The sequence below is a fragment of the Gadus chalcogrammus genome, chromosome 7 (assembly GCF_026213295.1).
Source record: "Gadus chalcogrammus isolate NIFS_2021 chromosome 7, NIFS_Gcha_1.0, whole genome shotgun sequence".
In the NCBI taxonomy this organism is placed as follows: Eukaryota; Metazoa; Chordata; class Actinopteri; order Gadiformes; family Gadidae; genus Gadus; species Gadus chalcogrammus.
Genome location: NC_079418.1, coordinates 2,828,742 through 2,900,830, shown reverse-complemented (window position 1 = coordinate 2,900,830; position 72,089 = coordinate 2,828,742). Strand labels below are relative to the sequence as shown.

Genomic DNA, 72,089 nt, shown 5'->3' with positions numbered 1-72,089 from the left:
ACGAACTAAAGAAAAAATACCCATGTTTTCGCCCCCCCCCCCCCCCCCCCCCCCCCCCGCGACGAAGTGTCCTCTTTTTCACAAACTCAAATCTGGTCACCCTAAACAGTACTCACTACTCACAATTTTATCTTTTCATATCATACTATTTTTCACGTGTTGTAGTAGTTTTTGTACTTACTAAACAGTCAGTATTTGAAAAACTAAAACAGCTGGAGTGCCACCATCCACTTCTGCAACTGCACTGCTGTCAAACCTACAGCCACTTATAATGAAAAATATGTCTTATCATCCCACAATATTCCCTTATTCCCGTAAATACTTACATTTGTTTGAAGAACTTGTGATGGGTCAATCTGTGTTTCATCTTCATCTGAAGTGAGACTGGAAGTTGCAGTAATTCTTTTTTTCTGCACCGAAAGGAAAGAATGTATTACATGACAACAAAATATGAACCAACCATAGATGCTTTCTGGTGAAGAGATTTTTTTAGAAAAACATTTCAACTAAAAAACATCATAGTATTACAGTGTCATCAATTCATTAACGATTTCATGTGTTACAATTAAAAATTATTCAGTGGGTGACATTCACTTCATATAATTTTTCATAAACAAGATGAGACAAGATATTAAAAGCATAACCAACCTACAAATAGGGAATCAAGACTTTGGTAAGTATGACACGAAATGGAGCAGCATTTTGAACCTACAGGTGTTCTAATTTGATGTGAAATGCAAAGAGAGGAGGGAGGGCAAAAGGAAAAAACAATCGCTGCGGTAAGTGCTAGTGCAGCAACAGGTCATTAATAAACATGTAGTGACAAGTGATGAAGCTGCAAACTGTCTTGTCACTGCAACCACTGCTTTGTACATTTAAACACAGCAGTTAGCTTCATTACTGCTCAGTATATCAAAATCTATGTGCGTTAGCAACATATTGTGACTTTTACTAAATAATTGATATATTATATTTTCATGTTATCAGGATGATGAGGATGTTTTTGCAGTAGTATCGACCAGTGTTGCCAACTTAGTGACTTTGTCGCTAGATTTAGCTACTTTTCAGAACCCTTCAGCGATTTTTTTTTTAAAGCGACTCGCGTCATATCTAGCGACTTTTTGGACAGAACTTTTCTTGAAGGGAGTCGCCAGTATTTCTCAGTGAATGAGTGTTAATGTAGCTCTCTGGGTGGACTGTTCAGTGGGTGGGACAGAGCAGCAGCAACACATTCAGTGGACCAATCAGCAGCCACACAGACGTGGATGAACTGTGAATGTGCATGCCTAAAGACAAATCACTGATCCCCATCGTTTTTATTCTAAATGATTGAACTTTACTATTTGAGTTTGATTTTGTTTTGTCAAAATAGACAGAGTTAACAATAGTGAATTTATCCCAGTGCATGATCATCTCTCTGTTCATGATACTTCAGTTACAGTCGATGCAACAGCCTGTATAAACAGTTTTTTAATATTAGAGGCAGAATTGGATGCACATTGAGGAGCCTCTTGAAATAAACGCTGGTCAGTCAGTTTAGTTTAACTTAATTTAAAATATGTTTTTTATTTTGTATATATGTAATAAAGTCATGCCATCATATACATGCAAATTAGCACGTGACGTTATCTATTGAGATCCAGGACTTTTCCTGCAGGATTTAGCTACTTCCCACTGAAAATAGTTGGCAACATTGCTATCGGCTTTGTTATAGACAAATTTGAATGCCGTCAGAACTATCAATAAAATTAGTGGTATTGCAGCATCCCTGTTTGCAACACAATAGCCTATAACTATTAATTAAAGTGTGTTTTCTAAAGAAACTACCAACACAAGCAACAAAAATAACCTTTGGTTTGCTTCCATCCTGTGTTGTGGTACAAGGTGTGGTCCTTCTCCTTGCAACTGCCATGTGCCAGATGTCCTCATCCTTGAGGAAGGCTTCTTTTTTCCCCATCAACTCCTTGTAGTTGTCTGTAACCACAACCATACATCAAACAAACTATCAAAACCATGTTTTTACCCTCTTTTGCTCAATATTTTAGATATTTTGTACGTCTCGTGAAATGCACCACAGTCAATCTAATATTGTACACAACAAGTTACTCTAAGTCTTTTTATAAACATAGTTACACAAAAATTAAATTACACAAGGTCAACATTAACAATCATTAGCATGAGCCACTGGCAAATTCTTTATCAAATCATCACTAACCGTGGTGGCTGGGGGAGCGTGTCTATGTTCCCCGGGTGCTATGTTCCCAGAGTCCTATGTTCCCCGGGTCCTATGTTCCCCTCTTTGTATGAGACTGGGGAACATAGGACCCTTTTTTAAAAAAGGGTCCTATGTTCCCCGCTTTTCCCAAAAAGGGTCCTATGCTCCCCGGCATGTATGGCTACAGGGGAACATAGGACCCTTTTTGGGAAAAACGGGGAACATAGGACTTTTTTTTTTTTTTTTTTAAAGGGTTATATGTTCCCCCGAGCGGGGAACATAGAACCCGGGGAACTTAGGACCCGGGGAACATAGGGATATCCCCGTGGCCGGCAAGTGCTAACATAAGAAATGTGTACAATTTTTTGCTTGTTATTTTCTTTACAGTGGGCAATTGTGCTAAACATTCTCCACACAGCACGCTCACAAATGTTCACACAAAATCTCGTCTGAAGTTGCACTAAATTAGCACCATTTACACTAGCATTAGCTGCCGCCTGCCGCTAACAGCTAGCTAGCTAGTTAGCTAATGCAGCTTGTGAATGATAAGTTTGCCTATTATCTTAGTCATTAGTAGAAATGGAATATCTATTCAAAAGATATTTCACACCATGCACGAGCAATACAAACCTCTGAGTAAGAGCAGTTTTGCGGCCACATTGTTTGTAGGTGCTTTCCTGGTGCCCCAGCACACTCGTATCCATCCGTCTTCACTGTAGAGGTCCAGCCGTTTTAATACCTGAACGAGCTTCTGTCTGTACTGAGGTGCCACAATGTCAGTACTTTCGACGTGAATTGTGTTGTCCTTAAAATAAAACATCCCGAACTTGAACTGCGCCATTGTAACTCAACTGCGACAACGGTTCCCTCACATCTACATTCAAGCAGGTTGCATTCGGGGGTAACCAATCAGCGGCAGCATAGCGCCACGAATACGTGCGCACGCATGCGCACGTATCAATAATAAGGTAAAGTGCGGCAAAGTGCAGAGGGCGCGCGCAGTGTCCTGGATAAAACGTCATCGCCATGGATGTATTTTACCGGGCTTAGAGAAAAACTGTAAAACCACCCGCAGACATGGCACCCAAAAGACATTACAAAGAATATCTGCTGAATGAGTCGAGCCAACCTTCAAAGGCAACCAAATACAGACGGCTAGCAAACGAGAAAGAGGTATTTGACCTTTCACATTTACTTTATTATCAACAACAGCAGTGATTATAGAATAAGTCTTAATTTTAAACGCAAGGACCTTCTTGTTCATTGCAGAATACTTTAAACTGCAGAGGGAATTACAAGAAATACCTCAGGGCATCCTGTACAACTAACAATAGAGAGGTCGTGAAAGAGGTAGACCATTTTTTTCGTTCGCAATAATATGAATTGCAGATAGTGTTACATGCAAGTTGACATTGCAACTGCACTCCCCAGATTCCACTTTCAAATAACGGTGAACGAACATATTCTCTTGAGGAATATCCAGGAGACAATCCCACAACTAACAAACAGGTAAAATTACTATGTATGATGATTACTATGTTTTATGCTTCCATTCTGAAATAAAATTAAGGGGTTCACAAAATACATATTACTTTCCTCTAAAGCATTTATTTATCCATAATTGTATTTGTAATGTTTATCATACCCTAAATGTTTACAGTATGATAGTTAAAGGTTGAGGTTGTTGGCAGAGAGCCTCCACTCTTCCTCAAACAAGCTAAAAGTAATTTATTATGCTGTTAATGAAGGTAAAAATGAAATATCCTGCATAGTTCTCCTCCTCTGCTGTCCTCTGATCAGAACGGAGTGCCTAGAAACGACCCGTTTTGCCTAGCAAAGGTCTGGCATTCTGTGGTGACTGACCAAGCGGTCAGTCATCTTAAGAATGTTTGAGAGGAAAGCATCTTGTCAGTCCAATAAGAGAGCACCTGCTTCAGGACAGACCCAACAGAGATTCATCAGAGGTATTAAAATACCAGCAATTGAAATTGCTGAAATTAATTGCTATGTTATACTATATATAGTTTCTGTATAATTGTCATTTAAATTAAATTAAACGTGATGAAAATAATGATTGTAGTAGACCCTACACCTACAGGGTATTTCCTTAAAATGAGACACAAACATGTATTATTGTCATTAATACTTCACTTGAGAATTTCCATGTATTATATCTTCATTATATGCAGCCTGCCGGAGAGGGAGTCTCCAGAAAGACCCACCCAGTGCTAGAATTGCCACCCTCCACCTACTCACACTGCACTTTTCAATTTTGTGGGGATCAACAAGATATGTAAATCGGACCAGAAGCACAGGTACTATAGATACAAGTTACTAGTTTCATTTTTATGCTAAAAACAACCCCTCTAATCAATACAGAAAATGTGAATAGAGTAGTTTTTATTTTTTAAACCGACGTCTTAAAGGTGTACAGAAAAGAAAATTGAATTTGACCCCACTCTGGGTCATGAAATTATATGAATAACTCATCTTTCAGACGATGTAGGCCAAACTTTGTGCAAAATTATATTTTTATTATAGGCTACCGATAATAAACATGTATTGAAAGTGAACACCAGCAAGGTCTCATTTGGTCACAGAATTATAACTACATATAACTATTTCAATGTATGATTGCATTATTCATTCATGTTAATGTTAATTTACATTGTAATTCAAGCAAATTAGTAGTTCCACATGAGGCTAACAAAGTTTCTAACAGGTGGCTGACTTATAGCCTACATTGGCACTTGATGGCTGTGACATATACCTTCCCTTAATTAATACAGTTCTTCAGTATGTGAAGCTGTAGTCACCATTTTCCTGGATATTATCCATCTGTTCGATCTTCACTGCACATATAATGCAAATGTGGCTTAATTTGCTTAATCAGACATGCAAACGGCGCGCTTTTTGGCGCGAGTCGCTTTTTTATCATACATTTTGGGGACCTGTGTGGTTCGTGCAGATCCGAAGAATTTTTTTTTGGGGGGGGGGGGGGGGTGCGTCGATCGGTGCGCGCGTGCAGGTGTCAATATTCCGTAATCTGACTGACTGAGACCTGCCTTCGAAGTAAAGAAAAGTGATTCCGGAAATGATTTTGTTAGGGGACCAATCACAGCCCTTGCCGTCGCGTCGAAATATTGGATGCGCATGCACACGGTAGAGCTTAGATCGGGCTCAGAAAATCAAGCCCGACCCCGAGCCCGTGCACGTTCTGTCCGAGCCCGGCCCGGCCCGACCCGACACATTAACTGTAATTATGAGCCCTAGCCCGATTTCAACCCGACATTTATTTTAACACATATGTAACTTTGTACACATTTGTTACTAGGCCTACTCAGCTAAATGTATATGTAAGGGATAATGTATGGAACGCCGGTCATTATCGGGAAAATAAGCCCCGACAGGGCGAACAGTACACCGACGCGCAGCGAAGGCATCTTGCTTCGCCCTGACGGGTCTTATTTTCGAAAATGACTGGCGACGTTCTATACATGATCCCGCTTATAACACGGCTACTTGCCAAAACTAAAAAAATAACTTTACATGGTGCGCCTTTTTACAATTTATTCGTTGCCAGCATTCATTCATCATTTGGGTGCCTTGAAAGGCGCCTCTAAATTAAATGTATTATTATTATTATTCCTAGTGTTGATCAGCAGAGCAATAATAAATTGTCCGCAAAGACGGTGTCGTCGCTTAGCAACAGAAGACACTGGGGTTAACAAGTCACCGGACTAGCTTCCAAAGTGAACGGAGCATTCCACGGCATTGAGAAGACCTGTGTAATAAAGGCCTATAATATTTCTGTTTATGGCATAGATTTCTCCTCAGATTAGGCCAATAAACCAATGATAAAAATAAAAATAAAAACGCTCGATCAAGGGCCCGGCCTGACCCGGCCCGAGGATAGTGGTGGGAAATATCGGAGAAGGATGCACTTATTGTGCAGCAGGACGCAGGGTGCAAGTGCAGTTGGAAGTGGTCATGGCTAAAATTAGAAGCCACAACTGAGGTGAATACAGTGAAGCATAACTTTCCACTGTCTGACTTTTTCAAAAAAATTGAGAAAAAAGGATGTGCTAAATCCACACACTGCATTAAAGAAATTAATTATGCCAGCAGGGGTGTACATGCCCTGTATGCACACTGTAAGGCAGACATTCATCGTAGGAAAGTGACAACAACAATAACTACACAAAGTGTTGCACAGCTTCTCCGAAACCCCCTAAGCAGCAGATAAGATCAGGGACAGTGCCAGGCCTATACTGCCAGTACCTGTACCTGTGATCGCATATCCAATGCAGAGGTGTGTGTGTGTGAAAATAAATTAGAATTAATAACTTAGTTTAAAAAGGCACTTTAACTGAGTAACTAATATATTTTTTATCTTTCTAGGCATATAGCATATAGCATAGGCCTTCTCATGATAATAGGATATCATGCCGTCATATTTTTTCCGACTTCGGGTAGCTCTCTTTTTTTGCCATACATGTGTTTGCATCCCTGTTAATGTGACTTAAATCTGATGTTTTATTCCGCCAATACAACAATTTTGTTTTTTATTAAGCATTATTATGCAGTTTTGGCTTAATGTTTGAACTCATTGTCTTGATAGAAACAGATGCCCTGTCTTACATCCACCCAAGGATTAGTGCTTTTCAGTATTCTTGTTTCTGATTTGTTAATAGAGTTCATTTGTTTTCTAGGTTTGGGCAAGGAGCTACACATTTTGTATATTGACTGAATATAGGCACTACATTCATCCTTTCCCCTGAAATCACATCAGTTTTATATGAAGCTAGTGTGTATTCCATTTGCATAACTCTCTGCTAACAACCCCAGAAGGCAACTTGGTAAATTTTCTGAATGTAAAAACTACCAGATGACTTGTAGTAGTTACCACTTATCTTTTGGAGCACTAGTATTGTTTTATATGTCAAAACTATAAAATAAATTAAAATGAAAATATTTATGCTTCCATTTATATTTTGCCAGGACATGTTAGAGAGGCAACCAGGATGCAATGTGCCTGCTACTCCACCTGATCAGCAAGAGACACCAAACCAACAGGTTATTAACATGTATTATACAGTATGTTTTCTCTGTAAATCTGTAAGCAATCTCTTTTAATGCAGATGAGTGTAACAGTTTTCTATCTTTTCTTTTTTTATGTCTTCACAGGCAGAGACATTTTTGTTGGATGGAGATGATCCAGCGTATCCTGGAGCTCCACTGACAAAGGGACAAAGTTTAATCTTACTGATGTCTTATGTACTAAGGCACAATGTGACAGGTGTGGCACTTGAACATCTACTGAAGATTGTCAATGAACATTTCCCTGGAATGGTACCAGTAACCACATACCTTTTTCACAAAGCTTATGGACAATATGGAAATTATGTCCCCCATTTTTACTGTCCAGCATGTGAAAACTACTTAGGGGTAAATAATACCAGTGAACTAATGTGTGGTGCTTGTAATGCAGTAACTGATTCAGAGAGCTGTCTCAAAAGTGGGTGTTTCTTTCTAGTGCTTAGTTTGGCTTCACAAATCAAAACATTGCTTGAACAAAACCAAGGTTTAAAAAAAGACTGGCAATGTGCAGATGTCATTTCAGATATACAGTGTGGAGAAGAGTACCAGAAACTCAAAGAATCAGGTGAATTAGGTGAGGATGACATAACCTTAATTTGGAACTGTGATGGAATTCCAGTTTTCAGGAGTTCAAAGTATCAAATCAGTGCCAGGTTATAGAACTCGAACCTAAAGAACGCAAGGCAAATATCTGTCTTCCTTGTCTCTGGTTTGGCGAGAAGAAGCCAAACTTCTTAACATTTTTGAAGCCATTTGTTAATGAACTGCAAATTTTAGAACAAAATGGCATTAAATGGAAGGACTCAGCAAATGTACAACATGTCTCCAAAGTGTATGCTCTGATATGCAGTTCAGATTCAGTTGCTCGCCCACTTCTAAGAAACACCAAACAGTTTAATGGCTTTTATGGATGTGATTTTTGTTACCATGTTGGTGGTGGTCCTTACACAAACAAAGGCCCAAAACCACATCTTAGAACTGAAGCTAAGCATTTTGATCACGCAATGGCTGCAACACCAGACAGTCCTGTAATGGGAGTAAAAGGACCTTCACCATTAATGAAACTTTCAAAGTTTCAAATGATAAATGGATTTGTTCCAGAGTATCAGCATTGTGTCTGCCTTGGTGTGACAAGACAATTAGCAAAACTGTGGTTTGACTCAAGAAATCATAAAAAAGAGTGGAGGAGCAAAATCAGACCGCATTGACAAAGAGCTCATTCCAATTCAACCACCTGTTGAGATAACAAGAGTACCACGATCTGTGGCAGACAGAAAATATTGGAAAGCGTCAGAGTGGAGGTCATTCCTGTTATTCTATGCCCTGCCTTTACTGAATGGGGTCTTACTAAAGAAGTTCTGGAACCACCTTTTTCTGTTTGTGTTCGCAATGCACATTCTTTTGGGAGAAAAGGTGAAACGCTGTGATATTGAAGTAGCTGAAAGAGCTCTCAAGAAGTTCTCACTGCAGTTTGAGAAGTTATATGGTGCCTCAAATATGACATTTAATGTCCATCTTCTGACACACCTTGAGGCAAGTGTTAGGAACTGGGGCCCTTTGTGGGCCACATCAACCTTTTCCTTTGAATCATTTAATGGCACTTTGTTACAGTACTTCAATGGGACAACACATGTTCCAGAGCAAATAGTTAAAAGATTTCTTTGCTGGAGGAGTCTAACACAAAAAGCCGAAAAGTACATGGTAGATGCTAATGAAGGGGTGAAATGCATTTTTTCACATCTCCTAAACAGCAATGTATCAAGTTCTAATTCATCTAGCCTGGATGAAAATGTCAGAGTTTTTGGTAATCCCTGTCATCACAAACTGTCAGCATTAGAAAAACTTGCTATCAAAGACTTGCTAAGTGTTACAGTCGAACACTGTGTTTGTTATCACCGTTTCATTATAAAAGGCATACTGTATCATTCCAGCAGTAACAGAATTAAAAAAAAAAGGATCAACTCAACAGTGGAGTTACAGGATCGAAGATTATGTAGAATTCTTTGCATGTCAGTATTCAGAGCAGGCGATTTGTCATTGCACTGTATATTGGTAAAGGAGCTTGTGAAGACTGATGGACAGCTCTGCAAGGATAGTCAACTGAACATTGCTTCCAGTTTTATGTCTGAGGTGTCAGAATCTAGGAATGTTTATGCGGTGCCCACTGACCTGTTCCACAGGAAATGTGTTTTGATCCAATCAAGAGACAAACAATATGTTATTCCTCTACCAAATAATGTAGATAGAGATTAAATAGTTACTGGGGAAGTTTGAGAAAAAATGCTGAAACCACTGCCAAATTGTAAGAAATAGGGATTACATATCAGTGTGTATTCTTGGTGTGCCTTAAAACTAGTGGACAATGTCCAAAAATGGCAACTTCAGAGTATTACATCTGTAAAAATTATAAGGCACATGGGCAAGCACACACAAAGACTGTGCTGTTAAACAGTTATACTATAACAGTTGTGGTATAACAAAATACAAACAAAATTGTGGCCTCAAAATGTTGAACTTTAACAGACTGTTTTCATGCAAAATCAAAGACTTTCAAAAGATTAATTTTTCTGTCAAGCAGCAAAGCAAATTTCCTGTTATTTGCACATCTTAATATGTTCATAAGTCTAATATGTTTTCTGATTGCTGTCAAATGTAAGTGAAACAATCCACGCTTTGGAATAAGTACTTTCCATGTGATGATAAGAAATACACAAGGTTGTACTGTTTTTTTGTTAGACTACTGCATTAAATAAAAGCACATGTTTAATTGAAAGGTGCTCTGTTGTTGATGTTCATGTTTATTCAAAATTCACCATTAAATTTGGAGAATGGATGAATTTTTAAATATTGCATAAAAACAACGGTGGTGTTGAAGTAATCTAAATACTTTATAACACTAATTGCTAACAATTTAAAATTGAAATAGGTATAGAAAATTAAGGATATTTTTTCAATTAGAAAAGGTATTGTTACATAACAGCATTGTTGCATTTTGCTGGTAAAATACATTATTTTAAAAGGTTGAAGAGAAAAGATCAGTTAAAGAAATTAAATGTTATTGTACATTCTTTTAAACTGATCTTAGCACACTAAAATAAATGGCTACATACTGATGAATTTGTTCTGGTTTATAGTGTACTTATGAAGAATACACTAATTTACCACTGAAGTAGTATTAAATTATTAATATACTTATTTTAAGTGCACTTTAACACTGCTGTGCTAACAATGATATGAAAAAAGTGTTATAAAAGTAAACTTATTGATAGTGTGCTAAAAGTGCACTTGATAAAAGTAGATGCAAATACACTGACATTAAACTTATATTTAACACATTCGAAGTACATTATAAATAATTATACAACGGGGGACCTAAATCCAGCGATCTGATTGGTTCCCAACTGTTGTATAATGAGCGTATACATAACTGCTATGACGCCTGATCATTTTGTGAAAGTTTGCATATTACTCCGCGCCTGGAAGTAGAAACAGTTACAAAGTAAAACATATGTTGGATGATGGAGAGAGGGTGTAAATGTTGTTACTCCGGGAGTGAGCAAGGCGATGGAGAGACTAACGAAAGCTTAGCCAGGAGGGACTACTTTTTTGTATTCTTTAATAAAACGACTACTTTGACTTTCTTGGTTTCTTTTTAAATGTAGTGTGTCTATGACTTTCGTTTCGCCATAACAGTAACCGTTGTATAAAAGCAATAGATCACTTCAGTCAGTGGCATGTGCTCATTATACCACTGTGAAGGGGGTCGCCGGCCCTCCGCTGCGCGTCGGGGCCGGACAACGCCCCTTAACAGTGGTATAATTTGCACATACCACAGCCTGGCGTGATCTATTGCTTAAATATACTAATCAAACACTTATATATATTTCAGTGTTAGTATATTTTATATGAATATACTTAATATGAATTAATAAATAGTGTACTTTATCTAAGTAAACTGAAGTACTACTGAGGAAATAATATATTTGTAATTAATACATTTATAATATATTTTTGTTTTACTTTATTTTAACACATAAAGTGAAAATGTGCTAGAAATGTACTTTCAAAAAATGAAGTACATTTTTAGTACATTAAAGTATATTTATTTTTTACCTGGGATGTACACAGACACATGCACACACACACAGACATGCAGACACACACACAAACAGACATGCAGACACACAGACATACATACACAGACACATACATGTGGCGTGTGTGTGTGCAAGTGAGTGTACTGCTCTGCAATTAGCATGTTTTGGCTTGTTGTTTTTTGTGTGTGAAATCGGACGAAAGATTTTAAAAAATAAAATTGGCTTCATGACCCTCTAGTTCTCATTCTCGTTCTCTCTTCTCCGCGGTTCCATTTGTCGCTATTTAGCGCATATGGAAGCAATCTAAAAAAAAATGGAGGATAGCCCTTAAAAACAGTACTTAGCATGGTGTAGCATCTTACCCTAGCCATCTGTGTTGTATACGGGGAATGGGTTAACCTAGTGATGGTTAGTGTTGTTGAATAGGTTAACCTAGTGATGGTTAGTAGGTGCACTTGGTTCTATGAACATCCTTAATGTACCCACAGAGAAATATTGTTGTTTCTCTTTCTCCTGACTAATGGACTTATTGTAAGTCTCTCTGGATAAAAGTGTTTGATAACCGAGGTGAATGGAGACTCCACTGTTGTGTTGTGACGAGTTGGAGGAAATGTCTCCAGAGGACTGAGCTCATGGTCCTCCAGGCCACCATTGAGAGGAACGGACTGAAGACTGGGTCCACGTCAGGGGGCAGGACCCATTAGGGACCATGGACTGAAGACTGGGTCCAGGTCAGGGGACAGGACCCCTTAGGACCTGGGAATGAAGACTGGGTCCAGGTCAGGGGGCAGGACCCCTTAGGACCTGGGACTGAAGACTGGGTCCAGGTCAGGGGACAGGACCCCTTAGGACCTGGGACTGGAGACTGGGTCCAGGTCAGGGGTCAGGACCCCTCAGAGAGCTGCTGGGACCCAAGGGGCTGGAGGGACATTCCAGGTGTGCTGCTAGGATAACCATCAGAAAGCTCTGGAGAAACATCTGCTCAGCTTGAAGGAGTTAAACTGTAGAAAGGGGAAGAATCATCGGCTGAACACACGAGAACCTTCAGTTGGATCCACTGAGTTGTTCATTACAATTATGCTTCATTAACAAATACAACAGAAAAATAGTCCCTTACATGTACACAATAAATACAAGGACTAAAATCGTAGAAGAAGCAGGCATTACAAATCCTCAACAGGTGTGCAAATATCTTTAATAACTGAACATGTTCTGCGGCCGTTTGCTTCCCAAGAGAACACAAGGAATCAAGATTCAGTTTAAAGTAATTTACAGAATGCAACATTATCCCACAGACCTGTTGGTTATTATGAATAAAACATAAAATCTGCTTTAAATCAGGTTGTAAATCAGGATTATGACAAAAAAGATGAGCCCCTAAGACCAAACATTCACCATCAGTATTTTATATACATTTCAAATAATAAATGTGCTTATCTAACTATGGAAGATCTTAAAAGTTTTCTGGTTTATCATGCTATACTTTACAAAAAAAGAGAGGGAAAGAAAAAGAGAGAGTGACACAGAGACATGTGACATGTTTATACATGTGTTTATTTGTGTGTGTGTGTGTGTGTTTATAAGTGTGTGTGTGTGTGTGTGTGTTTATACGTGTGTGTTTATATGTGTGTGTGTGTGTGTGTGTGTGTGTGTGTGTGTATTTATACGTGTGTGTTTATACGTCTGTGTGTGTGTGTATTCCGTATTCATGTGTATTGTATATCATGTTCAGACCGAGGATATGAGAGACAGAGACAGAGAGACAGGGAGACAGAGACAGAGACAGAGACAGAGAGAGAGAGAGAGAGAGAGAGAGAGAGAGAGAGAGAGAGAGAATAACTGACACAGAGACAATGAGCCACCAGGCCATAACCCCCCTCACCCTCACCCCCCCTCAGCCCCGCCGGCCCCCCTTCAGCCCTACCCCTGAACCCCCCCCACGCTCCCCCTCACGCACCCTTCATGTGCGTGCGTGCGTGTGTGTGTGCGTCTATAACTGACACAGAGACACTGATGACCAGGGGGCCCCCACCCCCGGGAGGAGGTCCTCCTGGGTGAAGGAGGACCAGAAGGTGTGGAGGTGTGTCAGTGTGTCTGAGGACCCTCCTCCACCTGGGGACACTCTGTAGAAGGACAGAGAGCCAGCAGGCCGGTCCAGATACACTCCTACTCTGGTGGAGCCAGCGGCGTGGAGACGGAGGGCTGTCTCTATACCGTTGTACCGGGCATAGTAACCACCATCATCATCACAATAAAGACTCCAGGACTTGTTGTTCTCTCCAAGCCTGCTGTCGCCACCCCCTCCTCTCCTTGTGATTCCTCTGTATGTCACTCCTACATCAACATATCCTTCCCACTCTACCTCCCAGTAACAGCGGCCAGTCAGAGCCTCTCTACCCAACACCTGGTCCCAGTAGTCAAATCTCTCTGGGTGATCCGGATACGACTGCTCAACTCTAACCCACGTCACCTTCCTGTTGTCCTCAGACAGAGAGAGGTCTCTGTGGGCCGTGTTGGGGTCCAGTGTGAGTTCACAGGCATCTGAGGGAGAACCAGACATGATGAGCAGCTGAAACATTCTTCATCATCATCATCATCATCATCATCATCACTTGTACTGTTCTCCTGAGCATGACATGTGGGGGGGGGGGGGACCCGGACCCGGACCAGGACCATCAGTGGATCATCATCATCATCATCATCATCATCAGCTTTAGAAATATTTGTGAACATTGTTTATAAGATCATTCAAGTGAAACATAAATGTAAATCCCATGTTTGTGTGAGTGGCTATCCCATTCAAACATTGAAGCCTAGAAAAATGTATAAACTAAATCTACTAACGTAATATTTACACGACATACACATATTATACATCAAATCGTTCAGCATGATGAGGTCTTTGCCCCTATGGAATATTTAAGCTATAGTCAACATACTTTTCAAGATATTAGACTTTGAAAGGTTCCGATACACATGCATTGAAATCCACCTGTGTAAACAACAGACTGAACCAGCTGAGCTCACATACAGGCTGGAAACTAACTGTTGATACCATAGAACTGGTTCATACATACTATATATAGACATGTTCACATACGTACACACACCTATAACAAATATACTAGACATAAACACAGGGAAACATAGCTAAACAAACGTATACACAAGTCCACATGTGAATGACCGGACGTCACCTCCTGCTGTGTGGATGGACTTTCCATCTCAATAGTGAGTGTGTTTTGTGATGAATCAAACAGACACTTACACTTCTTTAGAGCTGGTTTCAGCCTCCGCACTCCACCGTGCTCCACACTGGGGGGGAAAACAAAGTGAGAGCAGCATATTGAAACATTCACCTTCATCATCAACTGTCTCATCACGTTCTACACAACATGAGTTACAGCTGCCGCTTCAAACCACTTCATCTAGTAGCGGCTTGAATCCTTGTAGGAGACTTTGTCCCTGAGCGGTGAGCTGTCCTCTCCATACAGGGATGGACTGGGACAAAAATTTGGCCCGGGACTTTGGGATGGAGAGGCCTTTTATGAGACCGCGGGAATAGCGTGCGTAGAATTTTGCCAGGGTGTAAAATAATAAAAACTAGTCCTTATCCGTGGATATGTGCATTGCAACTGCATGTCAATGTTGGGATGTGCATGTGTTTAGAATATTGTGAAGATCACTGGGAAATATTTTATAAGCAATCTTGTCCATGTACAAAATATTAGAAATTGCATGTGCCTAGAAAGGTAAATCAAGGCTGAAAATGATCTAAATAGTGCAAGATACAATTATTTTATTGGAAAAAAATGGTCAAACACATACACATTGTCTGCTGGTTACTGCTTCACATAAATCACTAATCAAGCTTTTTTTTAACCAACGTTTGCATTGACAAATTAGAAAAATGGCTCTGTCAGTCTCTGGCCAGGTATATATTGATATTAACTTATATAGTTGGATTTTTATAGTTAGGGAAAACAAACAGCTTGTCATCAAAATAATCTGGATGTAGAGCTCGCTCTGCTTCCTCTCTGCTGGACCCTGAATCTGCCGGTGTAGAGCTACATCTGCATGAAAATGACAAGTAACAAATAATTCTAATTTAGCAGGCCAATACATTAAAGGCAATAGTGGAAAGTGGTTTGGGAGATGGGGCGGGCCGGGGTTTGTTGTGCGTTGCTGTGGTAACCGGTGTTGAAGCGTTCCAATGGTTTATTAGCGGTGGTATCTAATAAATCGCTCTCTAATCATTACTTCATGCCTCATCATTACAATATTATGAATAGTTATCCGACGTCTCTGGTACTTCCATAATTAGTTTAAGTCATTATTATATTGCCAAATATGCTCGCTAGTGCACCTGTCATAGCTATGCTGCTGTGTCCTGTTCCCGCCTCACCATTGGTCTCGCTGACAGGGGCGTCGCCGTCAACATTGGCTTTTCCACGGAAAAGGTTGGTTAATTTAGCACATTTGGCTGCGTCTTGCTCTAACATTTTTTTCCTTTTCAACCTCAACTTCTGAGCGCCACCCAATTCTTTTTCCTCTCCACCACCTTTTTTCCTTTTTGACAATTTCGTATTTCTCTGTAACTTCAGTGAGATCAACGAGAAGTAAGTGCCCCGGCCGTGTGTCAGGCTGAGCTAATCAGAAATGACAGACCGCGGAGCAGTCCAAGTTGGGAGGGGCCGTTCGGCCGCTCGCTTTGGCCGCTCGCTTTTGCCCCCATACACTGTGGGGGTGCTCCCCCCTCTAATATGACAGTAATACATCAGCCCCGTTTCACCGTCAGGTAAGAGCTCAGTTTCGCGCTGTAAGCAAATATCCGGCAGCAGGCCACCCGAAATCACGGCTTACTTAACTTTTTAATTTATTTTTACATCTTTTACAACAAAAAACAATACATAAATATATAATAAAAATAAATAACAATAATAATAATAAAAAAAAAATCTAAAATAATTACAGCCGGCCGGCTCGGCCTGAAATCTTCCGGCCGTTCGGGAAATCTCCCGAACCTCCCGATGGCCAGTCCGCCCCTGTCTCCATACCTGAGAGTGTCCAGTCTCCAGCGTGGATCCTCCAGTCCAGCAGAGAGCAGTGTAGCTCCAGAGTCTCCTGGTTGATTGTAGCTCAGGTCCAGCTCTCTCAGATGGGAGGGGTTGGAGCTCAGAGCTGAGGCCAGAGAAGCACAGCCTTCCTGTGTGACCAGGCAGCCAGACAACCTGCATGCACACACGCACGCACGCACACACACACGCACACGCACACGCACACACACACACAAATACACACCATTTATTGTATCTGGTTGAGAGTCGTTTGTACTAAAGTAACCACATTTATAAAGCGTATTCATTCCATTTGGAGGACAAGAAAAAGCTTTATTGATACTTTATTGAGACAAAGCTGTGTCACCCTGAGATTCTGAGAACAGGAAGAGGAAGTGGGGAGATTACATTATCACAGACAGCAGAAGTTCCTTCACATGGATGTGAAACAGGATCTTAAACAAATGCTCCTTTTTCAATAGCTACAACTCAATCAGATATTGTTCAGTTAGAGTCATGAGAAGTCTACTGTGTTTGGTACGCTAAGACCGTTTTTTCACAGGTTATAACATTGTGTAGAACCAGGGAGTGTTTTGTCAGCAGGGAAAAGAGCAACAGAAATGCATCAGGCAGGAGCAGCACTTACTGGAAGCTAGAATAACCAGTTTGAAGAAGAGGCTGACAACTGACCTGAGAGTTTCCAGTGTACAGTGTGGACTCCCCAGTCCAGCAGAGAGCAGCTTCACTCCTGAATCCTGCAGATCATTGGTACTCAGGTCCAGCTTTCTCAGACTAGAGGAGTTGGAGCTGAGAACTGAGGCCAGAGCTTCACAGCATCTCTCTGACAGATGACAGTTATTCAGCCTTCAAACAAAATTAACAAAACATGTGTTTAAAATACATGAATAGCAAGAAACAGTGTTTAAGTAACTCATTTACTTTTGAAATTATTGAAAGAATTGTATTTAAATATTTTATTAGAGATATTTTCAAATTCAAATTTTTATTGGTCATATGTTTGCAAAAATAACGTTTTACATGCAGTGAAATTAAAAAGCGGTCACCACTCTGTAATTTATTGTGCAAATTACCGTAACCTGAATGAATTATCGATAATAGTAATTTAAAAACAGACATCCCTTAATGAGGTGATGCTATAAAAACAGTCATTAAAAAAAAGGAAAACATAAAAAAATTATATAAATATAAAACTGCATAGAAAGTGGTGCAGTAAGTGCAAGAGTGCCAGTTATAGCCCGGAGTTAAGCAGTCTAACTGCCTGCAGAAAGAAGCTCCTCCGCAGTCTCTCAGTCCGAGCTTTAAGGCAGCGTAGGCGTCTGCCTGACTGCAGCAGGGTGAAGAGGCCAGCATCTGGGTGAGAGGCGTCTTGCCTGATTTTCCTGGCTCTTGCCCTCACCCTCTTGCTGTATGTATATTCCAGGCTGGTGAGTTTTAACCTAATGGTTCGCTCTGCTGAGCGCAGCGCCCTCTGCAGGGCAGCCCGGTCTCGTGCAGTGCAGCTTCCATACCAGGCTGATATGCAGCCTGTGAGGATGCTCTCCACAGCTGCTGAGTAGGAGGTGGAGACCTTGAACTTCCTCAGCCGCCGGAGGAAGTACAGCCGCTGCCTTGACTTGGAAACCAGGTGTTGTGTGTGGAGAGACCATGAGAGATCCTGAGTGAGGTGCACCCCAAGGTTCTTGAAACTGGGGACCCTCCACAGGTTCCCCACTGATGATGGGACTGATGGGAAGTAGGAAAACTGCCCTGCTTCCTCCGGAAATCCAGCACCATTTCCTTAGTTTTGTTGATATTTAGGGCCGGGTTGTCGGTGTGACACCACAGTGCCAGGTCTGCCACTTGGTTCAGGTAACCCTGCTCGTTGTTGCCAGTGATGAGACCCAGCACCACGGTGTCATCGGCAAACTGGATGATGGAGGTTGAGCTGCTGGAGGCTATGCAGTCATGCGTGTAGATGTTGTAGAGCAGTGGACTCAGAACACACCCCTGGGGGGTACCCGTGTTGAGGATCAGGGGTCCTGACATTACACCTCCCCCTACTCTGACCACCTTGGGGCGATCAGTGAGGAAGCTGAGCACCCAGTTACATATTTCGGTGTTGATTCCCAGCGACCTCATCTTCTGGATCAGTCGAGAGGGAATTATGGTATTGAATGCCGAGCTGTAATCTATAAACAGCAGTCTCACATAATTCCCTCTCCCCTCATCAAGGTGCGTCAGAGAGGTGTGTAAGAGATTGCAAATGGAATCATCCCGGCTCCTTTTTTCACGTACGCAAACTGGAGGGTGTCAAATGAGCTGGGGAGGGAGGAACTGATGCAATTCTTTATCAGTTTCTTAAAACATTTCACCACTGCTGATGTCAGGGCAACAGGACGCTAATCCTTCATGCATGATGGGGTATTTTTCTTTGGCAGACTGTTTGAAGCAAGATTGAACGTCAGCTTGGGCCAGGGATGTGTTAGAGATTTTTGTATACACTGGGGCTAGTTGGTTTGCACAGGATTTTAGGACCCTCCCAGGAATCTGGTCCGGCCCGCAGCCTTTTTCCCATCCACGCCCTTGAAGACCCTCCTCACATCACTCTCAGTGACAATGAATGGGGTCTCCCTGTCCTTTGCCATTTCCTCGGCCATATCTGCAAGTTGTTTTTTCCCCAGTCTGTCTCAAACCGTGTATAAAAAGTATTTAATTCATCAGCAAGACGAGAGGGGCGAGCATGCTGGACCTTGTTTACACCAACGTAATTGGTGCGTACCGGGCTGAGCCCCGCCCCCACCTCGGATACTCGGATCACATCTCCGTCAAGCTGATCCCAGCATACAGACCGCTCGTCAGACGCTCCAGACCAGCCAAGAAACAGGTGAAAACCTGGCCAGCAGGAGCCATCTCTGCCCTCCAGGACTGTTTTGAGTGCACCGACTGGCATATGTTTAGGGAAGCAGCAACCACCGACGGCTTCATTGACCTGGAGGAGTACACAGCATCAGTGACTGGTTACATCAGTAAGTGCACTGATGACGTCACTATCACCAAGTCCATCACCACACGCTCCAACCAGAAGCCATGGATGACTGCAGAGGTACGTGCACTGCTGAGAGCCCGAGACATAGCCTTCAGAGCAGGTGATAAGGAGGCTCTGAGCATAGCGAGGGCAATACTGGCCCGGGCTATCAGGGACGCTAAGCGTGCACATGTTCAGAAAATCCACGGCCACTTCAGAGACAGTGGAGACACACGGCAGCTATGGCAGGGCATCCAAGCCATCACCAACTACAGGACATCTACACCAGCCTGTGACAGCGATGCCTCATTGCCTGATGCGCTGAACGTGTTCTACGCCCGGTTTGAAGCAAAAAATGATGTGGTGGCGGAGAAGAACATTCCCTCTCCCGACGAACAAGTGCTACGTCTGACCACGGCTGAGGTGAAAAAGTCACTGCGCAGAGTGAATCCGCGTAAGGCTGCTGGCCCAGACAACATTCCCGGGAGTGTGCTCAAAGGATGTGCAGACCAGCTGGCAGATGTTCTCACGGACATCTTCAACATCTCCCTGAGCAGTGCCAACATCCCATCGTGCTTCAAAACTACCACCATTGTCCCTGTGCCAAAAAAGTCACCTGTGTCCTGCCTCAACGACTACCGCCCCATAGCACTCACTTCTACCATCATGAAGTGCTTTGAGAGGCTGATCCTGAGGCACATAAAGAGCCTCCTGCCTCCCACCCTAGACCCCCTGCAGTTTGCGTATCGAGCAAACCGCTCTACCGATGACGCCATCTCAACCACCCTCCACCTAGCACTCACCCACCTGGAAAAAAAGGACACATATGTTAGAATGCTGTTCATAGACTTCAGTTCAGCATTCAACACAATCGTCCCCCAGCACCTGATCACGAAGCTGGGCTTGCTGGGCCTGAACATCTCCCTCTGCAACTGGATCTTGGACTTTCTGACGGGGAGACCCCAGACAGTCCGGATCGGGAAAAACACCTCCAACACCACCACTCTGAGTACAGGGGCCCCTCAAGGCTGTGTGCTCAGTCCACTGCTGTTCACACTACTGACGCACGACTGCACGGCGCTACACGGCTCGAATCACATCATCAAGTTCACCGACGATACGACCGTGGTGGGTCTGATAGAAAAGAACGACGAGTCAGCTTACAGAGAGGAGGTGAAACAACTGCTAACCTGGTGCAAAGTCAACAACCTGTCCCTGAACGTAGACAAAACCAAAGAGATTGTTGTTGACTTCAGGAGAGCACAGAGGGACCACGAGCCGCTGGACGTTGATGGCTCCCCGGTGGAGATCGTGAAGAACACCAAATTCCTTGGTGTCCACCTGGCCGAGAGCTTAACCTGGTCCCTCAACACCGGCTCCACGGTTAAGAAAGCCCAGCAGCGCCTCCACTTCCTGAGAAGGCTGAAGAAAGCCCACCTCCCACCCCCCATTCTCACCACTTTTTACAGAGGGACCATAGAGAGCATCCTGGGTAGCTGCATCACTGCCTGGTTCGGAAACTGCACCAAACTTGACCGCAAGAACCTGCAGCGAGTAGTGAGGACAGCTGAGAAGATCATCGGCGTCTCTCTCCCCTCCATCTCAGACATTTACACCACTCGCTGCATCCGCAAGGCAACCAGCATTGTGGATGACCCCTCCCACCCCTCACACAAATTCTTCTCCCCCCTTCCGTCTGGCAGAAGGTACCGGAGCATCCGGTCCGCCACAACCAGACTACAGTACAGCTTCTTCCCCCAGGCCATCCGACTCCTCAACTCTAAGGGACAGATCTGATCATCTCTGTTACCCGTGGTTTATGCACCATTGCACTATTGCTTTATATTCATATTTATTATATTCATATTTATATTCCCGCACTACTCAGACACAGTCATATGTATATTTATATTCCCGCACTACAAATTCCACACAGTCACTTTACTGGTTTGCAGTTATATGTAGCATGTTGTTGTTGTTGTTGTTGTTGTTGTTGTTGTTGATTTTTTGTTATTATTGTCGCTCTATGTTGCACCTTATGTTCTTGGGAAACGCTATTTCATTTCACTGTATACTGTGTATATGGCTGAAATGACAATAAATTATCTTGAATCTTGAATCTTGAAGAGAGGGGGCAGAGCTACTCAACGAGCAGGGCTTGTTCTTAAAGTCAATCATACTTCCACACTTCTGCAGGGTCACCCATTTTGAAATCAGCGACCACTGTGAAAGATGCGACCGCATCTTTCACAGTCCTTCTCAGGCCATAGGCTGCAACTTTATATTCAGTCATGTCACCTGAAATGATCCCGGCATTATAGGTGGAAGTCTGCGCTGTTAATGTTGCCTTGACAGTTTCATCTGCCCATGGTTTTTGATTTGGGAAGACTTTTATTTTGACAGCCTGTATGGTCTCGCAGTATAGCAGATTGATGTAACTCCCAACCACTTCCGCCATTTCCCGAAAGCAGGTAAAGAGACAGCTCTGTAACTGTCCTTAAACATAGTATAGCAGTGATCTAATATGTTTTCTCCGCGCGTCAGAAAGTTAATATGTTGTTTAAATTCTGGCAGACCCTTTGAAAGCTTTGCTTTATTAAAGTCCCAGAGGATGATAAAGGCAGCTGACGGATGGCGAGACTGTTGCATCTTTATCACCTCCTGCAACTCAGATATGGCAATATCTGTAAAAGCATGAGGGGGAATGTAGACCGCCATGGTGATGATTGCCGTGAACTCACGGGGCAGGTAGTGTGGACGATACAAGATGGTCAGGTGTTCCTGGTGGGAAGAACAGCCAGTGGAGAAGACGGTGGTATTCCTAGGGTCACACCATTGACCATTGACACCAAACTCCGCCGCCTTTGGATTTTTTTTGTGTTTTATTAATTAAACCAAAATATATTAGTCAATACATTAGATCCTTATGTTATTGTATATTGGGTGTAAAATGTATGGTATTTACTAGGGGTGAAACGGATCAGTGTGTCCACGGTTCGGTTCAGATAACCGTTTTGGGCCTCGGTTTCGGATACGGTTCGGATTAGGATCATGTCCGTGGTAGTAAAAAGGCGGACTTTTTTTTGACGGAGGGTTTGGGGGAGAAACACAAAAATGAATGAGACCCACAGGCTATTTGCAATGTGTTAATTGACTGCAATCAGACAACTTGCAAGGCTTTTTTGTGCAATAAATGTTCCCCTAAATGCATTTGAAAACATGGTGCACTGACACATGTAAGGGATAACGGCCGACGAGGCTTAGAACTCTGGCGACGAGCGCAGCATGAAGCCAGAGTTGCCTCTACCTGTCCATTATTTCCATCGAACCGGTTGACCTCGAAGGCCGTTATCCCGCTTATCACCCGTTTGTATTTATCTCCCGTATATTTAGAATATAATTGTATCAATTACTTTCTTTAAATTTAGGAATCGTGCGCTTGAACTTCAGAAAACAACCTACTACAGCTACCTCATTGGCTCGGGCAGTACTGGAGAGAATGCATTCCGCTGGGTCCTAAACACCCTTTTGTATCGGACGTAGGCTACAGTAGGCAAAATACGCTACATAAGGCAATGCCTTCATGAAACCGAAATCCGCGGATCTCCAGAATGCTCCGAACTGTGGTAAACGAACCGAACGGATTCGGATACAATTCGAATCCGCTGCAGGCCTAGTATTTACTAGTTTTTTTTTGTAGGGTTTGTGACGCAAATCAGCATATAAACTGTATTATCCGCACATAGCCACAAGGGAGCAGGACCAAACATATAAGCTGTAATAACCGCACATAGCCACAAGATGGCAGCACCATCACACATACGAGAAGGCCAAATACGTCATAGAGGCCACGCCTGCCCCGTATCTAAGGAGAGCTACCCAGAACAGATCAGACGCTTTAGAGGCAGATCATATATTACAGGTATCTCCAAACGGCCGGTCCGGACCAAGTGACGGTCCTATCTGGACCCATGACCAATATAAAATAATAAGAATGATTTCACTATACAGAGCATGATTGTGTTAGTAAAATAATTCTCACTGAAATACAAATTGAAAGGCAGAATAGTCTGTAGTACAGCATACAAACAGCCAAAAGCAATGATCATCACAGAGCGAAGATCATGCACTCACCGAACTCCCCCCCTCCCTCCGTCTGTCACGGCATGTGCGTAATAGCGTCACTCAAAAAATAGTGAATCAAATTTTTTGTTTGCCGGAAGAGCGATTTGGAATGAGAAAATGGCTTGCTTGAAAATAAGGAAAGTTGACCCCGAAAACAGACATTTTAAAGATGAATGGACTGACCAATACTTGTTCATTCTCCCGCAAGGCAGTACAAAACCTTTGTTGTGTCTTTTATGTGTCGAAACCGTGGCGCTGATAAATGGATTGCATGGATTTTGGGGCAACATAAAATAACTTTCAGTGACACGACTGTTGTGAAGGAGTGCTTCAACGCCGCTGCCGAGACGTTACTTGAAGGTAAACAATGGGATGAATTGTGTGAAAAAATAAAGCAATGTGAGCTGCAACGACGAAAATCCGAAATGTTATCAGATGACGCACTGTCACAGCTTCATGCGGCTGTTCAGAGTGCCCCATCCTTAGCCAATGATGAGTCTTCGGATAATGCCCAGCTTTTAGTTTATGTGCGATTGTTTCACCAAGACAAGAAAGAGATCTGTGAGGACCTGTTGGGTCTAACACCACTTGAGACACTGTTTTGCTTACTTGAAATGAAGGCCTAATGCTCTTTTTGTGTTTATTTGAAATGTAGGTCTGGGCCCTGTACCACGAAGCTCGCTTAGAGGGTTAGCGAGGTATGTTGAGCTCCAAGCCTGGGTTAGTTGTACCACGAAAGTCGATCTCTTTTAGCGTTGCTGTATCACCATGGTGACTTATGCTCGCAACCAAACCTGGTCGGGAGCAGTTTTTTGGCTTAGTCTAGCCGGAGATCGGCTACTTAAATCGGCGTGCGCAGCTTCCTAGCCCCTCCTCTGACAATGGCGTCACCATTTGTGGGTGTTCCCGTGGACCCCGGCGCACTTCTCGTACAGGCGTCTCTCCGGAGACAGGGTTTTACGGGACAGAACCGATCCCTTGGCATTGTCTGACGATATTCAGATTTCAGACTTTATTGTCATTGTGCAAACAACGAAATTGGGGTTCTTCATGAGAGATACAGATTCTCATCAGAGGGTGTTCGTTATTTGATCGTCCTTTTGGACCTTATTTAGACAATGATTACTGTTGCGCATTGTGTCTCCGTGACAGTGTGCTAGTGGAGGTAGCGAGTCAGTCTTGAATTTCTGCGCGGGGGGTTTGACTCCCAAGTGATGCAAATTTATGTGAAGCTTAAAAAGTCCTAATTCTCATGCATATGGAATACTTATTCGGTAAAGCTTATGGAATTATATTTTTGTGCTTATTTCGAACTTGAACCCATATTTTCAAGGCCGTGCTGGCACCACATCTACGGGGGTAAAATGCATGATGATAGACCGGCGAAATTGAACCCCGGTCGCTGGCGTTCGGGTCTTATACCAATCCATTACGCTAGAGCCGCTACCTCTCAGCGGTCGAAAACATGCCATACATTTCTTAAATAGGGTGTATTTAAAGTGAATTCCCTAAATGATAGAATAAGGCAGGATGGACGTTGCTTATGCATTTTTAAATCATCATCATTCTATTTGGATTAATGGCTAACAATTCTGCATTTGGCATAGTTATTTTACAGACAATATGCAGAATATTTTCACTTATACGCATATAGACTGCTAGATCTATCGTAAAGGTGAGAAAAATGACGCAAAAAACGCCCCTTTCATGCGAACGCGCACTGAACCTAAAGTGGAAAACCTGGTTCAACTAATTGAATCTAAAGTGAGCTTCGTGGTACCATTTAACTGATTGCGAGTTGTGGCTCTGTCGAGCCAGGTTTTCCCAAGAAAGCCTGGGTATGTTCAGCGAGCTTCGTGGTATAGGGCACTGGTGTACCTGTTTTGCTTACTTGAAATGTAGGCCTAATGCACTTTGTGTTCATTTGAAGTGTAGGCCTAGTGTTCCTGTTCTGCTTACTTCACATGTAGGCCTTATGCACTTTTTATGTTTACTTGAATTGCAGGCCTAATGAACCTGTTTTGTTTACTTTAAATGTTAATATGCGTTACTTTGTCTTACTAGTTTTTCATGGTTAAAAGTAAGCTATTTGGAAATTGAAAATAAATACATCTGAAATTATAAAGTAATATGCCGTGTTGATTGTAGCAAAAGAAGGCTATTAGGACGTGGTAGGTTCGGACCTTTCTTGGAAGGAATTTTTAGCAACTGGACCTTTTTCAATTTTAATTGAAGACCCCTGATCTATTAGATGACCAGCTAAACGTATCTCCAAGCGTGCATATACAATACCCCTCCTTTAGCTCCATAGATACCATACCGAACCTTTAGCAAATAAAGTGAGATAAAAGCCATCCTGATTCGATGACCTTTTCTAAAAGAAAACGACAGGTTTGTAAAGCAATTTTTATATTAATGTTACATTTATTGTAGTATATTGTGTATTGTATTGTAATACATGTTATCAGTGCATTTAGATGTTTTGTATGAGAAGTTTTATTCCAATATTATGTACATTGTGTTGAGAGAAGAAAAATATCAGAGCAAGCAGGAAAACACAAAGAGAGCAAAGACAGCATTTGTGGGTGTAGGGGTGTCAGTTTTGTGCTGCTTCACTTTACGTGCATGCTCAATGAATCGTTCCTGCCTCACAGGCTTTATTGTTGCTCTCGCGATCAAAGAACTGCTGACCGCAAGTGCAGTTAAAGTGTTTACAATAATGATTTGTGCGCACGGACGTCTAAGTTGTTCGCCGGGGAAGTCATGTTTGCTTGCGCCTTTTGTCAGTGATATGCTGTCATAAACGGTGCAGGCCTGTCTGGGCTCAGTGTTGCAACACAATAGACTCTTCGCTCTTAAGGCGTGCAAGAAAAAGTCCTGGTACCATTATAGGGAGTGGAGAAGACTAAGGTTTCCATCCAAAACATCGCGACACAAACAGAAACACAAATAAAACCATCCCCAAATACTCTCTCTCCCGTACTCCTTTAACCGTCAAACAACTAAGAAGTAAATGTTTAAACATCATTTTGCTGGGCGATCTCTACAGAGAATAAAGTACTCTCCTCCTTTTTCTCTTCCCTCTCTCTCCTTTTCCCACTCACTCGTGACCTCTCACCCTTCCCAGATGACTCTGAAGTCTCTATATCAACCCATCCTATTGGTTAAACCCAAATATTATCAATATAACCAAATGTACTGAAAATGGTTACAAATGTTTTAAAATAGTGAGTTATCTCTTCAGCCTGGTTTAGCAATATGACAATGTTATTCTGGAACCAATTCATATCTGTGAATAAACGTTTTGTAATTTCAATAATGAATACTGGACATATTAAGCTTTTAAAATTCATTTTGTTTGACGATTGCAATTTTCAAATATTTATTTTGATAGACCCTCCACAATGTTGCTGTTGAGGCTTTGAGGGGGTGTCCAACTAGAGGTCTCAGACCCTCCCAAGACCCCCTGTATTTCACCCTGCTCTCAACTATCACCGTCCCGTACACGGGAGACACTATCGTTATATTTTTGTTTTCATGTTTGTTTTTATCATTAAAAATTTGCAAGCATATGGATCTATAACTATATCCACCTAGACAACAAGATGTAGCATTTCTATGACACCAAAGTCATTAATGTGGTCACCACAGGTACTGAGTTATCAGCTGAGCAATATAACTGTTCTCTGATATGGATTGTGGTGTATCTGCACATTGATTAAAACTGACCTGAGAGTGTCCAGTGTACAGTGTGGACTCCCCAGTCCAGCAGAGAGCAGCTTCACTCCTGAATCCTGCAGATCGTTGGTACTCAGGTCCAGCTCTCTCAGACTAGAGGAGTTGGAGCTGAGAACTGAGGCCAGAGCTTCACAGCATCTCTCTGACAGATGACAGCGATTGAGCCTTCACACAAAATAAACACAAGCTGTTAGGAACTGTAATTAAATTATAGGAGAATTATAACCAGTTTTTTTAAATTCATGAAATGATAAATAATATGAATAACCTTGATCTTAAAATATCAAGACAAAGATTTCACACAGATCTTAAATTATCAAGCGTTGTTATTAAACTTTATTAAACAACTCTAAACCGCACTTTACTGTCTGACTACATGATAATCAGAATAATAATCTTATACTACATACACATTATACCATCATTAACAAACTAATAATATAATGTGTACCTAAACTGTCATGCCAACAAAAATATAAATATGTTGAGTTATTCTTATGAAAACAATGTATTTATGACCTAACCTTTCTGAATGTAAATCTGTTAAAGGTCTTCTGATATTGAACCTTTTGGTGTTATTGTTTGACCTTTGAGTAAAACTGACCTGAGAGATTCCAGTGTACAGCGTGGACTCCCCAGTCCAGCAGAGAGCAGCTTCACTCCTGAATCCTGCAGATCATTGGTATTCAGGTCCAGCTCTCTCAGACTAGAGGAGTTGGAGCTGAGAACTGAGGCCAGAGCTTCACAGCATCTCTCTGACAGATGACAGCCATTGAGCCTTCACACAAAATAGACACAACCTTTTAGGAACTGTAATTCAATTATAGGAGAATTATAACCAGTTTTTTTTAAATATATGAAATAATAAATAATATGAATAACCTGGATCTTAAAATATCAAGAGAAAGATTTCACACAGATAGTAAATTATCAAGCAAAAATTATCATTATATTTCACTTAAACATACAGTTTTATTAATAGGTTGTTATTAAACTTTAATAAACAACTCTAAACCACACTTTACTTTCTGACTACATGATAATCAGAATAATAATGTTATACAACATACACATTATACCATCATTAACAAACTAAGAATATAATGTGTACCTAAACTGTCATGCCAACAAAAATATAAATATGTTGAGTTATTCTGATGAAAACAATGTATTTATGACCTAACCTTTCTGGATGTAAATCTGTTAAATGTCTTCTGATATTGAACCTTTTCGTGTTATTGTTTGACCAGTAAACCTGACCTGAGAGATTCCAGTGTACAGCGTGGACTCCCCAGTCCAGCAGAGAGCAGCTTCACTCCTGAATCCTGCAGATCGTTGGTACTCAGGTCCAGCTCCCTCAGACTAGAGGAGTTGGAGCTGAGAACTGAGGCCAGAGCTTCACAGCATCTCTCTGACAGATGACAGTCCTTCAACCTTCACACAAAATAAACATATTAGGAACTGTAAAATAACATAAACCTTTAAGTTATTCAATAATGAAGGAATGTAATTAGTTTAAAAAAAAATACTCAATAATTAGGTATATAAATGTTCATTATATATTCAATGTAAAATGTTAAATAGTTCTTTAGTTGAGATTGAAAATGTTTTTAAATGAAAACTACTTATATGTTCTATTGTTCTGAATATTATCTTATGTGTACTGTAAAACATAAAACATCAATAGGTCACCTATAGAGATGTTTTGTATATTATTATATAACTTAACTTTATTCTGTTATGAGTAGATGTATATTGTGTAGTGTGTATTTTAATTCCTGTTACGAGTGAACCTACAGAGATGTTTTAGAGGCTTTGACCACTGGCAGCAGCCTCAGAAGACCCTCCTCTGAAGCAGAGTATTTCTTCAGGTCAAACACGTCCAGCTCCTCTTCTGATGTCAGCAGGATGAAGGCCAGAGCTGACAGTTGAGCAGGAGAGAGAGTTTTTTTGGGGACCCTTACTGATGTCAGGTACTGTTCGATCCCCTTCACTAGAGAACGGTCGTTCAGCTCATTCAGACAGTGGAACAGATTGATGCTTCTCTCTGAAGATAGATCTCTTTTCATCTTCTCCTTGATGTAAGACACTGTTTCTGTATTTGTCAGTGAGCTGGTTCCAGTCTGTCCCAGCAGACCTCGTAGGACAATCTGATTGGTCTCCAGAGAGAGGCCCAGGAGGAAGCGGAGGAACAAGTCCAGTTGTCCGTTGTCACTCTGTAAGGCCTTGTCCACAGCACTCTGGTAGAGGAGGAGGATTTGATCTTTCCCAGAGGTGGGTGGTTCTTCTGAGAGCAGATTGATACCAGTGTCGTTGAAGAACAGAAAGACATAAAGGGCAGCCAGAAACTCCTGGATGCTCAGATGGACAAAGCAGAACACCTTGTCCTGGTACAACCAACCCTCCTCTTTAAAGATCTGGGTGAACACTCCTGAGTACACTGAGGATGCTTTGATGTCGATGCCACAGTCTGCCAGGTCTGCCTCGTAGAAGATCAGGTTGCCTTTCTCCAGCTGGTTAAAAGCCAGTTTTCCCAAAGAAAGGATGATCTCCCTGCTCTCTGAATCCCAGTGTGGATCTGTTTCAGATCTCCCATGGTACTTCCCATCCCCCTGTATGGACTGAACCCTCAGGAAGTGGATGTACATCTGAGTCACGGTCTTGGGCATCTCTTCTCCTCTCTTGGATGTTTTGAAGATGTCCTCCAGAACTGTAGCAGTGATCCAACAGAAGACTGGGATGTGACACATGATGTGGAGGCTTCGTGATTTCTTGAGGTGGGAGATGATTGTGTTGGCCATTGCCTCGTCTCTGAATCTCTTCCTGAAGAACTCCTCCTTCTGTGAGTCGGTGAACCCCCTCACCTCTGTTACCCTGTCAACACACTCAGCAGGGATCTGATTGGCTGCCGCAGGGCGTGTGGTTATCCAGATGCGAGCGGAGGGAAGCAGGTTTCCCCTGATGATGTTTGTCAGCAGCACGTCCACTGAGGTGGACTCTGTGACATCAGTCCAGATCCGGTTTTTCTGGAAGTCCAGAGGAAGTCGACACTCATCCAGACCATCCAAGATGAAGACAACTTGGTACCGGTGGAATCTGCAAATTCCTGCTTCTTTGGTCTCATTAAAGAAGTGATGAACAAGTCCCACCAAGCTAAACTCTTTATTTTTCAGTAAATTCAGCTCTCTGAAAGTGAGGAGAAATGTGAAGTTTATGTCACGGTTGGCTTTATCTTCCGCCCAGTCCAGAGTGAACTTTTGTGTCAAGACGGTTTTACCAATGCCGGCCACTCCAGTTGTCATTATTGTCCTGATTGGTTTATCTGGTTTATCTTGTCCAGGTAAGGGTTTAAAGATGTCTCCACATTTGATTGGTGTTTCTTCCTTGGCTGGTTTCCTGGAAGCTATTTCAATCAGTCTGACCTCATGTTCCTGGATGACCTCTCCACTGCCTCCCTCTGTGATGAAGAGCTCTGTGTAGATCTCATTCAGAGGTCTTTGCTCTCCTTGTGTGATTCCCTCATCCAAACTCCACAACTTCTTCTTCAAACGAGACTTGAATTTAGGTTGGCACTCGACAGCAGCAGATGCTAAATGAGGAAAAAAACAGAAGACATCATTTAGTGGATGGTGACATCAGTGGAACCAGGTCAATATTTCCTGTTAAATTAGCAACTTTATGATATTTAGTTGCTCCATTACTTGTGGTCGGAGAAGCTGGTCGTGACAAGGACTGCAAGGTACAGATTAGGGTTGGGCGATTGTCTACAAGCTTTCATCGTCCGATTGCGTCCCCTAGAGATCGTTGACAGTCGATCTGATCATCGTCAATATCACCATTTCATGTAACGCTGAATGCATCTACTCCCTTCTACTACTTTCAGTTGGTTTCATTGAAGCCGTCTGGTAAACCTGTAACTAATTCAATTTTCAACCGTTTACCTTCAGTCAAACCATTGAACAAATCTATGCAATTGTATCTTCAATAATATCAAAACGAAATTTCGATAGCTTTTATACTTTTTCAGAATCACAGTTTTAGTTTCTTAACGGCATAGTTTTCAGTTGCTCTCATTGATTTCCATTGACGCCAGAGCGTGAGGACGTTCAGGCACACACACACACATGCAATAGCTCTGCCACATTGCTGCGTTAACATGGACACTTCTGATCGATTAGAAGTGGAAGAAGAGCTCAATCGGTATAATTTTTTTTCATATATACGCCTCAACTGGAATACAATTCTCTGATCGGAATAGAATTCCATGCGGAATAGAAGAGGTGGTGTAGTCTGCTATAATCGACATGTATACACTTATTCTGATTGGTTTGGGGTGGGTGCGGCTACTTTATAACTTAGAGAGATGGCATCAGCAGCTGTAGTAGTTAGCAATTTGTCCGTCTGTATTATTATGCACACCGAACTAGACCGCTGTCAAGGAAAGTGGATTTTTTGCCTGATTCACGTTTTTCTTATCACTCTGCAAATATTCCAGTAACTTATCAAGCGTGTCTAGTTGCTATGCAACGTCAACATCTTTGGCGGACTATTTCTCTGCTGATCAACACTACGAATGGTAATCGTAAAAAGACACACCGTGTGAAGATATTGTTTCGTTTTGGTAAGGAGCCGTGTAATAGGCAGGATAATGTAGAATATAATGTATCCCTTGCATACATCACATAAGTCCCGACCAACATAAAGGTTGTGCGCGAGAGACATAAGCAAGTACGCTTACCACTTTTGTAAATGCCATATATACAGTACATTCAGATTGCATGATAAGAATAGATCTATTCCGATTAGAAATTGAATTGGATCAGAAGTGTCCATGTAAACGCGCCTTAGACACAAACGCAATGGCTCCGCCATTGCCTTAAGACACACACACACAAAGTTTTTCAAAGTGACATGCAGCGGAGGGTGATGTCATTTCGCCGTGCGAGCAGATCGGTAGGTTTCGAGCCCCTCCCCCCCCAAAATAACCCTACATATCTGGACTAAACCATTTAACCTGATACCCCCACAATAACCCTTCATATCTGGACCAAACCATTTAACCTGATACCCCCACAATAACCCTTCATATCTGGACCAAACCATTTAGCCTGATACCCCCAAAATAAACCTTCATATCTGGACCAACCCATTTAACCTGATACCCCCACAATAACCCATAACTGGATCAAACCATTTAACCTGATCCCCCCCACAATAACCCTACATATCTGGATCAAACCATTTAACCTGATACCCCCACAATAACCCTATATATCTGGATCAAACCATTTAACCTGATAACACCACAATAACCCTACATACTGTATCTGGATTAAACCATTTAACCCTCAAGAGAAAAGATATCTCCACATTGAAGTTAAAAGTAAATTAGTCTGAAAATAATATAAGAGTGTCATATTGTTTTTCTAAAATTAGAATTTCTCCTGTTGTTAGGGCCAATTTATTCTTAGTTTTATTTTATTGAAAATTACCTCCCCCTGCTGGCACTTTTATGTTGGTTTGAGATGCCTCCTGGAACTCAATATAGGTAGACAGGATGTGAGGCCAGTTAGGGGACCGCATTAAGAAAACGCCAGCCACAGTCGGGAGAAATGTAATTTTTTGACCACAAATACAATACGAACACGAATACAAACACGAATACGAAAACGAATACGAACACGAATAAGAAATGCCTATGCGAATTGTGTACAAAGATACACATTGGAATATAACCTCTTCGTTTGCATTTATACTGAAACCCGCATACAACTTATAATGATATAATTAATGATATAATGATATAATTTTTGTTATAATTAGAAGGACAAGAGATCATATTCTCGTTGTAATTAGATTTTGTTTGATTGACCTTGAACGTGCGTCTGAAATACCCCCTCGCCTGGGCTCGCACGGCATCTTGAAAGAAGGTAGGACAAGCTGCCGAAACACCTGTCTTCAAAGTAAGAGTCTCTTCTGTTCTTCAAAATAATCGTCTCCTCTGTCTTCAAAGTAAGAGTCTCTTACCGCCCCACAGTGTGTCGGCCAGTTCCTTCTTGTTCATCTCCAGCTCTGTTTGATGCTGCTGTACAAACTGAGCGCTGGTAACCTTTGGCCTCTCCTGGTGTCTGTGGAGAACACACACACACACAGACATATTTTCCTGACTTGTAAACATCAGTATCAGTAGGGTCTGATAACAACCAACTTGTCTCTTTTATCGTCTGTTTGAAACTCCTACCTCTCCTCTCTGGAGGGCCGTCCATCTTTAAGGTCAGGAGGTAGGTACATAGACTGGTCACTCTTCATGGAGACACAGCTGGGTCCAGGGGAGTCTGCTCTCTCCTGCCTCCTTCTGAAAACCAAACACCATCTGGAAGTTAGGATTTGTGGATATCGTTTCATGATCATTTATTGCAGGACTACGCAACTACTATCTCATGACTTTCCATTTCAATAATCTTTCTATGATTTTTGAAATATGAATATAAAGGGGAGCTGAAAAAGTTATTATGGCATTCAAGCACTAACATGTTGACATAAAAACACACAAAGTATCCTTCATACTGTTCATAGTGTTTATTCACAATGCATTTAGCTAACATAAAAAATAGAGCAGTCAGTTTCTAAGTTTCTACCCAGACCAGTGTTAATCTTCATGGATTATTTGTTACAAGAAATCACTTCACCTCCAAAGACAAATTCAAACTGGTTCAATAAATGGGGCCGTTTGAAAGCCATTGAACCTTTATACATTAAACCTGTAAAGTCTGCTACAAGTCGTCTTAACATTAATTTCATTCATACGATTGCTGGGTCCAGGGGAGTTTGCCCTCTGCTGCTGCTCTGGGCTTCCACACACACACTTTTTTTTAGAAAAAGTTTTATTAGTTTTGAGCCACTCCAGTCTGTTTGAAACTCCTACCTCTCCTCTCCGGTGGGCCGTCCATCTTTAAAGACAGGAGGTAGGTACATAGACGAGTCACTCTTCATGGAGACACAGCTGGGTCCAGGGGAGTCTGCTCTCTGCTGCTGCTCTGGGCTTCAACACACACACACACACACACACACACACACACACACACACACACACACACACACACACACACACACACACACACACACACACACACACACACACACACACACACACACAGTTGTTACTCAGAGTAATGATGGAGTCATGATGTATCACTGCTGAGCTCTGAGATGGACAACAGTCACAGACAGAGAGCTCCTCTTCTTACCTCTTAGCTTTGCTCCGGCGGCCATGTTCCCCAGACAGAGTGGTCTTAGAGGTAGGACCCCCCTCCTCTATCTCCTCATCCATAGTAGACTGGAGACCTGGACACAAACACAACTCATCCATCACTTAATTTGCCTTCTGAACTTTTGCTGTTTATTGAGAGAGATCATTGTAACTGCGTCACACTAAAGCCTTATGGACGTCAGAGACCGTCAATATGAACCCCACAACATAACCATACTGCCCTCACTACAGTACAGATGTGTAGAGCAGATGAGAACTGAGAGATGAGAATTAAGCACCTTGGAGACTGTAACTGTGCTTAAACTACAACACAAAAAAGATATACAAAAGACTTAAAAAATGCATTGGGGTAAAATTTAAAGTAAAGAACGTTTGAATAATTTCTCTACTGGAACAAAGTCTGAATTCTGTCATTTTACTGAACCACAGATGCCATAAAAATCAACTGGTTAAGCTCAACACATCGATAGGGTATCCTCTTATGACCAACGAGTCTCTTTCTCTCCCTCTATGGCCTCAGCTGTAGTCTAGACCCACAGGAACCCCCCTGTGAAAGTGGTACAGTCCAGCAACAGTCTGGACTGTCGCTATGCACACATATCTAGGGATGGCCCGAATGCCATTTTTCAGGCTTCGAATACTCGTTGGTTTTTCCGAGCGAGTATTCGAATACTCATTCCAGAATAACACACCATCAAAAACAACATTAATAATCCCTAATTATATACTCCCTGGAACCGAGTTTGACAGTATCTGCATATTTTGTTGAAGATTTAATGGCTTTTGAACGTTAATTAGTAGGCCTAAGTAAATTGGAGTTCCATACTTTTTCCCTGTGGAAGCGAACAGCTGTTGTTCCGTTCCAAATCAGCTGTCCTCTGCCATCTCAGCCCTTACGGGAGCTTTTCAATTAATCTTGGAACGTGCATCTTTTCAGGGAATTTGTATAATAAATCCATAACAAATACGAATATTGATTGTCTTATGTGTCCATATTATATCCATTGTATTGACCGGGTATTCCCAAGACGCTCACGCTCTGCAGCAAGCCAGTCACAGTTGATGGGCCCGGCGCTGTACAGCGAACGTAAACAAACAGCTAAGCTATTGTTAGCATTTCGCTAAGCATTGCTTTTCCTCCCGAGATCCCACTAATGTTGTCTTATAAAGTTAAGGGAAACAAGATATCTATTCTTCCTCCACCTCTCTCGCTTCTCTGCTTGGTGTCGCTTATAATTTGCCTCCCTAGCTCTGGTAACGTCACGTAGCATACAGCTACGTCGATCATTGGCCAATTCAAAATGTTCCCAAACTGAAGATTTTTGGGCCATTTTGAACCAGCTTGTTCAATGTCTATGTTGAAGTGAGTGCGCTCACTTCGGAGGTGAGGTGATGGATGCGCTGTGACCAGTGTGTGAAATGCCCGTCAATATTCAGGGGGTCCCCATCCCCCGATTGTTGCGCAATACCGATCTAAATTATCTCTATATGCAGTAGGCCTAATACATTGCAATATTTCATGGATGCAAGCAATCAGTCTATAGCCTATATGACAACACACACCCGCACACAACAATTGTTGATAATCCGATATGCTTTAGTAGCCTATCGATAGTTACGTATTGTAACTCTAGATTCTATGAGTATAGGCGCAGCCTTTTAAGGGGCCGTGTCCACCAAAAGCGTTTTTAAAAGGCGGAGCGCCTGTCTGCAATGCATTCTCTATGGCAGGACGCGCATGCAGCGCGCTTTTTAAAAAGCCGCCTGGGTCTGTTAAACGCTCAGCATGCCTCGCGCTTCTAGGCGCGCGCCCCAGTTGAAAACAGTTGAACTTTTGAAGAAAAGCGCTCCACGTCATCGGCGCTTTTTTCGAACGACCAATCAAAATCAAGGAGGAGGCAAGGCTAAAAGTATCAACAGAACACAAACTGAAACAAACTGAAACTTGTCGGACGAAAGTTTAATAACAGCTGTGAGTGAGTGTCCGGTCCTGTACGACCTCACGTTAAAGGCATATCATAAACATTTTAATGCTAAGACAATGTTGTTTTGTTTTCATTACATTAGGTAGTAGATACATAATGAATGCTCTGATGATGATGAAGGTGTTAAAGTTGTATTTTTGTCTTCAGAAGTAATCCAGCATACAACATGAATGTTAGATTGATTTAAGAAATTTAATTATTAGTTTTGGTTTTTCGCCTTTTTTGATTTAAATATATAAAAAAATGATCAAGTAAATTCCATCCTGCCAAGTCACTCGACCAGGCAGAGATGAGAAATAGCGGTTGAAGGTCTCCCTCACTGCGACCGCTTCCCTGGAGGCATTGTTGCTGCCGACCCTGGGGATGCTCTGCACTGCACCCTGTGATGGCACAGTTGGAGTGCGGGGGCCATCCTCTCCCTCACCATCAGAATACAGGTGGCTTTCACGGCGCTCTCTGCAACTTCTGGCAACACGCAGAGAACCCTCCTGTAGAGCCTCCACTGGTTGGCGAGGATGCCAAAGGCGCACTCCACAATCCTCCGGGCATGGGACAGCCGAAAATTGAAGATCCTCCGCTCTCCCCCCAGGTTTTGGCTAGGATAGGGCCGCAGGAAGTTCCTCGGCAGAGGAAAAGCTTCATCCCCAATGAATACATGCGGCTGGGGTCCCAGATGGTCTGCTCCAGGTAGGGGTCGATCAGGTGGAAGGTCCAGGTTCCCCAGCCGCAGAGCAGTGCCAAAGGCCGAAGACGAGAGCGTGCCTCCATCACTGCTCCAGCCGTAGGCCCCCACATCCACGACCCTAAATCTATAGCGGGCATCCACCACCGCCAGAAGGACGATGGAGAATGCCCCCTTATAATTAAAGTACTGGCTGCCAGTAGACGGTGGGGCCTGGATTACCACATGTTTGCCGTCTATGGCGCAGAGGCAGTTGGGGAAGTCCGCCAGCTTCTCGTAGTCCCCCGCTATCTTCCTCCAGTCCTCTGCCCCTGGCACAGGCATGTATGTGGAGACCATACACTGCCATATGGCCTAACACACACTCTTCACCATCCTCGCCACAGTGCAGAACCCCACCCTGTAGCTGAAGGCTATGGACCTGTATGAGTCTCCAGTTGACAGGTACCTGCAACATAAACAAAGATAGCCTACATTATCTTCAGTTATTTAGAAAACAAAAAAGAACTGCACAGTTGCTAATAAAGGTTTGCCTTCTTATTAATTAAATATGAAAATAGCCTACATTTAATTTATTGAATTAATAAGAAGGCAAACCGTTTAAATTATCCCTATGGCAAAAGACATGTGCACAATGGCAATAAAACATTGTGTGTGTATGGATCTGCAAATGTCACAATGTTGCCAAAATAAAGTGTCAGTGTTTACAGGCTTATACAATAAGAATGACTCAACTCCTGTTTATGTCTAAACAATATAGACCTAACGTTAAATACCAACTGTTGTGTTTATTTACAAAGACACATTTCAATTTATGCTACTCACCTCAGACAAATGCAAAGCCGTTGGGCGGGATTGATGCTCTCCCTATAATTTGTATTCATCTTGGCGATGGTCGGCCCAATAAATGTCAACACTCCTTCAAATTGTTGCCGGTTGAGTCGGAAATAAACCTTAAAGCGATCCTCGTCCAGGCGGAGCTCTTGACACAGCCGGTGGTATTCCCCGTATTGCCTCCTGCCATGATTAATGCTGTGGACCCACACCCTCCTCCGGGCAACCTCGACAGGCGCAGGGGGATCGTCCGCAACCTCCGCTGCCACGGCAAGAAGCGCTATTAATCTTGCATTAATTTTCTAATACAATTGTAGGAGCAACCAGAGAGGACGTTCAGGTGTCAGATGCCAGATGATGGAGCCAACAGATAGAAGCTGTATATCTATGGATAAAAGCGATGACGCGTATTAATGACGCAAACGAAAAACGCTCCGTGCGCCTTTTTTGAGCGGCGCGCACAAACGCGTTGAAAGCAGTGCACGGAGCGCTCCGCCTTTTAAAAACGATTTTGGTGGACACGGCCCCTAAGGCTATCGCTATTTGGTTATCCCTAGGCGTGAGCCGTAGCACTGAAAAATGTGTAACCCCCGCCCACCAACAGTGTGGGCCTCAATCACGTCCGCGGGGCCAGATATACGCGGGCGCCGGTGGACGTTCTGCTCCCAATAAACAGCTTTTCTTCAGCTATTTAAAGGGCATTTTCTGTCCAGACCAGCCCACTACATTATCAGCACTAGGGGTGGGACGAGACGAACGGGAAGAACCCTGTATGTACTTTATTAAAACAATTTAATCGAGTACATACATCCGACATACATACATCCGCTTTTTTTTGTTTTTGTTTTTCAAGTTTGTGTCTCTTGTGCTGAAAGGTGTGAAACCTGAACAGGAAGTTAACAGACATCCTGTGGTCGCTGCATCTCCAACCCCCATATCTACATATCTACAAAACCCTTGTTAAATATCACACTTGATCCAACGCTAAATTCTCTCTTGCAGCTTTTAGTCTGTGAATGTGAAAATCTTTTTGGGTAAGCCCAGCATTAGTTAAAACCATTGTTTCCTATAGGTTTACTTGTATTTTGTGCTAAAATTCAAAGTATCTCATCTGTATTTACAATACAGCATGATTCTGCATCTCCATTTACAGCTCATTAGTCCATGTCAATGTTTACTGATGCTGTGGCAACAAGAGACTGCTGACGTTAGAAGCTGTTAGCTAGCTTAGCTAAATCATCTGAACATTAATAACCCATAATATCACAATTCGGCATATTTAAACAAAATCAACCACAACTACTAACAGCCACAGCCCTTCAACTCTGGGCTAATATGTTGTCACAAGTATGCAGTTAATTACCGTATTGGTCCGAATATAAGACAGACTTTTTTCCCCTCGAAATAGGTCTGAAAAAGTTGGGTCGTCTTATATTCGGGGTCTAGTATTCAGAGCGCAGTTTCTCTTCTTCGCCTCTCCCTTTAAATGTCAATACACATTCGTGGCCGCAGGTTGCGCCAGAAATTGGTTCCGGGAAGAAGTAGTCCAGCGTCCTTAACAACCAGACCGTTACCGGTGTTTAAAGACAGGCTGACCATTAGAGACAAGTGGCTCAAAAGTGGGTCAGGTCAATCAACAACAGCGGAGGAGCTATGATGCCAATTTTTAAATAATGGTTGTCAATAAGGCAGAGTCAAGTAACAACTGCCAAGCTGCCAAGAAGTTTGGGGTCACGGAGTGTAACGTAAGAAGATGGCGAGCACCAAAATAACGTCTCAAAGACGTCAACAGTCAGCGCAAATCCTACCGTGGTCCTCAAAGTGGCCGTTTCAGTGAGGTTGACCGGAGAGTTTTTGAATACGTCAGAGAAAACGTGCTTTGGGCGGAGCCGGTGGAAGCGGAGCAGCTGGGGAGCGATGACCAATAGTATCTGTCTGCGTCCTGCAAGAAGTAGGCGTAACTTGTAGTAGGAGGCGTAACTTGTAGTCGGAGGAGGCGTAACTTGTAGTAGGAGGCGTAACTTGTAGTCGGAGGCGTAACTTGTAGTCGGAGGCGTGTCTAGTACTCACCTAAATCGCGGAAGTGATCTGTATTGCCACGTTTCCACTGCAGGGTGCGGAACGGTTCGGTTCGCAAAGGTGCGGTAGGGAGGGGGCGGTATAGCCCAGCTCAGTTCCGAGGTCGCGTTTCCACCGCCGACAGTAGCCTTTAAGGTAGGCCGGATGTAAACATCGTAAACAACGTCTTCCTCCCCAAGAATGCAGACGAACGTCTCCACCTCCTTGTTCGCCAAGCAAGCGTTTTACTTAATATCTGAAGATCCGACTTCAGGGAAGATCTCGTGTTAACCGTGATTTACAAGGCTCTTTTTTTTAGCGCGAAAAGAGAAGATCTCGCGTGGACCGCGATTTAGAAAAGTACAAGTTTCGCCTCCTAGTACAAGTTACGCCTCCGTCTTGCAGGACGCAGACAGACCCTACTCGAGATGACAGCGAGAGCAAACACAGCGGGGCAGAGGACGTGTGTGAGCGATAGAGAGAGATCGGAGGAGAAGTTTGGCGAATTTTTGTTAAGTTTAGTTAAATATGTGGCCTGTTTTTTCTATGTTATTTAAAAATGTTCCCAATGTTGCTTGATTATTGCTTGATATTAATTTTGAATCATACTGTACATATTTTGAAGGGGGTCGCCGGCCCTCCGCTGCGCGTCGGGGCTGAACGCCCCTTAACAGTGGTATAATGAGCACATACCACAGCCTGGCGTGATCTATTGCTTAAATATAGACTGAAGTATTGAATAAACCGTTGGAACACGCGAGACCGGTAACCATAGCAACGCCGGTAAAGAAACCCTTTTAAACCCTACGAGAGCTCCACTGATAAGGCGAGAAATATTTAATATTATTGTTATTATCACACATCACACATTATGGATGTAGTAATTCATTATTTGTCATTTTACTGATGCTTTTAGAAGTTTTATTGTGCTTATGTGTTTATCCTTAATGGTGTGATCATGTACACTCAATTATAAATTATTCTCCATTACAGGTTGTTCTGATATATTTGAGGAGTCGTTCTCCCTCTGTTCTATACGTTGACTTGTTCTCTCATTTGGGACTACTGTTAGAATTTGGTAAGTTTATCATGTATTTTTGAATGTTATATAAATTCATACTTCATAATTATAATATTTAAAAAAAAGTATTAAAAGAAACGCACATCCAAAACGTTTTCAACTCTAGGTGCAGGACAGAGGAAAACATTTTCTTTATTTTTCAGAATTAATAATGTATCCATGTCCCTCTCAGGTTGAACACTTGACATGTGAGAGCCTGAGGAGTTGTTCCCCCTCTGCCATGTTCGAGGACTTGCTCTCTCTCTGACTCCACTCTCTGCATTCACTGCACCAAAGTTTGGCTGTTGAGTCTCCTCTAGTCTGGTGAGTTTATCATTTTTTATGTTTACTTAATACTTAATTTGTGATAATTAGAGGCTTAATAATGTATCCATTTCCCTCTCAGGTTGAGCACTTGACATGTGAGAGCCTGAGGAGTTGTTCCCCCTCCGTCCATGTTCGAGGACTTGCTCTTGATTGATTGATTGCTATAGCTGTCAATTTTAGTCCTTGAGTTCATAGTTATGTGCTTTATTTGTTAACTGCTATCAAGGAATATGACTCTCCTTTGTAGTATACATGAGAGGATATGGTGTGAGATTTGTGGACTTATATATAGTGTCTGCTGATAATGTAGTGGGCTGGTCTGGACAGAAAATGCCAGGGCTGAATTTTGGTCCCAGTCCACCCCTGGGTAGGCCTATGGCCTATCGGAGACTGGCACGCAATCAGTGCACTTGCGAATGAAAGCCTGCAGTATGACCGATCGTGTGACATTATTTAACAATCCATCTACAGCAAATACGATCAGACAGATACATCATTGAACACATACACAAAGCACATTCGTCCAACCACGGCGGATGCTGACAACATTTTACACAACAAGTCAAACATCACCACAGCAGGTGTGCTCTCTCTCGTGCGCGCGCTCTCTCTCTCCCTCTCGCACGCACGTAAACAAGTAGGGCTGCTCCAACTTGCAAGGCTAGGCTGCTTCACTAAGACCACAACCAACCACAAAGTCTTCATAACCATGCAGTATGCCGAAGCCGGAAAGGACATGCATGCACACAGTTGCACACCCTCATCTTATGCACAGTGCACCCTATGTCCCAGTTCTATCATCACAATTCAGTCACTGCAAAGATTTAAAAGATAGCCTCTTACCTTAAGTTAGAATGGACCCAAGTGTGTGAGTGATACACTCTGGTTTAGCTTTTGCTTGCTAGCCGTTTATAGTATGACTTTTCAACACGTCTTTCTTCTGTTTGGCGAACATGGCTAATTTTCATACGTACACAGGACTGGCTGGCTCCGCTTGGCAAAAAATAACATATTTGTTAATAAATGTTTTGAATTCTGAATAGGCAAGGCAAGGCAAGGCAACTTTATTTATATAGCACTTTTCATACACAAGGCAGACTCAAAGTGCTTCACATATAAACATTGTCATACAATAAAATAAAATAATAGATAAGTAAAAGAAAAACATATGCAAAGAAATGGGTAGAATAGAAAAATACATTTTAGTATTAAAATAGAAAATAAAGGCAAAGTTAAAAAAGCTTTTTAGAAAGTGCAATGTATTTAAGATTTTAGCAGAAAGCTATAGCAAACATAAAAGTCTTCAGTCTTGTTTTAAAGGTGCTCAGAGTTGGGGCAAGTCTTAAATCCTCTGGGAGTTTATTCCAGCTATTTGTTGCATAGTAACTAAATCCTGCTTTCCCATGTTTTGTGTTTACTCTGGGGATAATTAACAGATTGGTCTCAGAGGATCTTAGTGGTCTAGAAGGCTGATGTAGTGGAAGCATATCAGTTAAGTATTTTGGGCCTAAACCATGTAGGGATTTCTAGGTTAGCAACATGATTTTAAAATCAATTCTCTGACCTACAGGAAGCCAATGTAACGATTTCAGAATTGGTGTAATATGATCAAATTTTTTGGTCTTTGTTAGAACTCTAGCAGCAGCATTCTGAACAAGCTGAAGCTTCCTCAGTTTGTTTTGGGAGACCTGTGAGGAGACCATTGCAGTATTCAAGCTTACTAGTGATAAAGGCATGTACAAGTTTTTGTAAGTCTTCGGTGGACATGAGCCCTCTAAGTCTTGCTATATTTTTAAGGTGATAATATGCCGATTTTGTAACTGATTTGATGTGACTGTCAAAATGTAAATCTGAATCCATGATAACCCCTAGATTTCTGGCTTTGATTGAGGTTTTCAGGGACAGAGAGTGAATGGACTGCATTTATATAGAGTGAAGGTGTTGGGTTACTTTAAGCCTTTCCGTTTTAGAACCAAATACAATTATCTCTGTTTTGTCCTCATTTAGTTGAAGGAAATTTCGGCACATCCATTCCTTCACTTGCTCAATGCACTGGCACAGCAGATCTATGGGCCGATAGTCATTTGGTGATAGCGATACATAGATTTGCGTGTCATCAGCATAGCAATGATGGTCAATATTGTTATTTTGCATGATTTGCCCTAGTGGGAGCATGTAGATGTTGAATAAAGAGGGTCCTAAGATCGAACCTTGTGGGACTCCACATGTCACATTGGTTGATTCTGATACAAAGTCGCCAATGGAAACAAAGTAGTTCCTATTTTGTAGGTAGGACCTGAACCAATTTAAGACAGTGCCTGAAAGCCCCACCCAGTTTTCTAACCTTTCCAGAAGTAATGTATGGTCTACAGTGTCGAATGCAGCACTGAGGTCAAGTAGCATTAGTATTGAGGTTTTGCCAGAGTCTGTGTTAAGACGGATGTCGTTTACAACTTTAATAAGGGCGGTCTCAGTGCTGTGCAGGGGTCGAAATCCTGATTGGAAGGTGTCATAGCAACCAGTTGATGCCAGGAAGTGATTTAGTTGCTGGAGGACAACTTTCTCAATGATTTTACTTATGAAGGGTAGATTTGATATTGGTCTGTAGTTGTTAATAATAGAGGCATCTAGGATCCGCTTTTTTAAAAGGGGTTTAATAACTGCAGTTTTCAAAGCTTTTGGGAACTTGCCTGACTGGAGAGAGTTGTTAACTATCTGCAATATGTCTACTGCTAGGCAGTCGAAAACATTCTTAAAGAGGTTGGTAGGTATAGTATCAAGGCAACAGGTGGATGGCTTTAGTTGTGTCACAGTTTCCACAAGATTTTGAGAGTCTATAACATTAAAGCATGCCATCCTTGCCACGTAATTTTTGCCTGAACAGGGTGGTAGTCCAACATTTTTGTTTGACGTGGAGATATTGATGGCTCGTCTGATACCTTCAATTTTATCAATATAAAAAGCTGCAAACTCATTGCATTTCTGCGTGGAATGGAGATCAGGTGGAATTTCTATTGGGGGGTTGGTCAGTCTGTCAACAGTTGCAAATAGGGTTTTTGCATTATTAGTGTTGGTTTTAATGATATTGGAGAAAAATGTTTCTCTAGCATTTTTTAAGTCTAAATTGTAGGCACGGAGGCTCTCTTTATAGATATCATGGTGAATATGAAGTTTTGTTTTACGCCAGATGCGTTCAACCTTCCTGCATTCCTTTTTCTGTGCTGTTACAGAAGCAGCTTTTCTCCAGGGTGCCTTTTGCTTTCCAGAAATCGTTTTAACCTTATAAGGTGCAATGACATCTATGACTTTCAAAATTTTCAAATTAAAGTTTTCTACAAGATCATCAGCAGAACATGGGCTTAGAGGTGGTAGCAAGGAGATGGCCTTTTTAAAAAGTACATAAGAATCTTCATTGATATACCGTTTTTTGACAGTGTTTGATTTTTTCTGTATGTCGGGAATAAAAGATATGTTAAAGAAAACACAAAAGTGGTCAGACAAGGAAGGATCAGTCACAGAGAGATCAGAAACATTGAGGCCCTTTGTGATAACCAGGTCTAGAGTGTGCCCCTTACAATGAGTAGCCTCTTTCACATGTTGAGACAGTTCAAATGTGTCCAAAATGGTAAAAAGTTTTTTTGCACATTTGTCATTCAAATCATCAGTATGAAAATTGAAGTCACCAGTTATAACTAGACAGTCAAATTCTGTGGAGATGCTAGACAATAATTCTGTGAATTCATCGAAAAAATTTGCAGAATATGTGGGTGGCCTGTAAATAATTAATAGGAGAACTCTGGGGGAGCATTTCAATACAGCACTAAGGTATTCGAACGATGGAAAATCACCAAATAACATCTGTTTCCCCTGAAATACATTTTTAAATATAGCAGCAACCCCTCCACCTCTTTTTCCAGATCTACATGCATCAAAAAAGTTATAGTCGGGAGGAGCTGTCTCTATCAGAACGGTTGCACTGTTATTTTGTTCCAGCCATGTTTCAGTTAAAAACATAAAATCCAGTTTGGAAGTGTTAATAAAATCATTAACTAAAAATTATTTGTTATTAAGAGACCTCACATTAAGTAGAGCCATCCTGATGGTGCTGTTGATAGGCTTTAAGGTTGTTTTTGGTTTGGAGGCAATAGATATGAGATTTGTGAGGTTAGCAGTGTGTCTAAGTTTCCCTTTGTTTACTCTCTTAGTGGTTACAGCATGAATGTGAAAGTTGCCCTGCTTTGACGTAGGCAACCTTGGGTTCAGCAGATTATGAGAAACTTCCTTTATACTGTGTCTACGGCTGAACCCTTTTTTGTCTCAGTAATACTCAGGACTACTATCAGTACGGTGGTGGGGGTGGGGCGCCATCCTCCTGGGTGATAGAAGCCTGCGGCCATGACGTGGCGATGCTATCATTGACACAGATGCAAGTTTGATGCCAGCATATTCCAGTTTCTTAAATTCGGCTGGAAAATCGTAAAGGGAGACATCGGAGACTCTATCCCAGCTGGAGTTGTTGTTGTGGCTATGGGAGAGATGAGGCTGGAGGTCATCGTCGATGGGGGAGTGCAGAGGAGGGGGGTGGCCGTTCCTCGCCAAGCCAGCATCAGCGATGGGGGAGGGCACAGTGTTGATGGCGTTGGGCGGGCTGTTGTCTCTCTTCAAGGTCTGTGGGCTGTCTGCTATCTGTGTGTCAGATAGTGGCAGAGTAGTTGTGTGGGGGAGGCTGTAGTCTCGCTTCTTCTCAACCTGTGCTCTGATTGTGGCCTGTGCGTCAGACCATGGCAAGATTGTGGCCTGTGCGTAAAGCGAGAAGAGAAGATTGTCCCTCAACAGTTTTGAGCCTAACCTGTTTGGGTGTAGGCATGGTGTATACTGGACATGGTGAGCTTAAAAGAGACCCAATTATACTACTTTTCTCGTCTTAATTTCTTATTAATGACTCCTTCAGCATTCTCTCTCTCATGCTCGGTTTCGTCCTTCTCCGCCCCCTCGCCCCCCTCCTGCCAACCCCACTCCGTTGTGATTGGTTACCTTCCGAAAGACCTGCGAAGCAGGTCTGCAAGCAGATTTGACGAGGCATATGGGGACGTGGCAGGAGTGCCTCTACGTAGATGATTTCCCGGAAATGTGAACAAGTGAATCGCAAACGTTGTTCCGAGTGTTTAGCGCTCTGCACAGCCACCCCAGACTGTCAGCAGGGAATATGTTGAAATGCATGTACGTCATTATTTGACACTTTAGTATGGTTAAACATGACTATCAATCATTATAACAACGTTTATAGGTCATAAAAGTCGAAAAAGCATAATAGGTCCCCTATAAGTGACCATTAGTAACTTATAGGGGACCTATAAGCCCCCCTTTAAATAGACCCTTGGGGACGAATAAAGTGATTTGAATTTAATTTAATTAGTGATGACATTCTATATTCTTATTGAATGTTTTAACATGGAGCTCATCACACTAACAATAAGCTTTGTTTTATTTTTTTGTAATCCTGATCTAAACCATCGCACAAACAATAAGCTGTTATAACTTTCTATCAGTCAGCTGTTATCCTGCTCTAAACCATCACACTAACAATAAGCTGTTATAACTTTATATCAGTCAGCTGTTATCCTGCTCTAAACCATCACACTAACAATAAGCTGTTATAACTTTATATCAGTCAGCTGTTATCCTGCTCTAAACCATCACACTAACAGTAAGCTGTTATAACTTTATATCAGTCAGCTGTTATCCTGCTCTAAACCATCACACTAACAATAAGCTGTTGTAACTTTACATCAGTCAGCTGTTATCCTGCTCTAAACCATCACACTAACAAAAAGCTGTTATAACTTTATATCAGTCAGCTGTTATCCTGCTCTAAACCATCACACTAACAATAAGCTGTTATAACTTTATATCAGTCAGCTGTTATCCTGCTCTAAACCATCACACTAACAATAAGCTGTTATAGCTTTACATCAGTCAGCTGTTATCATGACCTCACATGGGCCAGCTCTACTACTAGAGACCAGAGCTGAACCTAAACTACAACCTCATTCCTCCGCGTCCCAATATCAACGGAACGAGCTGCACTTTATATTTCTAATTTATTTTCTTATATTTCATTTAATTAATTCACATAACATTGACATTCATTGCAAAACAAAGATTTAGCTTGAAATCAATGTTATTTTATGAAGTTATAAATGTCTTGTACTTGGTATAAAAAACATTGCTTCTGTATTTAATCACTCGTACTGCAATAATTATAAAATGTATTTTTTTTTTTTCTATTAAGTGATTCAAATGCGTTCCGCCCCAAACGGTATAAAGTTATGAAATTATAAATGCAAGTGAAGGAACGGAGATTGAAGGGTTTCTAAAACAAGTCAGTCAGAGAAAAGGTTTCAAAAGTGGAATTCGAGAAAGATCGAGTAGAGGCCAGGGTCCTTACTGCGGAGGACGATGAGGTAGCCAGTTCACTGGACGGGGATGTAGGTGTAGCCTCGAACAGTGTGGTGCAGTTCACTGGACTAGGGGTACACAACCTCATCTCTGAGAGGTACACTACCTCGCCTCTGAGATACACAACCTCGTCTATGAGAGGTACACAACCTCTGAGAGGTACACAACCTCATCTCTGAGAAACACAACCTCGTCCCTGAGAGGTACACTACCTCGTATCTGAGAGGTACACAACCTCGTCTATGAGAGGTACACAACCTCGTCTCTGAGATACACAACGTCGTCTCTGAGGTACACAAAGTTGTCTCTGAGAGGTACACAACCTCGTCTCTTAGATACACAACCTCGTCTCTGAGGTACACAACCTCGTCTATGAGAGGTACACAACCTCGTCTCTGAGATACACAATCTAGTCTCTGAGGTACACAACGTCGTCTCTGAGAGGTTCACAACCTCGTATCTGAGAGGTACACAACCTCGTCTCTGAGGTACACAGCCTCGTCTCTGAGAAACACAACCTCGTCCCTGAGAGGTACACTACCTCGTATCTGAGAGGTACACAACTTTGTCTATGAGAGGTACACAACCTCGTCTCTGAGATACACAACCTCGTCTCTAAGGTACACAACGTCGTCTCTGAGAGGTACACAAGGTTGTCTCTGAGGTACACAACCTCGTCTCTGAGGTACACAGCCTCGTCACTGAGCTACACAACCTCGTCTCTGTGGTTGTAACTGTGCTTAAACTACAACACAAAAAAATGTATACAATAGCCTTGAAAATGAACGTTTGAATAATTTCTCTACTGGAACAAAGTCTGAATTCTGTCACCTTACTGACCCACATATAAATCAACTGGTGAAGCTCAACACGTCGATAGGGTACCCTCTTATGACAAACAAGTCTCTTCTCTCCCTCTATGGCCCCAGCTGTGGTTTTAGCCATAGGAGTCGAGTCTAGACCCAAAGGAACCCCCCTGTGAAAGTGGTGCAGTCCAGCAACATGCTACTAGGAGGATCTATAAACTACACACAAATATTTAACTTGCGATAAATATCAGCACATTCAAAGGACTTCTGTCACTTCGTTCTTTTAATTTGGAGTAGCATCAAGACAAACTAATCACTTGAATATTGAATGCAGTGTTCAATTTACCACACGGGATAGGAAAGCAGTAAGACATGAACTAGCGTTGTATTATCTACAGTAAACTCATTATTATATACCAGTAACCTAAGGACAATATAAATGGTACTAAACTGGTTGTTCATTATTATATACCAGTAACCTAAAAACAATAAACGGTAGTAAACTGGTTGTTCATTATTATATACCAGTAACCTAAAGACCATAAACGGTAGTAAACTGGTTGTTCATTATTATATACCAGTAACCAAAAGACAATATAAACGGTAGTAAACTGTCGGCCTACCTTATCTATTCTGGGATTAAAATGTGTCCATACGGTATAAAGTAATAAAAATACAAATGTAAGGGAAGAAACGGAGGTTGAAGTGTTCCCAAAACAAGTCAATCAGGTGAAAGGGATTAGAGTGGATCTAGAGAAAGATTGGTCTTCATGGCCGCTCACTGAGGAAGAATGAAGTTCAGATGAGGAAGTTGTTTGAACGTCTCAGGGAGGAAGCGATATAACTCATCTGGCATCACGCGATTTTATGTAAAGTGAAGGTTTGAGACCTCAGACACGCACACATGCATGTACGTAAACACACTGATGCACACATAAATGCAAACACGCGGGGACATGCACACACACAGACACACACTAGCACTCACAAACACACACACACCCACACCCACACACACAAGTTGGGAGTCGAGCAGCGGCGTTCTGCACAAGCTGGGGGCTTTTCGTGGTGAGTTGATTAAACCAGAGATCAGCCTATCACGCGTGGGAGAGCGTCTCTGCTTCCGCTGCGGTTGACTTTGGTCTGACTCGAGCAATGTCTCTCAGATGAGAGAAGGCGGTTCTGGTGATCCTTCTTACATGTTGATCATAAGAAAGCATCGGGCCCAACAGAACCCCCAGACTCTACCCAGGACCTCTGGGAGACAGTGGAGCCATCACAGTGTGACCCCCCCCCCCCCCCCACAGTGTGACCTCTGGGAGACAGTGGAGCCATCAGTGTGACCCCCCCCAGCTCCCCGCTGTCAGGGCAACCAAACTAGAAGTATGTTGAGGTACTCTGATTCAAGCTACACGTAGTTACGCCCTCCATGGAGGACCTGTTGAATGAGGGGGGGAGGGCTCAGAGACCCAGGCCGCGTTCGCTACGCCATGAAACCCAGAAGCCCAAACAGGAGTGAGATCCCGGGGTTCAGATCCCACCGTCGTCGCTCTGCTCTGCTCCGAGCGCAGGGCTCGCTCTCCTGGTGGCGCTGAAGGGCTCGTTGGTACTCTGATGGACGTCAGGACCCAGGGACACTGGCGGCGAGGTGTGTGTGGATGTGTGGAGCTCTGTGTGGGCAGCTTCGCTCCCTGGTTGAGGAGTGGAGTGGATAGCTGGGTGGGGAACTGGACTCTCTCGGCCTGACACAGGACCTGGTCCCTCTCCCCTGGGGGGTCCACCACAAGACTTTTATTGTTTTAGCTTTTTCTTTCTCCTCGTCTCTGTTTGTTTCATACCATTCAGGTTATGATGGGACCCACCCCACACCAGGTCCCGTACTAAATGTAAATGGACTGCATTTATATAGCGCTTTTCTAACCATTGGCCACTCAAAGCGCTTTACAATATTGCCTCACATTCACCATTCACGCACACATTCACACACCGACGGCGGAGTCAACCATGCAAGGCGACAGCCAGCTCGTCGCAGGGTTAGGTGCCTTGCTCAAGGACACCTCGACACTCAGCTAGGAGGAGCCGGGGATCGAACCAACAACCTTCAGGTTACCAGCCAACCCGCTCTACCTCCTGAGCTACTGCCGCCCCTGTACTACCCCCAGACAAGCACCTGGCCCCCCCAGACAAGGACCTAGCTCTCCCGGACCAGGACCCGGCCCCACCAGACCCAGACCCGGACCCTTGTGGGCCAGGGCCCAGCTCCCACAACACCTAACCCTACCCTCCCATGCATCTATCTCTCCCCAGCCATAGCAGCCTCACCTCGGGGCTCTTATGGTGAGGATTGAACATTAGATGAGCTCATATGCGCCCTCCAAATGTAAGGGTCTTAACATGGCTTTGTAAGTGTACAGATACACATATTACCAGCAGTAGTTCACCCGTCGACGCCATCTTGTTTTTAAGACTCGATAAGTATATTGACAAACGCAGAGATTGTGACATCCGTCAACAACATGCAAGCTCTGTGTTCGCCAATCTACTTGGAAATGAAAATATACACAATATTGTAGTATGAACATGTTAAGATTAAACATCAATTATTAATAAAAAATATTAATAATTTGACATTAGAAATATAGTCTTTGTAAAACCTGCTTAGTTAACGTTACGGAAGATCTTCAAAGTCTCTTCTCTTTTATCATGATCAACTTTCAGACGTGTAGCACTTGGATTATAGTTGAGTACATGACAGTACAATTTAAATCAGTAAAACACAATGTGTGTGTGTTGATATATACATGTTTGTGTAGTCTCTGTGTGTGTGTGCGGTGTGCGTGTGCGTGTGCGTGTGTGTGTGTGCGCGTGCGTTTATATTGTGGCAGACGCCAGGGAGGAGTGAGGGGAGTGGTAGGTCTGGCAACCTGCTGGCTCCACCCCAAAGCCTTATTTAACCAACTGTATTGTTAAAGGTAATATAACACAATGCAGTGGTGCATCAATTCCAGGTTATAAGGAGACTGGCTTGTTAAAGAACTCTGATAAAAGGAATAACACACAGACACAGTGAGGCACGTTTGACCTTTTATCTAACGATCAATCAGAATCAATCAAAGATTATTCACACAATAATAATAACAACACTGAACCTAAAACACTGAACTCAAAACACTGAACCCAAAAGAGGTCCCCAAGAAAAATAACAAACTAAATAAAATGGGTACCCAGCAAGTCTTTAGCCGTTTCTCAATTCCTAGCACGCGTACTACGGACTCGATGACTTGCAAGCACGTACTTGGCAAGTCCGTACATCAAGCACAGACTTGCGAGCACGCGAGTACGTACCTGCAATTGGAACAGCAGCGGACTCGATGACGTCACCACCTCTGCTCGTCCGTTAACTGTGCTACGGCCTCATTTAGGCATATACTACTGAACAATATGAACAAATGATATAAAACAAAATCCCAGCCTCTTTCATTTTCAAATAGTGTGTAAATATTCTGAATGAATAAAAATTGAAAAGATATGCGTGTCCTGTCATGTGTATGAGCTATACACACACGACTTTATATATATATATTTATATATTATCTTATATTATTATTATTATTATTATTATTATATTATATATTATATAAATATATATATAAGTTCAGAGTAACTTAAGCTACAGTTGTGCGTCTTCTCCATATTGTCCGCCATCGTACTGCTGCGAGTGCGAAATGCATCCTGGGATTTATAGCGGTTGCAAGTACACACGAGCCACCTCCAATGCATGCTCGGTGAAACGGCGAGATCGAGCACGCATCAAGAACACTTCCGGGTTTTACGACAGTACTCGCTTGATGCGTGCTTCGAATTGGAACAGTGCTCGGGCAACGACTGATGACGTTTCACGAGTCCACGAGCACACAAGCACGCACAAGTACGCGAATTGAGAAACGGCCTTTGAGTGCACTCAATTCAATGAAAGGGGGCGTTCTGTTCCTACCACTACCGCTACGGCCGAACCTTCTTGAGCAGGGGCCAGTCGATGACAGGCTGCTTCAGCGTGGATCCGGTCTCTCTCAGAACGGGGTGTACAACAACCAGTCAGGACTCTTACTCTCTCATGCAGGTAGTGAGTGGTCTTCTTTCCAGTGTTCACTCTTCAAGTCTATGTTCGCTCTTCAAATCTATAGCCGTTTCTCAATTCGCGTACTTGTGCGTGCTCGTGGACTCGTGAAACGTCATCAGTCGTTGCCCGAGCACTGTTCCAATTCGAAGTACGCATCAAGCGAGTACTGTCGTAAAACCCGGAAGTGTTCTTGATGCGTGCTCGATCTCGTCGTTTCACCGAGCATGCATCGGAGGTGGCTCGTGTGTACTTGCAACCGCTATAAATCCCAGGATGCATTTCGCACTCGCAGCAGTACGATGGCGGACAATATGGAGAAGACGCACAACTGTAGCTTAAGTTACTCTTAACTTATATATATATTTTTATAGTATATAATATAATAATAATAATGATACAAGATAATATATAAATATATATACATAAAGTCGTGTGTGTATAGCTTATACACATGACAGGACACGCATATCTTTTCAATTTTTATTTATTCAGAATATTTACATACTATTTGAAAATGAAAGAGGTTGGGATTTTGTTTTATATCATTTGTTTATATTGTTCAGTAGTATATGCCTAAATGAGGCTGTTGCACAGTTAACGGACGAGCAGAGGTGGTGACGTCATCGAGTCCGCTGCTGTTCCAATTGCAGGTACGTACTCGCGTGCTCGCAAGTCTCTGCTTGAAGTACGGACTTGCCAAGTACGTACTTGCAAGTCATCGTACTTGCAAGTCATCGTACTTGCAAGTCATCGTACTTGCAAGTAGTACGCGTGCTAGGAATTGTGAGTAGGGTCTATCTGCAGCCGGAGCCACTTGCCAAACACGCCCATTGCTCTGCCAGACACGCCCATTGCTCTGCCAGACACGCCCATTGCCAAACACGGCCATTGCTCGTTCTATGGTGACCTAGTAACGGGGACGCTGGCGAGTCTAACGCCGCTCTGTATGGCTTGTTTCTATTCAGTATTTTCAATATTTCTCACGATTGCATTGAGCATTTTGTTGTTTTTTTGGTTTTTAGTAGTTTAGCTAAGTTTACTAGTTATATATAGTCACTTTTCGCTATTGTAAGTGCGCCAGTTTTCTTTTCTTTTTTACGTGTTGTATACGTGGAGTCGTACAGTTGGTGGACGCTGTTGCCTTTTGAACGCTGCTGCTGCTGCTCACCGGAACGTCATTCTGAACATTGTTTTTTTGCGATTTTCTTTTTCTTTTTCTTACTAGTCTTTTAACTTTTTATCAGTTTTCTTTTGCTTTCTTTCAACACCTTCTGTCTGAAACCCTTCTGGACCTCGGTAAGTAAGTGCGTCAGTTTTCTTTATTTATTTATTTATTCCTGAACGTTAAACGTCTGCGTGTTTTGTTTTGTGTTTTGTGCGTGGAGTCGTGCAGCTGTTGGTGGATGACACCTGCTGGCCGGCTAGATTGCTGCTAACCCCCGGCGCCGTCCATCTGGCTTCCCCGTCTCCAGCATAGCTACAACCGGCTTGCTCCACTCCTCTGCCTCCGCTGTGCTGGCTCAGTGGCTTCACCTTAATTGAGCCAGCACTAGTAACGGGGACGTTGGCGAGTCTAACGCCGCTCTATCGGACTACAATTTTCCCCTTCTACCCCTGGAAACTGGTCCCTAGCTAGCCAGCTGGTGGCCAGCTGGACGCTACCTGTCCGTGCCACTGCTGTCAGCTGTCCGGGACCTGCCTTCAGCGCTGGGCTATTGATTAGCTGGCTGCCGGGTGAGCCATTGCGGGGTGACTACATGCTAGCTGGCTGCTACAACCCTGCCCTCCGTCATCGTCCCCTGCTTAAACACTGGTATTCCATCTCCGAGCTCCTCCAATTACGCTCTTCACCATGCACTCCTCCCGGACACATTATATCCAGCACAATCAAAGAACTCGGACTCCTTCGTCGGCCACGATATGTCCACAGAGGCAGCCGGAGGACGTTTGTTTACTCCGGCACAGAAAATTCCATTTCCTCACTGTGGGCCAATCGGCACCCGCCAAAGACGCGACGTCATCAACATTACAACCGCACCGTGCGCACTGTTTATCTCACTCCGCTACCCAGAGCTCCTCAACCTGTCACCAACAAAAACTCATCTCTTCTGACATTTGCACTTCTAAACACCCGTTCACTTAATAAGAAAGGACTTCTCCTCAGTGAATTTATTTCTGATTCAGCACTGGATTTTCTCTGTCTCACTGAAACCTGGCAAAAACCCTGGACTATTTTTCACTCAATCAAGCCACGCCCCCTGGATACTCTTACATTGACAAACCTCGTCTGGATGGTCATTCTGGTGGTGGAATTGCCATCATCCATCGCCATGACATTAAAACCAGTGCAACATCCATCCCAACCCCTTCCTCATTTGAATCCCTTTCTTTTAAACTGTCTGGTCCCAAGCCCCTGGTCATTGCAGTCATTTACCGTCCCCCTAAGCCCGACCCTGCCTTTCCCTCTGATCTTTCGGCATTCCTTACCCAGCTCTGTGCTATATCTCCATCCGTTCTCCTCCTGGGCGATTTCAACATTCATGTGGACTCCTCTGTCTGCAAACCCGCAATCGAACTTCTGGAAATCTTTTCATTCTTCAACATCACCCAACACATCGATTTTCCAACTCATAACAAAGGCCACACCCTGGATCTGGTCTGTTCCACTGGCATCACAATCAGTCACCTGGCCAGTAACAACCTCCACATCTCCGACCATCTGGCCATTACTTTTCAAACTCACACTCCCTCCCCCCATGAGAAGCAAAAACGCACCATCACTTTCCGCAACCTCAAATCCATTAACCCATCCTCTCTTTCCACATGTCTCTTTGAGTCCATCGCTAAACTCACCATCACCCACAACAACTCCCCCGACTACCTGGTTAACTGCTATAACTCATCCCTCTCATCCTGCCTTGAACAGCTTGCCCCTGTTCAGTCTAAATTGGTCTCATTCTCCCACTCTGCCCCATGGTACACTGACGAACTCCGCCATCTCAAATCCAAACGACGCCAACTGGAACGGCTTTCCCACAAAACAGGTCTTACCGTCCACCAGGAAATGTACAAACAACACCTCCAGCTATATAACGACACCCTGAACTCAGCCCGCTCCTCCTACTACTCAGGAATCATCCAGTCTGGCAGCAGCAATCCAAGGACCCTCTTCAACACCATTAACTCACTCCTCAAGCCATTGGACACCATCTCTCACTCCTTCTCAGTTGAAAAATGCAATAACTTCCTATCCTTCTTCAATGATAAAATCAGCACAATCCACAGCCAGTTGACCATCGACCCCGCCCTACGTCCCAAACCGGATCCCCCCCTAACCACCGGTCAATCCTTCTCTTCATTTGCTACCATCACCTCCTCTGATCTTTCCTCCATAGTCTCAACCATGAAATCAACAACCTGCAACCTGGACCCGCTCCCCACCACACTTCTAAAGGCCTGTCTCCCCATTCTCTCCACCCTCATCACTAACACTGTAAACTCCTCTCTATCCTCCGGCCATGTCCCCTCCTCCCTAAAGCTTGCATCAGTCACCCCAGTACTAAAGAAACCCGGCCTGGATCCTGATTCCCCTAACAACTACCGCCCCATCTCCAATCTACCTTTTCTGTCTAAAATCCTGGAACGTGTTGTTGCCAAACCACTCATCACCTACCTTGACACCAACGACCTCTTTGAACTCTTCCAATCCGGTTTCCGCTCCAAACACAGTACAGAAACTGCCCTCCTCAAAGTGACCAATGACCTTCTGCTATCCTCTGACACTGGCTCCCTAAATATCCTCATCCTCCTTGACCTCAGTGCTGCCTTTGACACGATCAATCACTCCATTCTCCTCTCCCGTCTCCAATCCACCCTTGGCATCACTGGCACCGCCCTCTCCTGGCTTGGATCCTATCTCTCCGACAGACATCAATTCATCGCCATCAACAACTGTCAATCAGCCACTACTCCTCTCATCCACGGTGTCCCCCAGGGTTCTGTGCTTGGTCCACTCCTCTTCATTCTGTACATGCTTCCTCTTGGTCAGATCCTTCGTCACCATGGACTCCGGTTTCATTGTTACGCCGATGACACACAGCTTCATCTCCCCTCCAAAACCATCAGTCCTTCCACCCTCTCAACCCTCTCCAACTGTTTGACTGACATCAAGACCTGGATGCAAAACAGCTTTCTCAAACTCAACTCCAACAAATCCGAAATCCTCATCATTGGTCCTGACACCCTCACTCACTCCACTCTGAACTTCACCCTTAACATTGATGGCTCCACCATCACCCCCTCCACCAAAATCCATAACCTTGGAGTTATCCTGGACCCCACTCTCTCCTTCCTCCCCCATGTTAACCATATTACCAAAACTGCCTTTTTCCACCTCCGAAACATCGCCCGCCTCCGCCCCAACCTGTCAACTACCGCTGCTGCGACACTCATCCATGCTTTCATTTCATCCAGGCTTGACTACTGCAATGGTCTTCTCTACGGCACCACCAACAAAGTCCTCAAAAAACTTCAATATGTCCAGAACTCAGCTGCACGCCTCCTCACTGGTACCCGCTCCAGAGAACACATCACACCTGTCCTCCGTGAACTCCATTGGCTTCCAATTAAACACAGAATCAACTACAAAATCGTACTCATCACCTACAAGGCCCTCAACAGCCTAGCCCCCCCCTACCTTGCCGACCTCCTCCATCACCACGCCCCCTCCCGATTCCTCAGGTCCAATTCTGCCAACCTGCTACAAGTTCCACGGACTGAGCGACGGACTTGGGGTGATCGGGCCTTCTCAGTTGCTGCCCCCACCCTTTGGAATTCACTCCCCTCCCACATCAAAGTCTCTCCAACCCTCTCTTCTTTCAAATCTGCCCTCAAAACATACCTTTTCACACTAGCCTTCCCCACCTAACTCCCACCTTATTCTTCATGTTTAACCTCTGTTTTTATTCCTAGTCTGTTTTACATAGTTTTGATAGGCCAATATGTAAAGCGTCTTAGAGTACCATATTAAGCGCTATATAAATTTCATTTATTATCATTATTATTATTATGGTGGCCATTAAGGATGAGTCGGTCGCGAATCTCGCGACCGATTAGTTCAGAACGAACGAATCCCGAAGGTGAACGACAAGAACTGGTTCCCCAAAACAAGAGAACTGGTTCTTTGAATCTTTTTTTTTAACATTAAACAAAAATATGGTCACGTAAATAAAATATACAAACGAACAGAGCTTCGTCTCCCCACGACCTTATATTGATTGAGTCTACAACGTTCTCAAAGATTCAGCCAATGAAAGGTAGCAATGGTGTTGCTATGGCACCTGGGTAAACAAATGACAAGGTGGTACTGTCCGCCACACACGTTAACTAATGATCGCTGTAGGCTTCAATATCATGCAAGCACTTCATACGTTTTATTTTTATTTTGTTCTACAACACAATTGCATGCTTTAATAAAGTATTGTTTTACCTACCATTACGAGTCTTGTTTGGTCTAATATTAATAAGCAGTGCTTAGAGCTACTTGGAAGACGTCATTTAATTCTTACTGCACCGCTTTATGTATTAAGGATATTTATGAAAAAATAGGCACGTATGTGCTTTATATATGCTTAATATTTACACTTAAACTGGGTAATTTCGCCAGAACATTAGAAAGTCAAAGTAGTAGGCTACATGCATGCATGTTGAACATTTATTCAATCATTTCATTGACCAACAATATCCCGTCACACTTGGTATGGGCCAAGTTGTTCGGCGCCAAACTTAAAGGAGAAAGAGGGGGGGGGGGGGGTCTTGAAGTCTATAACCCAAGCAACCATGTAAATCCTTACACTGTCAAACATATTTTGCTCGAATTTGCGCGCTTTCTCTGTCTGACGTATCTTGGGTCATGCCATTCGACGTGGGGCCACTCATATATCCCCCTACATTTCCGAAAATAGACTTGACCTGTTTGGCAGAGCAACGGGCGTTTCTGGCAGAGCAATGGGCGTGTTTAGCAAAGTAATGGGCGTGTCTGGCAGAGCAATGGGCGTGTTTGGCAAGTGGCTCCGGCTGCAGATAGACCTACTTGGGAATTGTTCGCTCTTCAAGTCTATGGTCGCTCTCACTTACGCGTCAAGCAGAGAACCACATTTCCCGCGCCCACCGATTCTGTCGCGCTGCGATGACGCTACTGCCTGTCGCATGTTTTGCCCTTTTAGGGAGCGTCAACAAAACACAGTCTCCAGTGAACCGTTTCAGTTAGGGGCCGTCAGGAATATATACTGGGAAATATATAGATTTTATAGATATACCCCATACACACTACATTATATATATTATTATAATATATACATTCATATATATTGACATATACATATATTAGCAGATATCGTGAAATAGCATGGGCTACATACTCCCCCCATAGAACGCATTAGTCCCTTCATGCGCCTGCCACCTGGCAGGACCCTGGAGGAGGCCTTCCAGACTCTGACAGAAGGCCAGGATCAAGGGTCTCCCAAGGGTGTCATAGTGCAGTCTATCAGGCTGTTGTCTTGGTCTGCTTGATCTCCTGATTTGAGCTTGTGTTCCTATGTTTTCTGACTGTTCAGCTTGAAGCAGAGGATTGATGGCGGCTGCTACTTCTTCCTCCACAGCCGTGAGATCTGATCTGTTATCACATTCATGTCGTTGATCTGTATCCACAGGCTCAAGGTTATCATGAAGAGGCTCCACTGCATGTTCCTGAAGCTCTCCCTGGAGTGAGTGGTCCAGGGCATGGCGAATATTTCCAATGGCAGCTTCTAAGCTCTCAGCAGTAGGGACTTGATGAAGGGTCCCATTTCAGTCACTTTGGGCCTGTGCACCACCACAAGCTCCTCCTCATCACTACTGCTGCAGACGTCAACATCCTCTTCATGGCTCAGCATGTTGTCCCTTGCATCCATCGTTGGCCGCTCTCCGGATCTCAACTTCATCACCTTAGAGGGGCCTTTTTGCTCAGCTTCCTTCCCATCGGTGACAGGTAGGAACCCACATGGCAAGAGGAGGTCCCTGTGGAGGGTGCGTAGGGGGCCGCCACCCTTTTCCGGCTTGACGACATGAACCGGTCCATCTCCCATCCTCTTTTCGACTGTATAGGTCCCTCTCTCCCATCTGTCCGCAAGCTTGTGTTTCCCTCTGATGTTGACATTTCGCACCAAGACTCTGTCACCTGCGATCAGTTCTGCTGCTCTGACCTTGGCATTGAACCTTGTCTTGTTCTTCTCTCCCATCTTCCGTGCACTCTCTGCAGCTAGAGCATAGCTTTCCCTCAGCCGTTCTCGAAGGCTCTTTACATACTCAGAGTGAGTCCTGGCATTATTCCCCTGTGGCTGGAATCCCAGAACGAGGTCGATGGGAAGGGTCGGTTATCTGCCAAACATCAGCTCATAAGGCAAGTAGCCGGTGGTGTTGTTCCTTGTGCAATTATATGCGTGCACAAGTGGCTTCACAAAGTCTCTCCAGTGGTACTTGTCTTTGTCCTCCAGCGTTCCAAGCATGCCGAGCAGGGTTCTGTTGAATCTTTCGACTGGGTTCCCGCGAGGATGATAGGGGGTAGTCCTCACCTTTTCCGCTCCTATCAGGGAACACAGCTCTTTGATGGTGTGACTTTCAAAATCCCTTCCCTGTTCGCTATGAAGGCGGGCCGGGAACCCGTAGTGAACGATGAAGTTCTCCCAGATTGCTTTAGCTACAGTTCTTGCTCTTTGGTCTTTTGTGGGAATTGCCACAGCAAACTTAGTCAAATGGTCTGTAATCACCAATACATTTCTTGTATCTTTGTTGTCTGGTTCGACAGACAAATAGTCCATGCAGACTAATTCAAGGGGGTAACTTGTACTGATGTTCATCATTGGGGCAGCCCTCTCAGGGTTTGTGTTTCTTCTGAAACACTTCTTACATGTGTGACACTTCACATCGACTGCTTGAGCCATCTTTGGCCAGTAGAATCGGGCGCGGGCCAGGTGAAGGGCGCGCTCAAATCTGAGGTGCCCCACTTCATCATGAACACCTTCTAGTGCTTTGGCTCTGTATTTCTTGGGCAAGACTAACTGATAGCCTTCTGTTCCTCTGTCAACATACCTCCTGAACAGCACTCCGTCTTTGAGTTCAAGTCGATTCCACTCTCTGAGGAAGAGCCTCACCTCCGGTAGCTCTAACTTAGTCTCTCCGAACGAGGGCTTAGTGTCTCTCTCAATGAGTTGGATGACCCGCCTTATGGACAGGTCTGCCCTCTGTGAATTGTGCCAATCCTCTTGAGTCATCCCTGAAACAGTTTTTTGTGCAAGGCAGGTGTAACTCAGGGGAATGGCGGAGGGGTCCACCGCTAGGGACTCTGCTAAGGCGGGGGGTTCCGGGGGGTATTCACAGGGCTCCAGTCTCACTGAGTGTCTTTGGCAGAGGGCAGTGAAGGTGTCCTCTGAGAGTACTTTGTGATTCCCGTCCTGCACAAATCCTCTCTTTTTCCTGGAGGAAAGCATCGTCTTCTTGTGAGGGTTCCTGGGGGCGCCTTGACAGCCCATCTGCATCTTGATTTGTATTACCAGGCCGATACTTTACTTCAAAACGGTACGTTGACAGAGCTGCTAACCAGCGGTGACCTGCTGCATCGAGTTTTGCAGAGGGCAACACATAGGTGAGAGGATTGTTGTCAGTAAGGACTGTGAATTCTGTACCATACAGATAATCATGGAACTTCTCACACACAGCCCACTTCAGTGCTAAGTATTCAATCTGGTGCGTCGGGTAGTTGCGTTCACTTTTCGATAGCCCTCGGCTAGCATATGCTATGGCCCTAAGTGTCCCTTCAGGCTCTTGGTAAATGGCTGCACCAAGCCCTTCTCCACAGGCGTCTGTGTGGAGAACGTAAGGGAGGTTAGGATTGGCGAAATCCTAACTTCAGATGCCTGTGAACTCACACTGGACCCCAACACGGCCCAGAGAGACCTCTCTCTGTCTGAGGACAACAGGAAGGTGACGTTGGTTGGAGCGGACCAGCCGTATCCGGATCACCCAGAGAGATTTGACTCCCAGCCCCAGGTGTTGGGTAGAGAGGCTCTGACTGGCCGCGGTTACTGGGAGGTAGAGAGGGAAGGATGGGTTATTATAGGAGTGACACACAGAGGAATCACAAGGAGAGGAGGGGTTCTTGTCAGCAGGCTTGGAGAAAACAACAAGTCCTGGGGTCTTCATTGTAATGATGCAGGTTACTCTGCCTGGTACGACGGTAGAGCATTAGCCCCCCCTCTCCCCCCCGCTGGCTCCACCAGAGTAGGAGTGTATCTGGACCGGCCTGCTGGCTCTCTGTCCTTCTACAGAGTGTCCCCAGGTGGAGGAGGGTCCTCAGACACACTGACACACCTCCACACCTTCTGGTCCTGGTCCTCCTTCACCCAGGAGGACCTCCTCCCTGGGGTGGGGGTATGGGGCCAGGCTCAGCGTCAGTGTCTCTGTGTAAGTTATAGACACACACAGAACCTCCTCCCGGGTGTCTGGGGATGGGTCCTCTCTGCGGGGGGGGTCCTACTGCCCCCCCAGGTCATCAGGTCCCTCAGTGGGTCCTGGGGGGGCCCTGGCTCAGAGTCGCTGCTGGTGGTCGGCTCCTCAGCGTCTCTGTGTAAGTTATAGTCTCTCTCTCTCTCTCTCTCTCTCTCTCTCTCTCTCTCTCTCTCTCTCTCTCTCTCTCTCTCTCTCTCTCTCTCTCTCTCTCTCTCTCTCTCTCTCTCTCTCTCTCTCTCTCTCTCTCTCTCTCTCTCTCGCAGATATGAACACACACACGCAGATATGAACACACAAACACGCACGCAGATATGAACACAAACACACAGAAATGCATATATACACACACACGCAGGGACTAAACACACATGTATATATTGTAGCGGGCCTGTGGGTGTGGGGTTTCCACGCTACCAAGTTGAACAGACAAAATGACACGACAGAGCAGTCCCAGTGCAGAGTGGTTTATTCACCTCGCAAACCAAACCAGGGTGGGAAAAGGGTCGTCCACCTCTTTTATGATACAGTCCAACACTTTCCACCTATCGCTTTCCTTTAGGCCGTTCCGTGCTTCCAGGCGATCACACAGATCCTGCCTGTCCTGTCCTGTCCTGTCCTGTCCTGTCCTGTCCTGTCCTGTCCTGTGCTAGCCCTAGCGCCAGCTCTAGCTCTAGCTCCAGTTCCAACTCCCCCCCCACATGTCTGTTTGCTAGCCCTCTTTAGCCCAAGCACCGCTGGTTAACGATTCTCTGGCTTGCCTCGTTAACGGGAGGAAGTCCATGTAAGTGTAGCCCATGCTATTTCACGATATCTGCTAATATATGTATATGTCAATATATATGAATGTATATATTATAATAATATATATAATGTAGTGTGTATGGTGTATATCTATAATATCTATATATTTCCCAGTATATATTCCTGACGGCCCCTAACTGAAACGGTTCACTGGAGACCGTGTTTTGTTGACGCTCCCTAAAAGGGCAAAACATGCGACAGGCAGTAGCGTTATCGCAGCGTGACAGAATCGGCGGGCGCGGGAAAAGTGGTTCTCTGCTTAACGCGTAAGTGAAAGCGAACATAGACCTGAAGAGCATTGGCGGAGCCACGTGGTGGCCAGGGGTGGCCGTGGCCACCATTGGTCAAACTTCGGCCACCCCGCTGGCCACCCCTATGACCGCGGCAAAAAAATAATAATAATAATAATCTGAACGCCATTTTTGCATAGTTGTCGTTCCCTTAAGGACGCATTTTACTGCAACACAAAACAGGAGCTTCCAATGCGTGTGCGGGATCCCACATGGATGGATGCAACTCTAGAGGCTATCTAACACGTGTGGAGGAGGTTTCGGGCCACAGAATGTGAGGTAAGTACGTTTTTTATGTGTAGGCTCATTATTTTGAAAACAACAGTGTTGAAAGATTTTGCTTAAATAAGCAATGAAATTAAGCTCACTAGCGCTAGCATGCTAAGCGAAAACTATTAGTTTCAAAATCGCCATGTTGTGTGTCTAGATAAGGCTCTGAGAATAATACCCATGTAGTGATTCATTATAACTGTTGCCTCACAATTGTATCATAGAATGAAGATTTCTGTTTGTTTGTTTATTTGTTACAAAATGTATAATTGAGTGGCAAGCAGCAGTAGCATCAGTGTTTTGTTCCAAGATGAAATTATGTATGTTATCTTGCAAGCTGCCTGTGGGCATGATCTAAACCCCTATTCAATAATGTGGTTGATATATATCTGCTCTCTTCACCTGTCCGGCAGAATGAAAAGAAAAATTACCTCATACTTTAGCAAAAAGCCCAGTAAGGAAACAAGGGACAGTGATGTGGTAAAACAGGACGAGAGTAAGAGGTTGAGAGTGAGGGAGAGAGAGACACTGAGAGGGAGGTGCAGCCTGAGAGTGTGACCGAGTCAGACTACTTCATCTCTCAAGGAAACAAACTTACAGGTACAACTCACTCTGACTGTAAGCCCTCCATGTGTTCAGAATTCTGTCTTCCACAGACAATATGTGTTATATGATATATTATTGTGCTTGATTTACTTAAAATACCTGTATAAAAACACTAAGATTTGCCATGATGACCGTTGATTTACCATGACAACTGTATGTTTCAGAGATTTAAAAGTGATGCTGCAACACAGCCCATGCCTAGCACTTCACAAGGTAAATAGTATGCCCATATTGTTACCCATTGTAAATAACATTTCACACTGCTTATAACCCTATCCTGGTGATGCCCGATGATAATTGGGCATCATCAACGCCTTGGGGGGGCGTTGTGAGCATCAAGTCTATTCCGGCCCTTAGAAAGCAACTTCAGTGTATTTTCATTGTGATAACCATTTTTCAACAGCTTTCATTGTAGGTGAAACTACTGAGACCGTCATCATGTAGCCACCTAACCAATTATGTCTGTGCACCAAAATAAGTTTATGGAGTCCTAGTCTGTTTGACCCCCACATTGCTGTTCACAGCTATATTTTTATCTTGTGGTTACACTGACAGGTGTCATCAGACACCTGTCAGTGGGAGTTAGGAGTTGTGGGGTGCAGGCAGGCAGGTAGGACCCAGATGCAGAGTTGGAGGATTTGTTGGTGACGATAATCCAAGCTATGGATGGCTTGGAGAACATTCCCAGCAGGGAGGAGCAGGAGGCTGTGTTGGGGCGTACTTGCAGGGCTGTTGCGTCAAGGCCAGAGTTGGAGGACGCCTTACCCGAGTGGGCAGTCGAGCTGCTCAACCTTTTGGCCGGAGAGCTACATGCCACTGCCACCGGACTTTGGTGACCGGCCTAAGCCTCCACGCTCCTGCTCTCAGCCTCTGCCTCCGGTCCCCAGCTACCAGCCTCTGCCCCCGGTCCCCAGCTACCAGCCTCTGCCCCCGGTACCCCGCTACCAGCCTCTGCCCCCGGTTCCCAGCTACCAGCCACTGCCCCCGGTCCCCAGCTACCAGCCTCTGCCCCCGGTCCCCAGCTACCAGCCTCCTCCCTTACGGACAATCAGAGTGGGGGTGGTGAGTTTGGGGTACCACCCGGTTCCTCCTGGCACTCCAGCTCCCACACTGACTCCGGCCCCCGAGCCCTGTCCGGTTCCTGAGCCCACTCCTCGACTTCCAGAGGAGGACCAGCCTCTTCGCCTGTCTGAGGAGGTCCGCCCTCCGCTCCTGCCCGAGGGGGCCCGCCCCCCGCTCCTTCCAGAGGGGACCAGCCCTCTACCTTGCCTTCCTGAGGGGTCCCGCCTTCCAGAGGGGGTCCGCCCTCTACCTGGCCTTCCTCCAGAGGGGACCCGCCCTCTACCTGGCCTTCCTCCAGAGGGGACCCGCCCTCTACCTGGCCTTCCTCCAGAGGGGACCCGCCCTCTACCTGGCCTTCCTCCAGAGGGGACCCGCCCTCTACCTGGCCTTCCTCCAGAGGGGACCCGCCCTCTACCTGGCCTTCCTCCAGAGGGGACCCGCCCTCTACCTGGCCTTCCTCCTGAGGGTACCCGCCCTCTACCTGGCCTTCCTCCTGAGGGGACCCGCCCTCTACCTGGCCTTCTTCCAGAGGGGACCCACCCTCTACCTGGCTTTCTTCCAGAGGGGACCCGCCCTCTACCTGGCCTTCTTCCAGAGGGGGTCCGCCCTCTACCTGGCCTTCTTCCAGAGGGGACCCGCCCTCTACCTAGCCTTCTTCCAGAGGGGGTCCGCCCTCTACCTGGCCTTCTTCCAGAGGGGACACGCCCTCTACCTGGCCTTCTTCCAGAGGGGACCCGCCCTCTACCTGGCCTTCTTCCAGAGGGGACCCGCCCTCTACCTGGCCTTCTTCCTGAGGGAACCCGCCCTCTACCTCGCCTTCGCCGGCCTCCTGAAGGGTTCCGCCTTCGTCGCTGCCGGCCTTTAGAGGGGTTTCTTTGCCGCTGCAGGCCTCCTGAGGGACTGAGCCCTCATCGTCCTTGCCGCCGGCCTCCTGAAGGGTTCCGCCTTTACTCTGCCTCTGCTTGCCCCCCAGGCCGTCCGCCTGAGGCTCCCTGCCATGCCCTGGGGCAGTTTTCTGGCCGCCTGCCTGACACCCCTCCACTCTGCCCCAGTCCATTTATTTTTTTTGCTTCCCTCCTCCTGGCTCCCCTCCACCCACCCGATTTGGGTTTGACTTTCCTCGTTGTTTTTTTTGCTTGTCATGGGTCGCCTAGGAGTCGTCCCTTAAGGGGGGGGTACTGTCATGTTGTGTCGTGTTTTGGTGTGTTTCCCTGTGTTTCCCTCCTGTGTTGATTACTGCTCCCTCCCCTAATGTGTATCAGCTGTTCCTCGTTGCGTTTGTTACTTAAGCCCTTGTCTTTCCTTTGTTCCTCGTGCTGTCATTTTGGTTTGTTGGTCCTGCGTCTTCTCAGTAGCCACCTGTATTCCCTTGCTCCTTGCTCCTTGCCTTAGCCTTTTGGCAGAAATAAAGTGCAGTTTTTCCCTAAACCGTCTGCATCTGGGTCCTACCTGCCTGCCTGCACCCCACAACTCCTAACAAGAAAATGTCCATTAAAAGAGCCAGTTCTAAGAAGAAAAAGTTTTTTAACTTTACTCTAAAGTCCACCTTACTGTCCGACTACATGATTATGAATAGAATAGGAATATAATAAAACAAACACCTTATACCATCATTAACAAACTGAATCCAAGGTACACCTTTTACTGTCATGGCAACACAAATAGAGTGAGATTGAGGTCTAGGGTTTGATAAAATGAGTTGTAATGTCGCTGTGATGCACGCAGACTGCCAAGGTTTAGTTCAGTGCTGAGTTAAATCAAGGCTGTATTGCAGCGCCTGTGTGACCGCTCTATTGGGAAACACGACCCACTTAAGTTCCCCTGTAGACACTCTGCTTTGATCAGAAAACTTAAACACTGGTTTGTACTTTGTGCAAAGTTTCATTTAAATGTCACCGCAGCACTAGTGCTATTCAAGAGCATGTAAAGAAATGCACTATTCAGGATGACCCAGAGAAGAAGATTAATCCTAATTGGAGTATATTATCCCATCAGCAGCCGGTTGTTATTAGTAGGTATTTGATTGAGGAGGAGGAGGAGGAAGAGTTGGTTGGTGAGGAAAGAGATGTTGTGAAGCTGGTGGTAAAAACAGAAACAGACCCCCCCATCAGTGCTTACGTTAATTTGTAAAGTGGGACGTCCCGGAGCGCAGAGGGGGGGTGGATCTGGTGACTCAAAACGGGAGTTGATAACGGAATAGACTGCCTACGTAGCTTCTTTGACTAAAACAACCTAAACAACGCTGTGTGTACATCAGGGCAATGTTTATTTTAATTACAGAACATTTAACACTATACTGCATGGGTTGGAAATGTGAAAATAAAGAATACACAGCAACAATCGTTTTCACAAGCAGCAATTATCCATCAGACTACTAAATGAACCAGGATCAATGGATTGCTGCGTGTGCGCCGCGGTGCACCTGCTACGACATGCACACTGCCGTGCACGGACAGTAATGTGCATGCTGCGGTGTACGGACCCGGACTGCAAGGTGCGCGCCTCAGCTTGTGTTTTGGGTTAAACTGCGTTGCTTTGACAGTGTGGATTAGAAAATAATCCAGTATTTTACCGTTAATATCAATCTAAATTAATCCACTGTCAAATATGGACCTTGTTAAAACACAAACTTGAGATTTTACTTGCGCACAGCAGATCAATACTGGTCCTCTGATGTGGAAATTGTGGTGGAACTGTTTGACCATTGAGTGAAACTGACCTGAGAGTTTCCAGTGTACAGTGTGGACTCCCCAGTCCAGCAGAGAGCAGCTTCACTCCTGAATCCTGCAGATCATTGATACTCAGGTCTAGCTCTCTCAGACTAGAGGAGTTGGAGCTGAGAACTGAGGCCAGAGCTTCACAGCATCCCTCTGACAGACAATAAACAGAACACGTTAAAGTAACTTAGATCTTTTACTTTTAACATCTATATTACAATGTATAACCAAAAACCAAGGTAATATTTATAAATAGAATGAAATGAATTGTCACCTATTAGAACAATTAGTATTTAAAGCACAAAGAATGAAATACTAATCTTGAATTACAATATGTCACAGTATTTAATCAAACAATTAATTATTTATCTTTTTAAACCATGTTTCTAACTTAACATTTGTAATTTAAATTATTTGTATACATATTTATGTTTTAACCATTAAATTGAATGAAATTATTCTTAAACTTATCTAACAAGTGCACTACAGTCAATGAAATGAATTCAATCACACTTAAAGTGGGTTAAGTATGCAAAACAATGTCCTTCGATAACATCAAAATAAACGCATTGCTCCTTTAAGGTTTCATCATCATGTCTGAGCTGCTCTACTAAGATGCGTCCTTAGCATAGTGCATGACCTTCGCTAGTATTAGCATACAATTAGCCTGGTATGAACGATTAACAGCTAGCGCTTAACATGTAGCTAACGATTAGCGATTGCATTAGCAATTCATTAAACACATTTTAAAATGACACCATGAACACAAAAGTATAAATAAAAAGGTATCTGAACTCAAACAGCATTTATAGTTATTTTGTTCTATTTAGTACTAAGCAACAATACATGTGGCATGTGCAACACTCACCGGAGATTCAAGTGAACAATATAATTCACGGCAGTTTCCTGTATTTTCAATGATCAGATCCTAATAAAACAACACCTTATTAATACCATGGAAATATTAATGACTGAATTAATCAAGGTAGAAATATTAATTTATGGCGTTTTATACCGGGAGATTCTCTGTTGTGCTCAATACCTGGCTGTTTCCCAATGTCAAGGAAGCATGCTCAACGGCCGCCCTTTTAAGGACGCTACGTCATAGAACGCCGACAAGCACTGTTCCAATGTTGAGGACACTCGAAAGCCGCGCCATTTTTGCGTCCTTTGTTTTTGAGAATTCCGAGATTTTTCAAGGATGCATCGCTGCATCCTAGACGAGCCAGAACTACCCACAATCTTCTGCGTTCACTGGGCGGGTTTTTGAAAATGGCAGAGCAGTACACATTCAAATGAAGTGAAGTTATATTAGTTTTCAGAAATATTTTGTGCCGTATTGCTTTTTATAGATTCATCATGTTGATGCAAATAATCAAGCCTAAAGACCTGTGCCACTTTCCAAAAGTTTTTGCAACTTCAAATCAAAATCAAATCAAATTTATTGTCATTTTGTTGATTGAACAACAAAACGAGAAGGCGTTTCTCACGGATCAAGATCAAGTTCACATACATTTCAAACAAACGTCCCAATGATGAATAAATAAATAAATAATAAATAAATTCCAGTGAGAAGATCTGGGACGCTGGTGCATTGAGCATCCTGACAGCTTGAGGCAGGAAGCTGTTCTGCAACCTGGTGGTGGAGCATCTTAAGCTGCGATAGCGCTTCTTGGAGGGTAGGAGCTGAAAGAAGCTGTTCAGTTACTTTGTTTACGTCCACCCCGTCTCTGCTGCTTCCTCCTCCGGGCAGTTGCGGGCACAGTGTCCGTTAGTATCCTGTGTTTGCGTAGTATGTCCAGATGCCAGTGATGTTACTCGCTTGCAATGTCCTAATGTTTAATATTGTTTCCCTGTCATAAACTATGTTCGTAGGACGTCTCACACTCAAACATTCAATCTCTATCTCACAGATCTCAAGAGGGGCCGCTGCGACTGCACGCGCCGCCCTGGCAACGAGCTTACTTCCTCGTCTCCTATCCTGTTCCTAATTCCTCCTCTCGATCCTCTTTTCCTCCGTATTGTCTTCTTTATCAGAGTTGTTGGTATGAAATCCAGGTGTATAGGTGATAAATCAACTGTCTGGCAAGCGAGTTGAAGCTCCAGAAGGTCCGCTCTAGCGTAAGTGCGTCTCGGTGGATTTGGATACGTGGTGACCCCAGCAGAGAATAAACCTCCATAACTTGATGTAGAATGGCTTTTGAATTCCTCCAACACAGATTTGACAGTATCCATAAGTCATAAGAATATTGTCACGATTTAAACTCGATGTAAATTAAATATGTAATAAAGTAGCCTTTCAATCACGAGTCGCTCAAACAGAGGAGCGCCCCGCATCTCGTTGTAACTTAATGATACGTTGCTATATTTAGCAAGGACGTAGCTGGTGTTAAACACCAGTCACCAATATCAATTTACTCGCTCACAAGATTACATTATTTATGTATACCTATTTTTGTTTGTGTTGAATCGTTTTTTTTAGGGTCAGCCCAGCAAACGGAGGCTTTTGTGCGCCTTAGGGTGGCGCAAAAACGTTTGTTTACCGGTGGAAGGGAAAATACGACTATCCAATGTTGTAAAATGAATGCACAACCGATCATTTGTAATTTTGAATGAACGTATATAATTGTATTTTATATGATATACTTATGTGTTCAAAGCACTGGTAGATTGTAGGCATATATGAATGAATGAATCAGATCCGTTAAATAATATATCCAAATAAATACATGTTTATCATCTCTTTCTTTGTCTTTTCCCCCCTGCATAATAGTAATCAACCGTACTGTAAATGTGATGCATGAATTAAGTTCTCAGACAATTTCACTTAGTTTTATAAAAATTGAATGGATTTTCCTTTTAATAAAGACGATTCGATCAACCGCAACAAAGCTTTTGTGACTTCCCCAAAGAGGCTCCATGCGAAGGAGACATGACCGCATTCATAACAGACAAAAGTCAAATAAATATCGATCAGCTTGATTGCTGCCATGTTTTATTCATAAGCGCACATGTGTTTACAAGCGGACACGCAGTATTAAAAAGCGGAAGCGCTTCCACACTACCAAGTCGTTCCCAAAGTCCGACGTTACAAACGCTAGGAAGCACTCGAGCTAGCACTCTAGTCTCATCTCCATAGGACGCGACTAGCAAGGACGCGTCCTAGCAAGGCTGCAGCCTTCACTTTGGGAAACAGCCCCTCTCTAACGTCTTTCCAGTGTTACGGTTCAAGGTGACCCCCTCGAAACGGGGTGCTCACGTGCAATTTCCGGTTACTGGAATCATGTTGAGCGCGCCCTACTGGAGAACTCATGCAATTTCATCTTTAAATAATCATGGGTTTAGTAACCCTATATTCCATATGGGTTACACAGCATTTTACGGGTGCCAAGCCTAAAGCCAACCAATAAGGCCCTGTCAGACCATTAAGACCCTAACAGACCATTAAGCTGCTTTCACACCGCCGCGCGGCAGCTCGCCGCCTCCATTCATTTCAATGAGGGAAGGGCGGCAGAGGGGAGGCGGTTACAAAAGCGGCTGTAGTCCAGGAAGCGGTTGCTTCCCACGTGAACGCGCACAGATCTTGCCCTACCGCTCAGCTTTCCCTGTGTTGAAACTTTCAGCGGCAGCAGCAACAGCAGCAGCAGCCGCTTTTGAAAGCGCCTTGCCCTTCACACCGCCGCGCTGTACCCTCCGGCAGCGAGGCGGTCATAAGGGCGGTTGCCACGCGGCGGTGTACAAGCACCCTAAAGACCCTGACGTTGGGCTGGGCGAGATGGACCAAAACTCATATCTCAATGTTTTTTGTTCGAATGGCGATATACAATATTATAACTATA

At 43.8% G+C, this 72,089-nt stretch overlaps 1 protein-coding gene across 3 annotated transcripts; it reads right to left on the bottom strand.

The window, feature by feature from the left end:
• Positions 1-13,402: 13,402 nt before the first annotated feature.
• On the bottom strand, positions 13,403-49,760 carry LOC130386386 (NLR family CARD domain-containing protein 3-like). Of its 3 annotated transcripts, XM_056595276.1 has the most exons (13): positions 49,465-49,759; positions 34,605-34,701; positions 34,283-34,399; positions 33,599-33,712; positions 33,385-33,485; positions 29,155-30,946; positions 28,618-28,791; positions 27,962-28,135; positions 27,349-27,522; positions 17,160-17,333; positions 16,470-16,643; positions 14,681-14,727; positions 13,403-13,953 (listed from the first exon to the last, which is right to left on the bottom strand). In XM_056595276.1, exons 2-13 carry the CDS (start codon positions 34,685-34,687, stop codon positions 13,403-13,405), a joined length of 3,675 nt encoding a protein of 1,224 aa, XP_056451251.1. In that variant the 5' UTR covers positions 34,688-34,701; positions 49,465-49,759. The 3 variants fall into 3 exon arrangements, with proteins under 3 accessions (XP_056451251.1, XP_056451253.1, XP_056451252.1); XM_056595278.1 differs by lacking the exon at positions 17,160-17,333 and having other exon boundaries at positions 49,465-49,760; XM_056595277.1 differs by lacking the exon at positions 34,283-34,399.
• Positions 49,761-72,089: the final 22,329 nt, after the last annotated feature.

Excerpts from the sequence above, each read along its gene's own strand:
- LOC130386386 (XM_056595276.1), bottom strand. The coding sequence starts at position 34,687 with ATGGATGAGGAGATAGAGGAGGGGGGTCCTACCTCTAAGACCACTCTG. Across the intron at positions 17,334-27,348 it reads TGTACACTGGACACTCTCAG|GCTGAATAACTGTCATCTGT; the intron begins GTCAGTTTTAAT and ends TTTTGTTTGAAG. Across the intron at positions 16,644-17,159 it reads TGTACACTGGAAACTCTCAG|GTTGTCTGGCTGCCTGGTCA; the intron begins GTCAGTTGTCAG and ends GTGTGCATGCAG.